The sequence below is a fragment of the Phyllobates terribilis genome, unplaced genomic scaffold (genome assembly GCF_046119375.1).
Source record: "Phyllobates terribilis strain yellow unplaced genomic scaffold, ASM4611937v1 Scaffold_85__1_contigs__length_6476398, whole genome shotgun sequence".
Classification (NCBI taxonomy): Eukaryota; Metazoa; Chordata; class Amphibia; order Anura; family Dendrobatidae; genus Phyllobates; species Phyllobates terribilis.
In genome coordinates, this window is record NW_027362845.1 from 1,754,573 (window position 1) to 1,826,661 (window position 72,089).

At 46.9% G+C, this 72,089-nt stretch overlaps 1 protein-coding gene across 1 annotated transcript; it reads left to right on the top strand.

The window, feature by feature from the left end:
- The first annotated feature begins 4,889 nt into the window (after window positions 1–4,889).
- Window positions 4,890–43,790, top strand: LOC141197646 (uncharacterized). The gene is made up of 7 exons (XM_073662727.1): window positions 4,890–4,964; window positions 13,076–13,157; window positions 13,285–13,464; window positions 13,548–13,671; window positions 13,755–13,852; window positions 14,052–14,142; window positions 43,468–43,790. Exons 2-7 carry the CDS (start codon window positions 13,080–13,082, stop codon window positions 43,668–43,670), a joined length of 774 nt encoding a protein of 257 aa, XP_073518828.1. The 5' UTR covers window positions 4,890–4,964; window positions 13,076–13,079; the 3' UTR covers window positions 43,671–43,790.
- The last annotated feature ends 28,299 nt before the right edge of the window (window positions 43,791–72,089 follow it).

Here is a 72,089-nt window from a genome sequence, read left to right on the forward strand (position 1 = left end):
GGTGGTTTATATTTTGTCTTTACACTGCTCAAAAAAAATAAAGGGAACACTCAAATAACACATCCTAGATCTGAATGAATGAAATATTCTCATTGAATACTTTGTTCTGTACAAAGTTGAACGTGCTGACAGCAAAATCACACAAAAATCATCAATGGAGATCAAATTTATTAACCAATGCAGGCCTGGATTTGGAGTCACCCCCAAAATTAAAGTGGAAAAACACACTACAGGCTGATCCAACTTTGATGTAATGTCCTTAAAACAAGTCAAAATGAGGCTGAGTATTGTGTGTGGCCTCCACGTGCCTGTATGACCTCCCTACAACCACTGGGCATACTCCCGATGAGGTTGCGGATGGTCTCCTGTGGGATCTCCTCCCAGAGCTGGACTAAAGCATCCGCCAACTCCTGGACAGTCTGTGGTGCAACGTGACGTTGGTGGATGGAGCGAGACATGATGTCCCAGATGTGCTCAATCGGATTCAGGTCTTGGGAACGGGCGGGCCAGTCCATAGCTTTAATGCCTTCATCTTGCAGGAACTGCTGACACACCCCAGCCACATGAGGTCTGGCATTGTTCTGCATTAGGAGGAACCCAGGGCCAACCGCACCAGCATATGGTCTCACAATGGGTCTGAGGATCTCATCCCCGGTACCTAATGGCAGTCAGGCTGCCTCTGGCGAGCACATGGAGAGCTGTGTGGCCCTCCAAAGAAATGCCACCCCACACCATTACTGACCCACTGCCAAACCAGTCATGCTGAAGGATGTTGTAGGCAGCAGATCGCTCTCCACTGCGTCTCCAGACTCTGTCACGTCTGTCACATGTGCTCAGTGTGAACCTGCTTTCATCTGTGAAGAGCACAGGGCGCCAGTGGCAACTTTGCCAATCCTGGTGTTCTGTGCAAAAATGCCAAGGGTCCTGCACGGTGTTGGGCTGTGAGCACAACCCCCATCTGTGGACGTCGGGCCCTCATACCACCCTCATGGAGTCGGTTTCTAACCGTTTGTGCAGACACATGTACATTTGTAGCCTGCTGGAGTTCATTTTGCAGGGCTCTGGCAGTGCTCCTCCTGTTCCTCCTTGCACAAAGGTGGAGGTAGTGGTCCTGCTGCTGGGTTGTTGCCCTCCTACGGCCCCCTCCACTTCTCCTGGTGTACTGGCCTGCCTCCTGGTAGCGTCTCCAGCCTCTGGACACTACGCTGACAGACACAGAAAACCTTCTTGCTACAGCTCGCATTGATGTGCCATCCTGGATGAGCTGCACTACCTGAGCAACTTCTGTGGGTTGTAGAGTCTGTCTCATGCTACCACGAGTGTGAAAGCACAACCAACATTCAAAAGTGACGAAAACATCAGCCAGAAAGCATTGGTACTGAGATGTTGTCTGTGGTCCCCACCTGCAGAACCACTCCTTTATTGAGGGTGTCTTGATAATTGCCAATAATTTCCATCTATTGTCTATTCCATTTGCACAACAGCATGTGAAATTGATTGTCAATCAGTGTTGCTTCCTAAGTGGACATTTTGATTTCACAGAAGTTTGATTTACTTGGAGTTAAACAACAGAATATAAGTGTTTCAGTTTATTTTTTTTGAGCAGTGTGTGTGTATATATGACGCGCCCCCGGGTCCGTGGGGTACTCGGCAGCCGGGCCCTCAGATACTGGTGGGGGAATATCACTTTGGCTGGCCCGGTCCGTGGCCCAGGGCGGTCAACTGAAAAGGGGGATATTTATATTGGGATTAAAGGTTTTCTTAAGAAATGTTCGTGACGCCACCTGCGGTATCTGGTAAGGATCACCAGAGCTGCGACAGTCCACTGAGGCAGATGTTGGGGGCAGCTCGGATGGGACGGCTCCCCGCAGGTGGAGCAGGCCTCAGGGCAGTGTTGATATAGGGGATGATGGAAGCAGGATAGAGACGGCAGGACGGTCCCGGAGGAAGTACGGGCACACACACAGGGGTAAACTTCAATACCTTTACTGGTGGTGATGCAGGTACGGTCCAGAGTACTCAGGGCGAAGGGTACATTTCTGGACTCTCCCCAGTGAGCGGGTGTAGGGCCTCCTGATCTGTGTCTCTCTATGCTTCGGGCCTGCCTGGAGCTAGGCCTGGCTTGGTTACTGCTTCCTTCTTCTACCAACTGACCTGATGGTGGGGTTTTCTCTTGGTCTCCACGCTCCCTAGTCACTGGAGCCTGTGTGGTACCTAACCCCGTTGCTGTAGTCAGCGGTTGGTTAGACCTGGGACTTGTAGTTCTCCAGGGGTTCCAGTTGTTCCTACTGGTCATAAAGATCCCTGTAGGCGCGGACCCAGTGTCCGGTATATGATTCGGGGTGAGCCTGTTATGCTCCTCTGCCCCCTATGCGTTTCTCCTTCTCTCCTCAGTCAGCAGACTTCCTCATGCAGACTCCATGAGCAGACTCTCTGAGCTCTGTCCCTGTCTGTGCCTGACAGGAACTCTCACTTGCATTCTAGCCCGCTCCAGGCTCTCACTGGCCAGACTAGCCCGCAGCTTGGGCCTAGCCTGGCCTTCAGCCACACAGATTTCAGCTTGTCTGGAGCTGCAGCATTGTGACACACTGTCTGCTTCCCACTGACTGACTTCCTGAACTCCACCCCCCAGTATTTATATACCTGACAGGGCTCCATCTAGTGGACTTGGGTGGAGGTGTCTGCATGTATTGAGGCCACTGGGGAGAATTCCATCCATGCACCCATCTGGGATCTGTGGCACCAGTGCGCAGCAGGGCGCCACATACAGTACAGACCAAAAGTTTGGACACACCTTCTCATTTAAAGATTTTTCTGTATTTTCATGACTATGAAAATTGTACATTCACACTGAAGGCATCAAAACTATGAATTAACACATGTGGAATTATATACTTAACAAAAAAGTGTGAAACAACTGAAAATATGTCTTATAGTCTAATTTCTTCAAAGTAGCTACCTTTTGCTTTGATGACTGCTTTGCACACTGTTGGCATTCTTTTGATTAGCTTCAAGAGGTAGTCACCGGAAATGGTTTTCACTTCACAGATGTGCCCTGTCAGGTTTAATAAGTTGGATTTCTTGCCTTATAAATGGGGTTGGGACCAGTTGTGTTGTGCAGAAGTCAGGTGGATACACAGCTGATAGTCCTACTGAATAGACTGTTAGAATTTGTATTATGGCAAGAAAAAAGCAGACTCGGACTGCAGGGCAGCTTGAACTTGTTTGGATGTTAGTCGAGGTTCTTTGTGCGGATGGTGGATAATTTTGCGTTGAAATCTCTCGTCAATTTTTCTTTTCCGTCCACATCTAGGGAGGTTAGCCACAGTGCCATGGGCTTTAAACTTCTTGATGACACTGCGCACGGAAGACACAGGAACCTTCAGGTCTTTGGAGATGGACTTGTAGCCTTGAGAATGCTCATGCTTCCTCACAATTTGGTTTCTCAAGTCCTCAGACAGTTCTTTGGTCTTCTTTCTTTTCTCCATGCTCAATGTGGTACACACAAGGACACAGGACAGAGGTTGAGTCAACTTTAATCCATGTTAACTGGCTGCAAGTGTGATTTAGTTATTGCCAACACCTGTTAGGTGCCACAGGTAAGTTACAGGTGCTGTTAATTACACGAATTAGAGAAGCATCACATGATTTTTCAAACAGTGCCAATACTTTTGTCCACCCCCTTTTTTAGGTTTGGTGTGGAATTATATCCAATTTGGCTTTAGGACAATTCTTTTTGTGTTTTTTCATTGAAGACAAATTAAATGAAGATAATAATTCCAAAGAATTTGTGATTGCAATCATTTTCAGGAAGAAACTGAGTATTATCTGACAGAATTGCAGGGGTGCCAATAATTTTGGCCACCACTGTGTATATGTGTATATATATATATATATAATATAATTAGGCTGAGGAAGTTGGGGGGTAGGTAAGTTTGCAGCTGGACACGTTGTGGATGGGAGGTATGTGTCCCCGAGGTGCCAAGCTTCGGTGATGTAGGACCCCTAGAAGCAGGCTCCAGCACATATAGTGCTGAGAGGTAGTTAATGGGCCCAGATTAAAGGGATGGGTTTTAGGAGCAGCTGAAAGAGCTGGGGGGATCAGCTGCTCACTTACCTCCAGTCCACGTTTTGGAAGGCCTGATTTAAGACAGCTGTGCCTGTCTCAGTCTGTCTGTGTGTTATGCAAGCCTTGCATGTGCTGCTCAGAGTCTGCCGGAGGCAGAGAAAGGCATCTGCATTTAAACGGCTGAGGCCGTGCTCTATATGGACCTGCTATTTTATGTTTTGTTCTGTTATACCTTTTCGGAACCTGAAAGAGGCTGTGATATTTTTGTTTCCTGCCTGGTTTATGGGCATTTAATAAACCACCTGTTTGTTTGAACCTACAGACTGCATCCCTGTGTGAACCAACGCCTACCACAGAGCTGACCCCTCAGAATAAATAAATATATATTTTATTTTTTTTTTTTTCATTACTCTCCTTAGGTGTCCTGCCTATTTTCCCCACTACCACATAGTGCTATAACCATCTATAGTGCCCTATAAAGTATTACCCCCTCCCCTCATTGCCATATACAGTAATGATCCTCATCTTTGTTACCCCCATAGTTTTAGTGCCCCACACCACTAATAGGTTTCTTCTCCTCTTTTGCTGTAATCTACAGGATATGGTTGTAATCATTTATTTTTTGTAACACCTGAGCATGCACTTCACCCTGCTAGGTGCCACCATACCAGTGTTTCTTTTTGTATTACCATAAAAAAACAGTGCACCCCTAAGACACATTGAAAGAACTGAGAGATTTAAACTTGCTTATAACATATCATAATCACAATGGAGACAAGCGTCAGAATATTACCCAACTATTTTCACTTTTTGGCTTGTCAGGGGTGAGATGTGGAATCCACGTTCTATGGATTGATGGATGATTCCTGAACATTGCACCCATAGCTTATAGCAGGTGAGAATAAAAAATAGTTTTCTTGATCACTTTGAAACATACACTGTGTGCGCAATTATTAGGCTAGTGAATATTTTGACTATGTCATCATTTTTATACAGATTTTCCAAATACAAGCTGTATAAACGTAACTGTTTAGTGAATGAAGTAGATCAGGTGATGTGTATTTTGTAATGAGGGGTGTGTGGCCTATGAATATTGAAACCCTTTATCAGGGGGGTACAATTATTAGGCAGCTTATTTTTCTCAGGCAAAATGGGCCAAAAAGAGTTTTAACTGACTATAAAAACTCAAAAATGGTTAACTCTGTAACGGGTCTGGGAGACGGAACCTCTGAGCAACTTATACAAGGGGTGGTCCTTGTAAGGAAGCGGGTGGCGACCAGGCAAGACAGGCAGGTAGTCACAGCAGGTGACCGGGACAGTCTCTGGGTAAACGGGCAGGAGGTCACGGCAAGTGACCGGGACAGTCTCTGGGTAAACGGGCAGGGGGTCACAGCAAGTGACCGGGGCAGTCTCTGGGTGAACGGGCAGAAGGTCACAGCAAGTGACTGGGACAGTCTCTGGGTAAAGGGTAGGTACGACCTGTGACGGCTGAGCCTCCAGGTAGGCTAGCAGGCAGATGGCAGATGTGTGCTCCCAGGTGAGCAGGCGAGAGTCTTTGGATAAGCAGGTGGTCACAGCATGTGAAGGCGGAGCCTCCAGGTAGGCTAACAGGCAGATGGCAGATGTGTGCTCCCAGGTGAGCAGGCGAGAGTCTCAGGATAAGCAGGTGGTCACAGCATGTGACGGCGGAGCCTCCAGGTAGGCTAACAGGCAGGTAGTAGATGTGTGCTCCCAGGTGAGCAGGCGAGAGTCTCTGGATAAGCAGGTGGTCACAGCATGTGACGGCGGAGCCTCCAGGTAGGCTAACAGGCAGGTAGCAGGTGAGCGCTCCCAGGTGAGCGGGCAAGCTGGTCCATAGACAGACTGACAGGTGTCGGAAGGCAGACCGTCGGACCTCAGGCTAGCAAGCAGGTAAGCGGATAACAGGCAGGAATCAGACAGCAAACTGGCAGGAAACTGGCAGGTAACAGGAAACGGGACCTGAGGGCTGAAGCAGAGTAGTGAACAGTGCAACAACATTGCTCGGGCACCTCCATTTTGGAGGAGGTGCCTTATATATGGTGAAGTCCTCCGGCCATTGGCCGGGGACTCCTTAGGACGGCGCGCGCGGCCCCTTTAAGAGGGGGGGGAGCGCGCGCGCCCTAAGCACCGTGGCCGGGAAGAAGCGTGCGCTGCCAGCAGAGCGGGAGGAGGACGCCGGGCTCGGAGTGGAGAGGTGAGGGGAACAGCGTCCCTGCCTAGCAGAGGTCAGGGACGCCGACGCTACAGTACCCCCCCCTTTAGGCCCCCCCTTTTTTAGGCCAGACAGAAATTTAGCAAGGATGAGAGGGGCATGGATGTTCTCCCGGGGCTCCCACGTTCTCTCTTCAGGACCAAACCCCTTCCAATCTACTAGAAAAAAGGTCTTTCCTCTTACCCTTTTTGTGGCCAGAATGTTCTCTACCTCAAACTCGTTTTCAGCGGAAACCGGAGCAGGAGGCGTACCTGTAGACTTGGAAAAAGAGTTAAGTACCACGGGTTTGAGGAGAGATACATGGAAGGAGTTAGGGATCCGCAAGTTGGCCGGGAGTTTCAATTTATAGGCCACCGGGTTGATCTGACTGATGACCTCCAGAGGACCGATGAACCGAGGCCCTAACTTATAGGAAGGAATCTTGAGCCGGACATACTTGGACAAGAGCCAGACCTTATCCCCTGGACGGAATTGAGGAGGATCCAGACGTTTTTTGTCTGCATGTCTTTTCATACGCTCGGACGACTGAAGGAGTGCGGACCGGGTACTTTCCCACATGGAGGAAAATTTGTTAACAAGAGATTCCGCAGCCGGATTATCCACCGAGGTGGAGACGGGAAATGGGATCCGAGGATGCTGACCGAAGACTACAAAAAACGGGGATTTGGAGGAAGATTCGCTCTCGTGATTGTTGTAAGAGAATTCGGCCCATGGCAGGAGATCCACCCAGTCAGAATGGTGGGCATTAACGAAGTGCCGGAGGTAACTGGTCAGGATCTGATTGATCCGCTCCACTTGACCATTAGACTGTGGGTGGTAAGCGGAGGAGAAGTCCAGGGTGACGTCCAGCAATTTACAAGTGGCTCTCCAGAAACGTGAGGTGAACTGTACCCCACGATCCGACACGATGTGGAGGGGCAGGCCATGAAGACGGAAGATGTGGCGGATAAAGTCTTTGGCCAGCTTGGGTGCAGACGGGAGGCATGGCAGGGGAATAAAGTGAGCCATCTTGGAAAAGCGGTCAGCGACCACCCAAATGACCGTACAACCGGCAGAGACGGGGAGATCAGTTATGAAGTCCATAGCTATATGCTGCCAGGGAGCAGTAGGTACAGGAAGCGGAAGGAGGCGACCGGCTGGCAGGTGTCTCGGGACTTTGTTGCGGGCGCAGGACACACAGGCAGAAACAAAGTCTATTACGTCCTTGTGCAGGGTAGGCCACCAGTAGTGCCGGGTAATAAGCTGGAGGGTCTTTTTCTGACCGGCGTGGCCAGCTAGTTTAGACGAATGACCCCAGTGTAGGATCTTCTCCCGATCAGGTACCGATACGAACGTCTTACCGGGAGGGAGACGATTTAGACTCACGGGAGCCACCTGCATTACTCTGGCGGGATCGATGATATGTTTAGGTTCTTCCTCAAGATCAGACACCAGAAAGGATCGGGACAAGGCATCCGCTTTGATGTTTTTGTCAGCCGGGCGAAAATGAAGAACAAAATCAAAGCGAGCAAAAAACAAGGACCACCGGGCTTGGCGCGGGTTAAGTCTCTGGGCATGCTGGAGGTAAGCAAAGTTCTTGTGGTCAGTGTAAATAATTACCGGGTGAAGAGCCCCCTCGAGTAGGTAACGCCACTCCTCCAATGCCAGCTTGATGGCCAATAACTCTCGGTCTCCTATGGAGTAGTTGCGCTCAGAAGAGGAGAAGAGTTTGGAGAAGAAGCCACAAGTTACCATTCTCCAGGAAGACGATTTTTGGGTAAATACCGCTCCGGCTCCAGAGGAGGAGGCGTCAACTTCCAGGAAGAACTGCTTGTTGCCGTCCGGGCGATGCAGCATCGGGGCGGAAGAGAAGGCCTGTTTTAAGGAAAGAAAGGCCTCCTCTGCTTCGGGCGGCCACTCTCTGGGATTAGTGCCCTTACGGGTGAGCGCGGAAATTGGGGCAGTCCGGGAAGAGAAGTGTGGTATGAAGAGGCGGTAGTAGTTGGCGAAGCCCAGGAACCGCTGAATAGCCTTCAACCCCTCCGGTCGAGGCCATTTCTCGATGGCAGACAGTTTCTCTGGATCCATTCGGAGGCCGGTCTGAGAAATAATGTAGCCCAAAAACGGAAGCGAGGTCTGCTCAAAGAGGCACTTCTCATATTTGGCGAAGAGGTGATTCTGCCTGAGCCTGAGCAGGACCTCACGAACATCCCTCCGGTGAGTCTGGAGATCCGGAGAGAAGACCAAGATGTCGTCCAGGTACACCACTACGCAGGAGTAGAGAAGGTCCCGGAAGATGTCATTGACCAACTCTTGAAAGACGGCAGGAGCGTTACAGAGACCAAAGGGCATTACCAGATATTCATAGTGGCCGTCCCGGGTGTTGAATGCAGTCTTCCATTCATCCCCCTGACGGATACGGACCAGGTTGTACGCCCCACGGAGGTCCAGTTTAGTGAAGATTCTAGCCCCCCTCAGACGATCAAATAATTCCGGAATGAGCGGAAGGGGGTACTTATTCTTCACCGTGATCTGGTTAAGGCCTCTATAGTCTATACAGGGACGGAGAGAGCCGTCCTTCTTTTTAACGAAAAAGAAGCCTGCTCCCGCCGGAGAGGTAGATTTCCGGATGAATCCCCGGGCCAGATTCTCCTCAATATATTCGGACATCGACCGGGTCTCAGCAGCGGACAAAGGGTAAATGCGCCCACGGGGAGGAGTAGCGCCGGGCATCAGGTCGATAGGACAGTCGTATGGTCTATGAGGGGGTAATGTCTCTGCCTCCTTTTTATTAAAGACATCAGCAAATGACCAATAAGGAATCGGAAGTCCAGGTAGATTAGTTGGGGTAGGAGAAGGACGGACGGGATGAACGGGAATCAAACAAGTCTTATGGCAGTCCTGTCCTCAGCGAAGGACTTCTCCGGTCTGCCAGTCAAGCACGGGTGCATGTTTCTGGAGCCAAGGTAGGCCTAGTAAGAGGGTGTGAGAGAGTCCAGGCAGAACATGAAAAGAGATGCTCTCAGAATGCAGCATTCCCACCTGCAGAGTAATGGATTCGGTGATGAGTTGAATGGGACGTGGTAAGAGGCCCCCATCCACGGCAGCGACAGATAAGGGTACAGCCAGAGGTTTGGTGGGGATGCGGTATTTCTCTACCAGGGACTGTGAAATAAGATTCCCGGCTGCTCCAGAGTCAAGTTGGGCAAGTTCGAAATAACGGTTCTCCCCGCAGATAATTGAGACTGACAGCAGCAGAGATGGAGAGGATTTATTCTTGTCTAGGTTGACCTCTCTGAGCGAACCTAGACACAGGCGTTTCCCGACCTCTCCGGGCAGGTACGGATCCGGTGCTCCTTACTGCCACAGTAGAAGCAGCTCCCCTCGGCACGGCGTAAGTCCTGACGGGTTTTGACCATCTTGGTCTGGTCGACCTGCATAGGCTCAGGAGAGAGTACCTGGGGAGAAACGGAGGGAGTGACGGGTTTCAGGAAGGTAGGAGCTAGACATGGAAACCTCCTCTCACGGGTGACTTCTTTGGCACGCTCCTGGAACCGTAAGTCAATCCGGGTGGCGAGTTCATCTTTAATACGGCCGGACAGACCCTCCCAGAAGACAGATACCAGAGCGTCGTTGTCCCAGGCCAGCTCCGAGGCAAGGGTACGGAACTGTATGGCATATTGGCCCACAGTGAGACTTCCCTGACGGAGGCGTAGCAGAGACGATGCGGATGAGGTCTTCCGTCCGGGTTCGTCGAAGACTTTCCGGAAAGTCGTGAGAAAGGCAGGCAAGTCGGACACCATGGGAACTCCTCTCTCCCATAGAGGATTTAGCCAAGCCAGTGCCTCCCCCGTGAGATGGGACATGATGAAGGCTACTTTGGCCCGGTCGGAGTTAAACTGGTGGGACAGGAGTTCAAAGTGCAGGGTGCACTGGTTTATGAAGCCCCGAGCCTGAGCGGAGTCGCCTCCGAAGCGAGGAGGTGCAGAAAGCCGGGGTCCGGAGCAGGATACCATGGTATTGGTGGGCAGCGGAGCTGCCGGGTTGTGAGTCATGACACTAGCGGTGGTTGCTGGTGGAGCAGTCAGAGTGTCCAGGCGAGAATTGACATTCCGCAGGTGACTCAGGATGGACTCCTGTTGGAACCTCTGACGGGACAGTTCATGACAAAGGTCCGAGAGCGAGGGAGCTTGGGTGCCACCGGGTTCCATGGCCCGAGCAAACTGTAACGGGTCTGGGAGGCGGAACCTCTGAGCAACTTATACAAGGGGGCGGTCCTTGTAAGGAAGCGGGTGGCGACCAGGGAAGACAGGCAGGTAGTCACAGCAGGTGACCGGGACAGTCTCTGGGTAAACGGGCAGGAGGTCACGGCAAGTGACCGGGACAGTCTCTGGGTAAACGGGCAGGGGGTCACAGCAAGTGACCGGGGCAGTCTCTGGGTGAACGGGTAGAAGGTCACGGCAAGTGACCGGGACAGTCTCTGGGTAAAGGGTAGGTACGACCTGTGACGGCTGAGCCTCCAGGTAGGCTAGCAGGCAGATGGCAGATGTGTGCTCCCAGGTGAGCAGGCGAGAGTCTCTGGATAAGCAGGTGGTCACAGCATGTGACGGCGGAGCCTCCAGGTAGGCTAACAGGCAGATGGCAGATGTGTGCTCCCAGGTGAGCAGGCGAGAGTCTCAGGATAAGCAGGTGGTCACAGCATGTGACGGCGGAGCCTCCAGGTAGGCTAACAGGCAGGTAGTAGATGTGTGCTCCCAGGTGAGCAGGCGAGAGTCTCTGGATAAGCAGGTGGTCACAGCATGTGACGGCGGAGCCTCCAGGTAGGCTAACAGGCAGGTAGCAGGTGAGCGCTCCCAGGTGAGCGGGCAAGCTGGTCCATAGACAGACTGACAGGTGTCGGAAGGCAGACCGTCGGACCTCAGGCTAGCAAGCAGGTAAGCGGATAACAGGCAGGAATCAGACAGGAAACTGGCAGGTAACAGGAAACGGGACCTGAGGGCTGAAGCAGAGTAGTGAACAGTGCAACAACATTGCTCGGGCACCTCCATTTTGGAGGAGGTGCCTTATATATGGTGAAGTCCTCCGGCCATTGGCCGGGGACTCCTTAGGACGGCGCGCGCAGCCCCTTTAAGAGGGGGGGAGCGCGCGCGCGCCCTAAGCACCGTGGCCGGGAAGGAGCGCGCGCTGCCAGCAGAGCGGGAGGAGGACGCCGGGCTCGGAGTGGAGAGGTGAGGGGAACAGCGTCCCTGCCTAGCAGAGGGCAGGGACGCCGACGCTACAAGTCTTACAGAGGAATGCAGCACTCCTTAAATTGCTCAGATATTGGGTGTGATCACAGAACCTTCAAAAGTGTATATGGTTACAAAAGAAAAAAAATAATAGCATTAACTGCAAAAGATTTCAGAAGACTCAAATGTGAAGTAACCAGGAAGATATTATCCTCCAGTGCTGTCCTATTCCAGAACTGCAGCCTCCCTGGAGGCCCAGAAGTACAAGATGTTCAGTGCTCAGAGACGAGGCCGAGGCTGAATACTGACCACCACTGAATAAGACAAAAGAAAAGACTTGGCCAAGAAATATCGGAAGACAGATTTTTCAAAGGTTTTATGGACTGATGAGAGTGACTCTTGACGGACCAGATGGATGGGCCCGTGGCTGGATCAGTAATGGACACAGACCTCAACTTTGACTCCGATGCTACCGAGGTGGAGATGGGCACTGCTATGGGCTGGTATTATTACACATGAGCTAGTTGGACCTTTTCAAGTTGAAGATAGATGCAAAATCAACTCCCAAACCTTCTGCCAATTTTTAGCTGATACTTTCTTTCAACAGAGGTTCAGAAAAAATCTACATCTTTAAAAAAACAGGATTGTTCTGCAGGACAATGCTCAATCGCAGCATCGAAGTCTTCACTGCTCAGTGCCCGGAAAGGTCTTAAAGATGAGAGAATAATGACATGACCTTTTCCTCACTGGACCTAAACCTTACCGAGAACTTTCGAGCTTTTCTTAAACTCGAGATTTATGGTGAAGGAGAACAGTCCCCTCTCTGATCAGTGTCTGGGACTATGGTTGGTGCTGCCCACAAAGATGAACGTCAACAGAGTAAGAAACTAATGGACTCCATGGATGGATGGCTTATCACTGGTGTTGAGAAGAATGGTGGCTATATTGGTCAGTGATATATATTTATTAAATGTCAGATGTATACTATAACAGATGAAAATAAACAATTAAGATGGAAAATTTTCATTTAGTTGCATAATAATTCTGGACACAGAGATATTCTGCTAAGACAACACCTCACTTTTACTTTGTTAAATATTCAGGTTTCAGGTTTATTACCCTTTGGATTGACCATCAGCACTGGAGATGTGAAAGTAATCATCAAAAATACAAATTGCCTAATAATCGTGCACACAGTGTAGAGAAGGTGGTGGAGTTAGAAGACGTCTTCTTTCTAGAACTTATCGTGGAGTGGTGAGATGTATACATATAAACCATTAACATATTTTATTTGCTGTACAAAGACTGCTGTTTCTTTATATTGCTAAATTACCTGAATTATTTTATAACTTCCGTAATCCCAACTGATAGCACATAAATATCTCTGTGTGACCTGAAGATATATATGAAGTGCTCTACCGCATTATTGCTTTATACCGGCATCACAATGCTATTAATTTTTTTTATTACACAGAATTGTATATATTTTACACCAACTCATCTTCAATCCACTCAGATTCCCACAATATGAGATACTAATAATTTATCTATATAATTTTCCTGTAGAAGAATGGATAGAGACAGAAAGAAGATGGCGGAGAGGATATTACACCTCACCCTAGAGATCCTCTTCCGGCTTACTGGAAAGGTGAGAGATTCTGATGACGTCACATTACATCATTCTTATCTATGGGAATAACAGATGGACAGAACTGGAGGTGAGGACTCTGGAAATGTCTGGAGGGAGATTTATTAATGTGTCTCTCCATAACCAGGATTACACAGTAGTAAAGAAGACCTCTAGTGAGCGCTGTCAGGACCCTGTGTCTGAGGGATGGGGAAGACCCCTAAGCCCAATCACGGGGCCTCCACCTCACCCGCTGATACATGAGGACATCAATGACCAGAAGATCCTAGAACTCGCCTACAAGATGATTGTGCTGCTGACTGGAGAGGTGACACTGCTGGGAATGCTGGGACATTATACAATAACGTTATGGAGGGATCGGGGGGATGACGGTATCATTGTATGTGTCAGGTTCCTATAAGGTGTCAGGATGTTTCCGTCTATTTCTCCATGGAGGAGTGGGAGTATTTAGAAGAACACAAAGATCTATACAAGAACGTCACGATGGAGGTTCCCCAGCCCCTCACATCACCAGGTAATAGACAGGACTAAATACACACGGCCTATAATTATCTGTATGTAAAGAATGAATTCAGTCCCTGTATGTGTTTCCTCCAGATCTATCCAGTAAGAGGTCAACACCGCAGAGATGTCCCCGTCCTCTTCTTCCACAGGACTGTAAACAAGAAGATCCCAATGTTCCTCAGGATCATCAGGTAGAATGAGAGAAGGTGTCATGAGATCTCCCCTATGATGTGTAGATAGCTGTGAAGGTCTTGTGTTCTGTCTCGTTTTATCCACCAGTATTCTGTGTTTTATACTTGTGTAATGAGAACGGTGGAGATGGCAGGATTAGAGCTGATCATGGATGGGACTTCTCCATCTGTCTGTGACTTTTACAGTATTTTTTTTCAGGGTGAAGATTTGACCCATATTAATATCACAGAGACATATGTGAGGGGTGATGAGTGGTGTAAAGAGGAGATTCCTACATATGACTACCCAGGTGAGTAGTAACCACTAAATGCAAAGAAGTCACAGATTCTTCTCAAGTATCGGCTGTGGCTGCTTTATCAGTGGTGTAGTCCGGTTGTGTCACAATTGTGTGATCACTAGTGTTGAGCGAGCACTAAAATGCTCGGTTGCTCGAAGCTCGGGCCGAGCTCACCGTGATACTCGGGTGCTCGACCCGAGCAACGAGCCCAATGTTAGTCTATGGGAGACCCGAGCATTTTTGCGATGGCACCCCCGGCAGTCTGTAGAAAGCCTAAAAAGTGCCCAAAACGATAGTGACAGTGCTCAAAAGATATGGGGACAGCATGGGGATCGCCCCAGGAAGCATTTCTGACCCCCAGGTCACTGCTGTCAACAACGTGATCAGAGGTATTAAGCCACTTTTACGGGCTCACAATAAAACATTCAAAAACGAAACTGAAACGGTTTTCCTGTGAAATATGTTACGGAATTTCCTTTCCAGGGTAAAGACTTGTGTATAAGGTAAAATAAATAACCAAAAACAAAAATACTCCTCCACACCTTTGGCTATGTTCACAAGTAGCATTTTTTATGCATTTTTGCACTTTTGTATTGCTTTCAACTGTGACAAATACATTCACCGGGAAATGTCATTTTAACATTTTACAACCTTATCTGGCCATGTGCTGTGTGACACATGCATACAGTGCTGAAAATACATGGGAACGGCATGGGGAAGACCCCTGGAAGCATCTCTGACTCCCAGGTCACTGCCTAAAAGTGTGCCCATTAGAAGTGATCCTTGCCGCATCAGAAGATGCAGACTTGCAACTATCCCCGTGCAAGTCCTTGTCCTTGTACCTCCCCCATTCCTTACAATGCAAATGCAAATATGCAGCCGACCACCCACCCACCCACCCGCAGGCTGCAATACCATACTGCTAGCTTGCACTTGAAATGGGGCCTTTTAGTTTGGAGGATGCCGAAGCTGGCCACTACCTCATGGCTGCTTTGGCAGCTAGGTATCCATACTCAGTCCCTAGCCGCCCGGCGGCCGGGTGTCCACGCTCAGTTCCCAGCCACCAGGGGGTGGCCGGGTGTCCATACTCGGTCCCCAGCCGCCCCTATTTCTCCTGTGACCTTCCCCCACACTTTTCTTAGCCTGGCCTGCTTTAGGGCAGCATTGGACAAGCCCACCAGAGAACCAGACTCCTCTGGTGGGCCCTGGCTTCTCCATCAGGGGAGTTGAGAGTGCCAAGGTGAGGAGCATGATGATGATGATAGAAGTTAGCATCTGCTTTGTTTTCTTGGAATGCAAGCTTAAGTGTGCAGCCTGCCACCCACCCACCCACCCCCAGGCTGCAATGCCATACTGCTAGCTTGCACTTGAAATGGGGCCTTTTAGTTTGGAGGAAGCTGAAGCTGGCCACTACCTCATGGCTGCTTCGGTAGCGAGGTATCCATACTCAGTCCCCAGCCGCCCCGCGGCCGGGTGTCCATACTCGGTCCCCAGCCGCCCCGCGGCCGGGTGTCCACACTCGGTCCCCAGCCGCCAGGGGGTGGCCGGGTGTCCATACTCGGTCCCCAACCACCCCTATTTGTCCCGGTGCGCTTTATACTTAAGATTAAGCGCGCATACCAAAACATTACCTGTTCCCTCCCCAGTGCATTTAGTGGGAAGGACAGCCTATTCCGCTGTAGAGTATGCATGCCAGCCCCCTGTTCATGTCACATGTGAAGATGCCTCCCACCCTGCACCTGTCGTTGCAGACTTGCAGCTATCCCCGTTTAAGTCCTTGTCCCAGGGCAGTGTTCAATTGTACCTCTCCCATTCCTTGCAATGCAAGCGCAAGTATGCAGCCTGCCAGCCACCCACCCCCAGGCTGCAATACCATACTGCTTGCTTGCACTTAAAATTGGGCCTTTTAGGCATGTGGAGGCAGAATCTGGCCACCACGTCATGGCTGCGTCGGCGGCCTGGAATCCATACTCAGTCCCCGGCGTCCGGGTGTCCACACTCGGTCCCCAGCCGCCAGGGGGCGACCGGGTGTCCATACTCGGCCCCAGCCGCCCCGCGGGCGGGTGTCCACACACGGTCCCCAGCCGCCCCTATTTCTCCTGGGAACTTCCCCCACACTTTTCTTAGCCTGGCCTGCTTTAGGGCAGCATTGGATGAGCCCACCAGAGAACCAGACTCCTCCGGTGGGCCCTGGCTTCTCCATCAGGGGAGTTGAGAGTGCCAAGGTGAGGAGCATGAAGATGATGATAGAAGTTAGCATCTGCTTTGTTTTCTTGGAATGCAAGAGCATGTATGTAGTAGCGGCTAGGTCTGAGGTGGTCAGCGTTTTGGCGCATTGCCTACCTCCTCCGAGGATTGCTGGATGTTTTCCTGCTACTATCCCAGTTCTATGACTCCCGTTAAAGCAAAGCTTCAGGTGATAAATGATGGATGAGGTGGTGGCAAAGGAGAAAGCAGGAGGAACAGGGACCATTCACATCAATATCAGGCCAGTCAACCACACATGTCTTGTAGGATATGTTTCTGTACCAAAAGGAGCGGTTCGGCTACACAGTTATAGGGCATACAGTGAGTGCAATGCCTACCAAAAATTTTGAGGCACCCCAATGCTCCTTGGAAGTGACATGGAGGTCAGAGGGCCTTAACTAAACCGTTTTTTCCATTTATAGCAACTGGGTCTCCTGTACACTGTTGGCCTAAGCAGTGAATGGAAGGCTTTCCAAAAATTATGAGGAACTGCAATACCCCTTGAAACAGACGTGGATTACAGCATACTAAAAACCTTCTACCCATTATTGGGGAGTGGGTCTCCCTTAGTTTTCGCCTTTGCATTGAAAAGCAAAAGCTGACTAAAATTAGGAGGAAATGCAATGCCCGTTGGAAGAGTTGTGGAGGTTAGAAGTAATTAAAAATAAAATTTCAATGCCCCTTGGAAGAGCTGTGGAGTTCAGAGTGGTTTAACAAGACGCTTTTATTGCCCCTTTGAAGAGACGTGGAGGTCACAGTAGCTTAACAAGACGGTTTTAATGCCCCATGGAAAAGTGGTGGAGGTCGCAGTAGCTTAACAAGACGGTTTTAATGCCCCTTGGAAGAGACGTGGAGGTCACAGTAGCTTAATAAGACGGTTTTAATGCCCCTTGGAAGAGACGTGGAGGTCACAGTAGCTTAACAAGATGGTTTTAATGCCCCTTGGAAAAGTGGTGGAGGTCGCAGTAGCTTAACAAGATGGTTTTAATGCCCCTTGGAAAAGTGGTGGAGGTCACAGTAGCTTAACAAGATGGTTTTAATGCCTCTTACAAGAGCCATACAGTGCAGCATCTTAAAAACATTATTCCCATTATTGGGGAGTGGGTCTCCCATAGTCTTTGCTTATGCCTTCCAAGCAAAAGCTGCCAAAAATAAGGACGGAGGAACTTACAATAATGGCAACACGGACCACGGTCACCCTGGTGGTATAGTGGTGGTGGAGGCTGAGGATAAGGAGAAGAGCATAAAACAGCCGAAATGAGGAAGCGTATACCCATGTGTGGGTGTGAAGTGGAGCATGTGAATACTCCTCCCGAAATAACACAGTGGATTTGACTTTGTTACTCTGCTGTCATTTGGTGGTGATGAGAAGTCTGGCCCAATCCAGCCCTTGTTCATTTTGATAAGGGTCAGCTTGTCAGCATTGTTGAGAGGCGAGTGCGCTTATCAGTTATAATTCCCCCAGCGGCACTAAAAACACGCTGCGATAACACGCTAGCGGCAGGGCAGGCCAGGACCTCCAAGGCGTACAGAGCGAGTTCATTCCAAGTGTTCAGCTTGGATACCCAAAAATTAAAAGGCACAGAGGAATCACGGAGGACGCTGGTATGGTCGGCAAGGTACTCCCTCACCATCTTTTGAAACTTTCCACTCCTTGTGAGAGTACCCCGCGCCTCAGGGCCTGTAAGCTGGGTGGGTCTCAGAAAACTGTCCCAGAACGTTGACAGTGTTCCCCTGCCTCTGCTGGATTCAAGTTGCGTCTCTCTCGCCTGTACACCTTGGTTGGGCAACGAACTGTTACCTTTGCCACTAGCGTGTTCAGATGAGAATTTTTTTAACAGTTCTGCAGCAAGGGCCTTCTGGTACTGCCCCATTTTTGTAGACCTCTCCACCTCAGGAATAAGAGAGTGAAAGTTCTCCTTGTAGCGGGGGTCTAAAAGTGTCACCAACCAGTAATGACTGTCACCCAACATTTTGACAACGCGAGGGTCATGGTTAAGGCAGCGTAACATAAAGTCAGCCATGCTTGCCAGACTGGCAATGGGCAAGACTTCCGTGTCCTCACCAAGATGTCGACTGACCATGCTCTCCTCCTCCTCTTCCCCCCTGTCCTCAGGCCACCCACGCTGAACCGACGGTATGACAGTTGTACAGGTACTACCGTCTACAGCGCATGATACCAGCTCCTGTTCTTCCTCCTCCTCCTCCTCCTCTCCCTCATTGTCCCCCAATGCACTTTGGGATGAGATGAGGCTGGGCTGTGTGTAATCGACTGCTACGGCTTCTTGATCCATCTCATCATACTCTGGCTGCAATGCTTCCTCTTTAATTCTCTGCAGAGAGCGTTGCAAAAGACAGACAAGTGGAATGCTGACGCTAATGATGGCGTCATCGCCACTCACCATCTTGGTGGACTCCTCAAAGTTTGTCAAGATGGTACATATGTCAGACATCCAGGTCCACTCCTGAGGTCTTATGTGTGGAGTCTGACCTGAATATCGACGGCCTTGTTGCAGCTGGTACTCCACAACTGCTCTCTTCTGCTCACAAATCCTTTGCAACATGTGGAGGGTAGAGTTCCAACGTGTGGGGACATCACACACCAGTCGGTGTGACGGAAGCTGCAAACGCTGCTGCAACACAGCAAGGGTGGCGGAAGCTGTAGCCAACTTGCGAAAATGAGCTGACAGGCGGCGTACTTTGATGAGCAGATCTGGCAACTCGGGGTACGATTTAAGAAACCGCTGAACCACGAGGTTATGCACATGAGCCAGGCATGGTACGTGCGTGATCTCGCCTCGCCTCAGAGCCGCCACCAGGTTACGGCCATTATCACACACGACCATGCCTGGATGTAGGTTCAGCGGTCTCAGCCACAGATCTGCCTGCTCTTTCACTGCTGTCCACAACTCTCAAGCAGTGTGAGGTTTATCACCTAAGCTTATGAGTTTCAGCACAGCCTGTTGCCGCTTGGCGGAGGCAGTACTGCAGTGCTTCCAGCTTGTAACTGATGTGGTGATATCTGAGATGGAGGCTGAACATGAGGAAGAGGATGATGCGCAGGAGCTGTACACTGTGGGGGCAACTCTGACTGACATAGGGCCCGCAATCCTCGGTGTGGGGAGGATGTGTTCCGTCCCAAGGTCCGACTGGGTCCCGGTTTCCACTATGTTTACCCAGTGTGCCGTCAGGGAGATGTACCGTCCCTGGCCACAAGCACTTGTCCACGTGTCCGTTGTCAGGATTCCGTCTCCACCAGCCTAAAAGGCAGCATTTCCCACGCAAGCAGTCGTGAAATGTGTGAATTTAGGACTGTGGCCTGTGGGGCGTTGGCTGCGAATTTCCGCTTTCGTTCAAAGGTCTGGGATATGGACAATTGAACGCTGCGGTGGGACGTGGACGTTGATGCTGTGTAACATACCTGGCGGCGTCCTTGCATAGTGGTCCATCTCCCACTGTGCAAGAGCGCGCACTTGATCTCCAGTCCAGTCTGCTAGCCTGGCTTCCCTCCATGCTGTCTGTTTGCCTCTGCTTCTGCTGCTTAAGGGCGGCGCCTGATCACTTCCTGCTTTTTGTACCTGCTGCAGGCACACCCCTTGTGCGTCCTCAGCCTATTGCTGTTTGTCACCTGGTATTTAAACCAGCTGCTCCAATTAACCCATGCCTGAGCATCTTGCCCTGTCAGTTGGCTTTTTGTCTCTGACATGCCAGGTCCTGTGTATGTTACCTGTCTTGCAGTATCTGTTCCTGTGTCTGTACTGTGTCCTACTTGTGTACTCTAACCTGCAGTCTGTACACGCTCTCTAGCCTGTTGTCTTCTGCCTATCCTGGAGGCTGTATTTGTTAGAACCTTGCTCTTAGCTTTTTTTTCCTTTGCTGGTCACATGACCTTGTTGGCCTATTTAAGCCTGCTCCGCCTTCTGGCTTTGCTGGACTTCATTGTATATCTACTTTCTAGCTAGCCTGTGCTCTGTGTCTTGCTCTGTTAGTTTGCTTGGTCTACTGACCTCTATGTTCTATATATTTTGTTTGTTCGTCTGTCTGCTACTATTTCTGTTAGGAGGTGTCCCATATTCCTCCCAGTCCTTAGTACTTGTAGGGATTCCTTCCCCACATCTATAGGTCTCCGTACAGACTAGCTTAGGACTTTAGCAGGTCTGATCGCAGGATCAGGTCCCCTGTTACATCGTAGGGATTCAGCTGAGTTCAATCGTAGGGACAGATCTCCTCTCTTTCCTTAGCTCTGGTAGCAGAACATAACAGTAAGTCCAGCCTGCAAATTCTCTAAGGAAAGATTTTTCTGTTCCATCATGGTGTCGGTTCAGGATTTGGTTCATCGCCTGCAGGGACTCTCTCTGGAGGTGGCCGAGCTCCGTCAGCACGTGAGTAACTGTCCTGGAGCACATTTCTTGGAGCCTAAGGTATGTTTGCCGGATTTATTTTTTGGTGAACACCGAGAATTTTTTTCATTTAAAAATGCTTGTTTATTGTATTTTCGTTTGAGACCTAAGTCCTCTGGGGATGAATCCCAGCGCATAGGGTTCATAATGTCACTTTTGCGCAAAAAGCCTCAGGAGTGGGCCTTTTCTTTGCAACCTAGTGATACATGCTTCAGATCAGTGGATAGTTTTTTTTCTGCTTTGGGACTATTATATGATGATCCTGACCGTGTCGCATCAGCTGAGACTGAGTTGAGACGTTTAAAACAAGGATCAGGTAATGTGGAAAAATATTGCACTCATTTCCGTCGTTGGTCCACTCAAACAGGGTGGAACGATTCTGCTCTGAAAAGTCTATTTCTTGCTGGGCTCAGTGAAAGGGTTAAAGACCTGCTAATTGCTTATCCTACACCTGAAGATTTGCAACAGGCTATGCAATTAGCTATACGGGTGGATAGAAGACTGCGTGCAAGGGTTAATGAGAGCAAATCCTCTGCTATGTCAGTTTCTGGTTATGAGAATGTGTGTACTAACAGTGGTGAACCGATGGAGATTGGATCGGTGACACCTCGCTCTCAAGAAAAAGACCGTCGATTTTCTGAAGGCTTGTGTTTCTATTGCGGAAAATCTGGTCATTTGATTAAAGGCTGTGAGCTTCGTTTGAAGAAAGAAAAAAAAATGGTCAGTCACGCCCGTATTGCCTGTTTAAATTCCAAGGGTATATTTTTAGCTGCTTCCACGATTGCTCAGAAAAAATTAATGGAATTTCGGGTATTTGTTGATTGCGGGTCTACTCTGAATGTAATTGATGGGGGATTCGTGGAAAGACTCAATTTAAAACCTGAACCTTTATCATCCCCCATTGCTGTGGTTTCTGTGGATGGTTCCCCTTTGAAGAATATTACTCTCAAGGTCTGTGAATTTCCTCTCACTATTAATGGTGTTCACCATGAGAAATTGGATTTGGTAGTGTTGAATAACTTGCCTTCTCCAGTAATATTGGGATTGCCCTGGTTAAAATTTCACAATCCTGTACTGGATTGGTCTACCAGTGAAATTAAATCCTGGAGCCATAAATGTTATGACAAGTGTTGTAACGGGCGTATTGCAGCTTTGGATAGGGGAGAATTGCCTGTTCCTATTCAGGATTTTTGGAGAGTTTTTTCTGAGAAGGAATCGCAGGTTTTGCCTCCCCATAGAGACTATGATTGTTCTATTGAATTTGTCCCTGGAGCGACTCTTCCTAAAAGTCGTTTATTTAACCTTACTATTCCTGAGAGGAAGGCTTTGGAGGAATACATACAGACAAGTTTGGCCGCCGGTCACATTAGGCCCTCTAAGTCTCCTGTGGCGGTTGGATTTTTTTTTGTAAAAAAAAAGGACGGCGGTTTACGTCCTTGTCTGGATTTTCGTGAGATTAACAAAATTACTGTACGCAATCCTTACCCACTGCCATTGATTCCTGATCTGTTTAACCAGTTAATGTGGGCCAAGTGGTTCTCTAAAATTGACCTTAAGGGGGCATACAATCTGTTGCGCATGAAGGAGGGTGACGAATGGAAGACTGCTTTTAACACTCCTGTGGGTCATTTTGAGAATCTGGTTATGCCTTTTGGTCTTACTAATGCTCCTGCATTTTTTCAGAATCTGATTAATGACATCCTTAGACCTTTGATCGGCAAAAATGTGGTTGTGTATTTGGATGACATTTTGATTTATTCGCCGGATCTGGAGTCTCATTGGCGGAGCGTGCGTGAGGTATTACAGTTATTAATGGACAATTCGCTTTTTGCTAAGCTGGAGAAATGTGAGTTCGCTGTACAGAGAATTAGTTTTTTGGGCTACATTATCTCCAGCAAAGGTTTTGAGATGGATCCGGTTAAGGTTCAGGCTGTGCAGGAATGGCCTAGGCCTATTGGTTTGAAATCGATACAGAGGTTTTTGGGTTTCGCCAATTACTACAGAAAATTCATAAAAAAATTTTCTAGTATTGTCAAACCTCTGACTGATCTCACCAGGAAAGGTGCTGATGCTGTTCAGTGGTCTTCTGAGGCCATTGAAGCTTTTGTGTATCTCAAGGATGTAACGGGTCCGGGAGGCGGAACCTCTGAGCTACTATACAAGGGGGCGGCCCTTGTAAGGGAGCGGGTGGCAGTCTCTGGGTGAACGGACAGGGAGTTACGGCAAGTGATCAGGGCAGTCTCTGGGTAAGGGGTAGGTACGACCTGTGATGGCAGAGCCTCCGGGTAGGCTAGCAGGCAGATGGTAGATGTGTGCTCCCAGGTGAGCAAGCGAGAGTCTCTGGAATAGCAGGTGGTCACGGCACGTGACGGCGGAGCCTCCGGGCTGGCAGGCAGGCAGGTAACGGAGAAGCGCTCCCAGGTGAGCGGGCAAGAGTCTCTGGAATAGCTGGTGGTCACCGCACGTGACAACGGGACCTCCGGGCTGGCAAGCAGGCAGGTAACGGAGATGCGCTCCCAGGTGAGCGGGCAAGAGTCTCTGAGATAGCTGGTGGTCACAGCACGTGACAACGGAGCCTCCGGGCTGGCAAGCAGGCAGGTAACGGAGAAGCGCTCCCAGGTGAGCGGGCAAGCTGGTCCATAGACAGACTGACCGGAGTAGTAAGGCAGACCGTCGGACCTCAGGCAAGCAGGCAGGTAGCTGATATGCGCTCCCAGGTGAGCGGGCAGGCTGGTCCTTTAGACAGACTGACAGGAGTAGTAAGGCAGACCGTCGGACCTCAGACTGGCAGACAGGTAACAAGTATTCAGGCAGGAATCAGGCAGGTAAGTGGCAGGTAACTGGCAGGTAACTGGCAACGGGACCTGAGGGCTGAAGCACAGGTGAGACACAGGTGCAAACAACATTGCTCGGGCACCTCCATTTTGGAGGAGGTGCCTTATATATGATGAAGTCCTCTGGCCATTGGCCGGGGACTCTTTAGGGCGGCGCGCGCGGCCCCTTTAAGAGGAGGGGAGTGCGCGCGCGCGCGCCCTAAGCACAGGGGCCGGGAAGGAGCGCGCGCTGAGAGCAGAGCAGGAGGAGGACGCCGGGACGGAGCGCGCGCTGACAGCAGAGCGGGGGGAGGATGCCGGGCACGGAGCAGAGCGGTGAGGGGAGCAGCGTCCCTGCCTAGCAGAGGGCAGGGACGCCGGCACTACAGTACCCCCCCCTTTAGGCCCCCCCTTTTTTAGGCCAGACAGAAATTTAGCTAGGATGAGAGGGGCATGGATGTTCTCCCGGGGCTCCCACGTTCTCTCCTCAGGACCAAACCCCTTCCAATCTACCAGGAAAAAGGTCTTTCCTCTTACCCTTTTGGTGGCAAGAATGTTCTCTACCTCAAACTCGTCCTCAGCAGAAACCGGAGCAGGAGGCGTACCTGTAGACTTGGAAAAAGAGTTAAGCACCACAGGTTTGAGGAGAGACACATGGAAGGAGTTAGGGATCCGTAAGTTGGCCGGGAGTTTCAATTTATAGGCCACCGGGTTGATCTGACTGATGACCTCCAGTGGGCCGATGAACCGAGGCCCTAACTTATAGGAAGGGATCTTGAGCCGGACATATTTGGACGAGAGCCAGACTTTATCCCCAGGGCGGAATTGAGGAGGGTCCAGACATTTTTTGTCAGCGTGTCTTTTCATACGCTCGGATGACAGAAGGAGTGCGGAGCGGGTACTCTCCCATATGGAGGAAAATTTGTTAACAAGAGATTCCGCAGCCGGATTGTCCACTGAGGTGGAGACGGGAAACGGGATCCGAGGATGCTGACCGTAGACTACAAAAAACGGGGATTTGGAGGAAGACTCGCTCTCGTGATTGTTGTACGAGAATTCGGCCCATGGCAGGAGATCCACCCAGTCAGAATGGTGGGCATTAACGAAGTGCCGGAGGTAACTGGTCAGGTTCTGATTGATCCGCTCCACTTGACCATTAGACTGTGGGTGGTAAGCGGAGGAGAAGTCCAGGGTGACGTCCAGCAATTTACAAGTGGCTCTCCAGAAACGGGAAGTGAACTGTACTCCTCGATCCGACACGATGTGACGGGGCAGGCCATGAAGACGGAAGATGTGGCGGATAAAGTCTTTAGCTAGCTCGGGTGCAGACGGAAGACCTGGCAGTGGAATGAAGTGAGCCATCTTGGAAAAGCGGTCAGCGACCACCCAAATGACCGTACAACCGGCAGAGACGGGCAGATCAGTTATGAAGTCCATCGCTATATGCTGCCAGGGGGCAGCAGGTACTGGCAGAGGTAGGAGGCGGCCGGCCGGCAGGTGTCTCGGAACTTTGTTGCGGGCGCAGGACACACAGGCAGAAACAAAGTCTATTACATCCTTGTGCAGGTTAGGCCACCAGTAGTGCCGGGAAATAAGCTGGAGGGTCTTTTTCTGACCGGCGTGGCCAGCTAGTTTAGACGAATGACCCCAGTGTAGGATCTTCTCCCGATCAGGTACTGGTACGAACGTCTTACCGGGAGGGAGACGATTTAGACTCACGGGAGCCACCTGCATTACTCTGGCGGGATCGATGATGTGTTTCGGATCCTCCTCGAGATCAGACACCAGAAAGGATCGAGACAAGGCGTCCGCCTTGACGTTTTTGTCAGCTGGGCGAAAATGAAGGACAAAATCAAAACGAGCAAAAAACAAGGACCACCGGGCTTGGCGCGGGTTAAGTCTCTGGGCATGCTGGAGGTAAGCCAAGTTCTTGTGGTCAGTGTAAATTATTACCGGGTGAAGAGCCCCCTCGAGCAGGTAACGCCACTCCTCCAATGCCAGTTTGATGGCCAATAACTCTAGGTCTCCTATGGAATAGTTGCGCTCAGAGGAGGAGAAGAGTTTTGAGAAGAAGCCACAAGTTATCATCCTCCCGGAAGATGATTTTTGAGTAAGTACCGCTCCGGCTCCAGAGGAGGAGGCGTCAACTTCCAGGAAGAACTGCTTGTTGCCATCTGGGCGATGCAGCACCGGGGCGGAAGAGAAGGCCTGTTTAAGGGAAAGAAAGGCCTCCTCTGCTTCGGGTGGCCATTCTTTGGGACTAGTACCTTTACGGGTGAGCGCAGAAATTGGGACCGTCCGGGAAGAGAAGTGTGGTATGAAGAGGCGGTAGTAGTTGGCGAAGCCCAGGAATCGCTGAATGGCCTTCAACCCCTCCGGTCGGGGCCATTTCTCGATGGCAGACAGTTTCTCAGGATCCATTTGTAGGCCGGTCTGAGAGATAATGTAGCCCAGAAACGGAAGCGAGGTCTGCTCAAAGAGGCACTTCTCAAATTTAGCGTAGAGATGGTTCTGCCTTAGCCTGAGCAGGACCTGACGAACGTCCCTCCGGTGAGTCTGGAGATCCGGAGAGAAGACCAAGATGTCGTCCAGGTACACCACTACGCAGGAGTAGAGAAGGTCCCGGAAGATGTCATTGACCAACTCTTGAAAGACGGCAGGAGCGTTACAGAGACCAAAGGGCATTACCAGGTATTCATAGTGGCCGTCCCGGGTGTTGAATGCCGTCTTCCATTCATCCCCCTGACGAATACGAACCAGGTTGTACGCCCCACGAAGGTCCAGTTTGGTGAAGATCCTAGCCCCCCTCAGACGATCAAATAATTCTGGAATGAGCGGAAGGGGGTACTTATTCTTCACCGTGATCAGGTTTAGGCCTCTATAGTCTATACAGGGACGGAGAGAGCCGTCCTTCTTTTTGACGAAAAAGAAGCCTGCTCCCGCCGGGGAGGTAGATTTCCGGATGAATCCTCTGGCCAGATTCTCCTCAATATATTCGGACATTGACCGGGTCTCAGCAGCGGATAAAGGATAGATACGCCCACGGGGAGGAGTAGTACCGGGTAGCAGATCGATGGGACAGTCGTATGGTCTATGTGGTGGTAATGTCTCTGCCTCCTTTTTATTAAAGACATCTGCATAAGACCAATAAGGAATCGGAAGTCCAGGTAGATTAGCTGGGGTAGGAGAGGGACGGACGGGATGGACGGGAACCAGGCAGGTTTTATGACAGTCTTGTCCCCAGCGAAGGACCTCTCCGGTTTGCCAGTCTAGCACGGGTGCATGTCTCTGGAGCCAGGGCAGACCTAGCAAGAGGGCGTGAGAGAGTCCAGGCAGAACATGAAAGGAGATACTTTCAGAATGCAGCATTCCCACCTGCAGGGTAATGGATTCGGTGATGAGTTGAATGGGGCGAGGTAAGAGGCCCCCATCCACGGCAGCGACAGACAAGGGTACAGCCAGAGGTTTGGTGGGGATGCGGTATTTCTCAACCAGGGACTGTGAAATAAGGTTCCCGGCTGCTCCAGAGTCAAGTTGGGCTAGTTCGAAATAACGGTTCTCCCCGTAGATGATCGAAACTGACAACAGCAGGGATGGAGAGGATTTATTCTTGTCTAGGTGGACCTCTCTGAGCGAACCTAGACACAGGCGTTTCCCGACCTCTCCGGGCAGGCACGGATCCGGTGCTCCTTACTGCCACAGTAGAAGCAGCTCCCCTCGGCACGGCGTGAGTCCTGACGGGTTTTGACCATCTTGGTCTGGTCGACCTGCATAGGCTCAGGAGAGTGTACCTGGGGAGAGACGGAGGGAATGACGGGTTTCTGGAAAGTAGGAGCTAAACGTGGAATCCTTCTCTCACGGGTGACCTCTTTGGCACGCTCCTGGAACCGTAGGTCAATCCGGGTGGCAAGGGTTATTAGATCATCGAGAGAGGTAGGAATGTCCCGACCAGCAAGTTCATCTTTAATACGACCGGACAGACCCTCCCAGAAGACGGATACCAGAGCGTCGTTATCCCAGGCCAGCTCCGAGGCAAGGGTGCGGAACCGTATGGCATATTGGCCCACGGTGAGACCCTCCTGACGGAGGCGTAGCAGAGAGGATGCGGATGAGGTCTTCCGTCCGGGTTCGTCGAAGACTTTCCGGAAAGCCGAGAGAAAAGCAGGCAAGTTGGACACCAGGGGGTCTCCTCTCTCCCATAGAGGATTTAGCCAGGCCAGGGCCTCCCTGGTGAGATGGGACATGATAAAGGCAATTTTGGCCCGGTCGGAATTAAACTGATGGGACAAAAGTTCAAAGTGCAGGGTGCACTGATTTATGAAGCCCCGAGCCTGGGCGGAGTCGCCTCCGAAGCGAGGAGGTGCAGACAGCCGGGGACCGGGATAGGTTACCATGGTATTAGTGGGTAGCGGAGCTGCCGGGTTGCGAGTCATGGTACTGGCAGTGGTTGCAGGTGGTGCAGTCAGAGTGTCCAGGCGAGTATTGACATTCCGCAGGTGACCCAGGATGGACTCCTGTTGGGACCTTTGACGGGACAGTTCATGACACAGGTCCGTGAGCGAGGGAGCTTGGGTGCCACCGGGTTCCATGGCCCGAGCAAACTGTAACGGGTCCGGGAGGCGGAACCTCTGAGCTACTATACAAGGGGGCGGCCCTTGTAAGGGAGCGGGTGGCAGTCTCTGGGTGAACGGACAGGGAGTTACGGCAAGTGATCAGGGCAGTCTCTGGGTAAGGGGTAGGTACGACCTGTGATGGCAGAGCCTCCGGGTAGGCTAGCAGGCAGATGGTAGATGTGTGCTCCCAGGTGAGCAAGCGAGAGTCTCTGGAATAGCAGGTGGTCACGGCACGTGACGGCGGAGCCTCCGGGCTGGCAGGCAGGCAGGTAACGGAGAAGCGCTCCCAGGTGAGCGGGCAAGAGTCTCTGGAATAGCTGGTGGTCACCGCACGTGACAACGGGACCTCCGGGCTGGCAAGCAGGCAGGTAACGGAGATGCGCTCCCAGGTGAGCGGGCAAGAGTCTCTGAGATAGCTGGTGGTCACAGCACGTGACAACGGAGCCTCCGGGCTGGCAAGCAGGCAGGTAACGGAGAAGCGCTCCCAGGTGAGCGGGCAAGCTGGTCCATAGACAGACTGACCGGAGTAGTAAGGCAGACCGTCGGACCTCAGGCAAGCAGGCAGGTAGCTGATATGCGCTCCCAGGTGAGCGGGCAGGCTGGTCCTTTAGACAGACTGACAGGAGTAGTAAGGCAGACCGTCGGACCTCAGACTGGCAGACAGGTAACAAGTATTCAGGCAGGAATCAGGCAGGTAAGTGGCAGGTAACTGGCAGGTAACTGGCAACGGGACCTGAGGGCTGAAGCACAGGTGAGACACAGGTGCAAACAACATTGCTCGGGCACCTCCATTTTGGAGGAGGTGCCTTATATATGATGAAGTCCTCCGGCCATTGGCCGGGGACTCTTTAGGGCGGCGCGCGCGGCCCCTTTAAGAGGAGGGGAGTGCGCGCGCGCCCTAAGCACAGGGGCCGGGAAGGAGCGCGCGCTGAGAGCAGAGCAGGAGGAGGACGCCGGGACGGAGCGCGCGCTGACAGCAGAGCGGGGGGAGGATGCCGGGCACGGAGCAGAGCGGTGAGGGGAGCAGCGTCCCTGCCTAGCAGAGGGCAGGGACGCCGGCACTACAAAGGAGAGGTTCACCTCTGCTCCCATCCTTATGCAGCCTGATGTTACTAGGCCGTTTTTGGTTGAGGTTGATGCTTCCTCTGTGGGGGTTGGCGCAGTATTGTCTCAGGATAACGGGGATGGATTACATCCCTGTGCCTTTTTTTCAAAAAAATTTTCGGAGACTGAACTGAATTACGATATTGGTAATCGGGAATTATTGGCTATTAAACTCGCATTTGAACACTGGCGCCACTTCTTGGAAGGTGCGGAATTTCCCGTTCAGGTTCTTACGGATCATAAAAATCTGATATATCTTGATGCTGCCAAGCGCCTGAATGCCTGTCAGGCTAGGTGGGCACTGTTTTTCTCGCGGTTTAATTTCTCCGTTACTTACATCCCTGGTACTAAGAATGTTAAGGCGGATGCCTTGTCTCGCAGTTTTTCTCCCATAGTCGGTTCTGAGAAAGAGGAGAACATTTTACAAGAAGGTGTTGTGATAGCTGCTTTGGACTCCGTTTTGGAAAATGAGATTCTTAAAGCACAGGAGAATGCCCCTTCTAACACTCCTCATGGGAGGTTGTTTGTGCCTGGGACCTTTAGGAGAGATTTGTTTGTTGAGTGTCACGAATCTCGGTTGGCAGGTCATCCCGGAATCTCTGAGACCAAGAGACTGGTGGGTCGCAGTTTTTGGTGGCCTGGATGGCAGAAGGAAGTTATTAAGTGGGTGCGTCAATGTACTATATGTGCTAGATCTAAGTCCTCACATACTCCTGCTGGGGGGTTGCTTTGTCCTTTGGAGGTTCCCAGTGCTCCTTGGACACATTTGGCTATGGACTTTATAACTGACCTTCCCCCCTCTGAGGGTTTTACTGTCATCTGGGTGGTCGTGGACCGCTTTAGCAAGATGTGTCACTTGGTTCCCTTTGTCAAACTGCCCTGCGCTAAAACTCTCGCTAAGGCCTTTGTCAAGGAAATTGTCAGACTTCATGGCGTTCCTACTGACATTGTTTCTGATAGGGGTCCTCAGTTTGTGGCTCGTTTTTGGCGTGCCTTTTGTGACAGGTTGGGAGTTCATTTATCGTTCTCGTCCGGATATCATCCTGAATCTAATGGCCAGACAGAAAGGAAAAACCAGGATGTTGAGCAGTTCTTGCGTTGTTTTGTGACAGACAATCAAGAGGGGTGGTCTGAGTTTCTGCCACTTGCTGAATTTGCTCTGAACAATCATACATCTTCTTCTGCTGGTTGTTCGCCTTTTTTTTGTTGTTCTGGGAGACATCCGTCGTTTGGGTCGTTCTCCAAGTTGGGATCTGCCGTGCCTGAGGAGGAGAATTTTTCCGGTGATTTGGAGAGAGTTTGGACGGATGTGCGTGGTAATCTTCAGGAGGCCAACAGAAAATCTAAGGACTACTTTGATAGGAAACGACAGGAGGTTTTGTTCGCTGTTGGTGACATGGTTTGGTTGTCCTCTAGGAATCTGCGGTTGAGGATTCCTTCTAAGAAATTGGGTCCCAAGTTTGTAGGGCCCTTTAAGGTGCTTCAGGTTGTCAACCAATCTGCTGTTAGGTTGGAGGTTCCTACCTCCTGGAGAATTAATCCGGTATTTCATGTCTCTCTGTTGAAAAAAGCTGTTGTATCGGATTGTGACGCCTCTGCCTCTGTTCCTCCGGTGGTGGAGGACGGGGAATATGAAATTTCTCGCATCCTTAACTCTAGACTGTATAGAGGTAGTTTGCAGTATCTTGTGGCCTGGAAAGGTTTCGGACCCGAGGATAACTCTTGGGTGAGGTCGGATGATGTTTCCGCGTCCAGACTTATCAGAGCGTTTCACAGGAGATTTCCTGATAAGCCTGGTCCTAGGGGATCCGGAGGATCCTCTTAGAAGGGGGGGTACTGTTAGAACCTTGCTCTTAGCTTTTTTTTCCTTTGCTGGTCACATGACCTTGTTGGCCTATTTAAGCCTGCTCCGCCCTTCTGGCTTTGCTGGACTTCATTGTATATCTACTTTCTAGCTAGCCTGTGCTCTGTGTCTTGCTCTGTTAGTTTGCTTGGTCTACTGACCTCTATGTTCTATATATTTTGTTTGTTCGTCTGTCTGCTACTATTTCTGTTAGGAGGTGTCCCATATTCCTCCCAGTCCTTAGTACTTGTAGGGATTCCTTCCCCACATCTATAGGTCTCCGTACAGACTAGCTTAGGACTTTAGCAGGTCTGATCGCAGGATCAGGTCCCCTGTTACATCGTAGGGATTCAGCTGAGTTCAATCGTAGGGACAGATCTCCTCTCTTTCCTTAGCTCTGGTAGCAGAACATAACAGTATTTCCAGGCCAGTGTGAACACGCTCCTAGCCTGTTCTTTCCGCCTTCTAGGGGCCGCATACCTAGACCTGTTCCTGTATCTTGCCTGTTCTTGTCTGTATACTCTCCTAGCCTGTTATCTGTTTTTCTCTATGTCCGTACCTTCCCTTTTCTTGCAGAATCTGATCCCGTACCTATCTCCTACTCGTTGTCTCTGTACTCTCGTTTGTGAGTTTGGAGTCCACTCGCTACTTCATTGCAAGTATCCTGTGTGTACCTAGTTCTGCCTTTCCCTTTCAGTCTGTTCCGTGAGAACAGAGCCCTGTCCCCTCCGCTCTGCCTTGCTTGCCGCTTCGGCGGTTCTTGCCTGCTCAGCTCTGTCCACCGCGTCTGCGGTTTCGCTTTGCTCTGCCCTGTCCACCGCGTCTGCGGTTTCGCTTTGCTCTGCCCTGTCCACCGCGTCTGCGGTTTCGCTTTGCTCAGCCCTGTCCACCGCGTCTGCCGTTTCGCTTTGCTCAGCCCTGTCCACCGCGTCTGTGGTTTTGCTTTGCTCAGCCCTGTCCACCGTGTCTGCAGTTTCGAATTTGTCTCCCAGTCTGTACTGGACCCTACCCAGCCTGCGCTCTAGTCTGCCTGTTCCTGTATTCCCCGGGGTGGGTCAACAGCCGTGTCCGGAGTCTGACCTGGAGTAGCACCTGGTCCCTCTGCTCTTTTCCTCCCTGGTGCACTGGCGTCGTATGCCGTCGTGCGACCTTGGTCGGATCGGGCAGATACTTAGTTACGCCCCTCCAGGCACTCTCCGGTTCATGGCACAGTGGAATCACTAAACACGCACATGCCAGTCAGTCCGGGCGTGTGCATTACATGCTGTTTCTTGAGAAACTGCCGTAACAAGTGAAGACTGAGAGTAGGGGGCATCTTTGCATGCAGTATGGACAGGGGATTGCCTTGCACACACAACAGGGGGTTCTATTGCACGCACAACAGTGGAAGAAGCAGTGGTGATACCCGCTGACATTGGTTGTGGGGTTCGCCCCACAAAGTCGGGTGCTTTGCTGCCATGTGCCTGATCATGCTGGTGGTGGTCAGGCTGGTAGTTTTGTCACCCCTGCTGATGCTGGCATGGCAGGTGGTACAAATGGCCTTTTTGGGGTTATCAGCAGAGTCTTTAAAAAAATTCAAGACTCTGGAAGACCTACAGGTTGTACTGGCAACGTCCCTCGTGTTGGTGTTACGGGGAACTGTTGCCTGCCCTCTGTGTGCGGCCACCACACTGCTTCTTCCTGCCTGTTGGGGTACTCTGCCTCCCTCACCCTGTGTGCTGCTGGCCTCACTCTGCATGTCCTCCTGCCACGTTGGGTCAGTTACTAGATCATACACCACCTCCTCCTCTTCCACTTGCGAACCACAATCCTCCTCCTCACTTCCTGGCAATTGTGTCTCGTCATCGTCCACCTCTTGTGACAAATTGCCAGCGTCGACTTCCTGTGGCAGTGGCTGTTCAAATATTTGGGCATCGCTACATGGGATCTCCTCTTCCACCACTTCAAGCGGAGCAGGCGAGGGCCACAAATCTGGAAATGGACCAGTGAACAGCTCTTCAGAGTGTCCAAGTGTAGGATCAGTTGCTGTGTGATGACACTTGGCATGGTGGGAGGAAGGAGCATCAGGGTAAGGAGGAGTATGGGGTCGAGAGTCACGGCTACTAAGATTTGACTGTGTGGAAGACAGACCGGAGGTGGTGGTGCCCAGGTAACTGGAAGTATTATCTGCTATCCAATTAATAACCTGTTCACACTGATCAGGTCGAAATACTGGTGTTGTTCTGTGCTTCCCTAGTAATTCGGTCAAGAACTGGGAGTGAGAAGATGTAGCTGTTGGCTGTGGCACATTTTCACCTTGGCCACGGCCCCGTCCTCTGCACGCACCATCACCAGAACGTCCAGTTCCACGTCCCTTGCCACGCGCCTTGTCCATTGTAAATGAAGTAAAATAGCTTACACTCGCACTATGAATGGAAAAAGGGTAATAAAAAGTAGATTGGAACCGTGGAAGAGGAAAACCACAGTTCTATTTCTCGGGCCTACACCAAACTCTTTTAAACAGATATATTTGTGTCTGAACAATCAGGAGACACTATTACTGTTTTTCTTTACGGAAAAAATACCAAAAGCTGGATAATATAGATTTTTTACCTTGGAACGGCAAAACCACAGTTATAATTTACTGGTGTATACCAGACTCTTTTAAACAGATATATTTGTGTCTGAACAATCAGGAGACACTATTACTGTTTTTCTTTACGGCAAAAAATGCCAAAAGCAGGATAATACAGAGATTTTACCCGTGGAACTGCAAAACCACACTTCTAGTTCTCAGGCCTATACCAAACTCTTTTAAACAGATATATTTGTGTCTGAACAATCAGGAAGCACTATTACTGTTTTTCTTTATGGCAAAAAATCCCAAAAGCAGGATAATAAAGAGATCTGACCCGTGGAACTGCAAAACCACACTTCTATTTCTCTGGCCTACACCAGACTATTTTAAACAGATATATTTGTGTCTGAACAATCAGGGAGAATCTATAACTGTTTTTCTTTACGGAAAAAATACCAAAAGCTGGATAATAGAGATTTTTACCGTGGAACGGCAAAACCACAGTTATAATTTACTGGTGTATACACTCAAACTGTTTTTTTTAGGTAAAAATGGCCCAAAAGTGGATAACACAGAGGTTTGAACCGTGGAACTGCAAAACCACACTTCTATTTCTCTGGCCTACACCAGACTCTTTTAAACAGATATATTTGTGTCTGAACTGTCACAGACTGTTACGGATCCGGGTGGTGGAACCTCTGTGCCGCGGTGCAAGGAGGGACCCAGAGGGGCGTAACTAAGTATCAATTCAGACCGCCCCTGGTCGTACGGCGGCTAACGACTCCGTGACCAGGGAGGGACCGAGCAGAGGGACCAGGTGCTACTCTGGGGACGACCTTGTAAGAGAGCAGGTGGCTCCCACGGGTCAGCAGGCTGGGACTGACCGGTATAGCGGATGAACACAACAGGCAGGCAGAAGTCTCTGAATAGTTGACAGGTGGTCACGGCACATGACGGCAGGGCAGGTAGAAGTCTCTAGGTAACAGGCACGTGGTCACGGCAAGTGACAGCATGAGCCTTCAGGTAGGCTACGGTAAGTGATGGCCAAGCAGGCTGAAGTCTCTAGGTTAGCAGGTGGGTGGACATGGCCAGTGACAGCAGGAGCCTCCAGGTAGGCTATCAGGTAACAGGCAGGTAACAGACGAGTGCTCCCAGGTGAGCGGGCTGGCAGGCAGCAGGCAGGTAACTGGCAGGTGCTTCCTGGTAAGCAGGCGGACTTGCCCATAGACAGACTGGCGGGTAGAACGGAAGGCAGACTGTCGGGCTGGAGAGTAGTCAGACTGGCGGACTGGAACAGTAGTCAGGCTGGCAACTGGACCTGAGGGCTGAAGCAGAGGTAAGTATGCTGTGCATCAACTTTTGCTCGGGCACCTCCATTTTGGAGGAGGTGCCTTATATATGGGAGGACCCTCGGCTATTGACCGGGGACTCCTTAGGCAGCGCGCGCGGCCCCTCTAAGAGAGAGGGAGCGCGTGCGTGCTTTAAGCACAGTGCCCGGGAAGCTGCGCGCGCCGGCAGCAGCAGGAAGAGGAGCGCAGGAGGACGCCGCACGGGGAGGTGAGAGGGACGGCGTCTCTTCCTGGCAGGGAGCAGAGATGCCAATGCTACACAGACACTTTTTTATGGGGGGGGCGGGGGGGTTAATAAGACTGGTATTTGTACAGTGTGAAGGAGGAAAAAAAAAAAAAGAGGATTTAAATGAAAAAAAAAGGATTTTTCCTGGCCCCCGAGACCTGGAGCTAAGTCCAGCAATTTCAGCAACAGGAGCAGCACACAGGACTGTAGTGCAGCGTTTGCTGGTATAACCACTGCGTCTCCTATACAGCCTGCCTGCCTGATATCTGGGATGGATATTAGTCCTGAGAAGGACTGTTTGTTTGATTTGGCAGGCTTTAGAGACCCTACACTACCTATTTCGCACTATAAATCACTCCCTAGCTCAGCAGCACTTTCCCTACACTAGCTGATTCCGGCCGTCTGTGTCCAAGATGGCGGCGCCTGGTTTTAAATACTCGAGGTGACGCTGTGCGGCCAGCCAATCAATGTAATGCCCACAACCAACATGGCTGCGGCATTACAGTGACTGGCTGGCGATCCCTGCATGTTCATTGGCTCTGTAAAGAGCGCCAAACATGCAGGGCGGAGACCCGAGCTCCCGCCCGAGTAACCCGGAAATACTTGGTGCTCACCGAACATCCCGAGTAGTGAGATGCTCGGGCGAGTACCAAGCAGTGTCGAGCATGCTCGCTCAACACTAGTGATCACAATTTTACCTCTAGACCACAACATTTTCCTCCATCCAAAAATGTTCACATTACATTTTGTAATTGTGAAAGACCTTTTCTGTAGAACTTACAATCTGGAGGATCCACCTACCACCTGGGATTAGAAGACACTGACCATTACCTGCTCAGATCTGTAAACTACAAAGCCAAATGACAGCGTATGTAGAATGTGCTGACAAGCTGGAAAATTACTTGAAGAAAAATATTATGATGGGCTGTAAGAGAAAGCGGAGGGTAATGATGCTGTTGGCTTCCTAGATCCCTGATATCTTATTGGATGAATCTACCTTCTCTCCCTTCTGTGCTGCTGAATGTCCTCATATGGTCCCTACAAGACCAGGTCCAGTCTTTCTGGCCAAACTTCACTTTTATGATCGACAACATTAAATGTGCAGTGAGGCCAAGTGTGAATTTCTGTACAATAACAACAGAGTTTCCCTTTATCCTGACTTTTCAATTTCTTTTAAAACCAACAACTTCAAACAGGATTGTGATAAACTACAGAAAAAAACATTACACCTGTGCCATGATATATCTCTAAGCTGTGCGTGGCTGATGGCTGTAATATACATTTATTCCCGCCTGCAGGAGATGGGTTGGCATGGATCGAGCCCTGGTTTCATGGATTCACTCCACGTCATAAATTCCATTATGTTTTCAGTCCTAAGGAACTCAGATTACTGCACAATCTCTCCTGAAATGGGGGCACTAATACTTTCTATACTCTTCTGCTCAGGACTCATAGTAGCTCCAATGGTCCACCATAAATGAGTGCAACTCTGGTTTAGTGTTGGAGCTCTCCCCTCTTACATACGTTTTTATTGAGGATGTAACATATCTACAGGTCCCAGGCACCCTAATCTTACTGGCTGGACAGAACCTGTACCGCCCAGAGCTTATGGTTCTGACGTCTCCTCCATCACCAGCGCCGCTTGCAGAATGAATAAGGCTGCTACTGGTGACAGAAGCAGACGTCACAGGAGCAGATCTCCGGGGAGATGGGACCCACCATTTACAGAAACCTTAATATGACAAAATGGCAGAAAACCAGAGCAATAGAAATCACCATAAAGTGACTCCATTTTGGAAATTATAACCCTCAGTGAATTAATCTATAGGAGTAGCAATTATTTTGACTCCACGGGCCCCTTCTGGAAATTAGCATACAATGGATGTTGGAGAGTATTTTAATACCCAACACATAGTGCCCAGATTGTGCTCCAGGAGACCCACACACTGTAAATTAAGTGGGTTCTTCTCACTGTTACGGGTCCGGGAGGTGGAACCTCTGTGCTGCGGTGCAAGAAGGGACCCAGAGGGGCGTAACTAGGTATCAGCTCGAAGCGACCAAGGTCATACGGCGGCTCAATCGACTCCGTGACCAGGAAGGGTCCGAGCTGAGGGACCAGGTGCTACTCTGGGGACGACCTTGTATGGGAGCAGGTGACTCCCATGGTACAGATAGTAGGGACTGACCAGTATTGCAGATGGGTGCAGCAGGCAGGCTGACGAGTGCTCCAGGTAGATGGACTGGCAGACGAGTCAGGTGACGACAAGCAGGAACCTCCAGGTAGGTACGGCAGATAACAAGTAGAAGCCTCCAGGTAGGCTGTCAGGTAGGCACGGCAAGTGCTGGCAGGAGTCTCTAGGTAGGCTGTCAGGTAGGCACGGCAAGTGCTGGCAGTAGTCTCTAGGTAGGCTGTCAGGTGGTCACGGCAAGTGACGGCGGAGGCCTCCAGGTAGGCACGGCAGGTAACAGGCAGGTGCTTCCAAGTAAGCGGGCTGGCAGGCACGGCAGGTAACAGCGAGGAGGTGAGAGGGATGGCCTCTCTGCCTGGCAGGGGGCAGAGACGCCGATGCTACAGTACCCCCCCCCCCCCTTTACGCCCCCTCTTTTTTGGCCAGAAAGAAATTTTTAAAGGAGAAGCGGGGCATGAATGTTCTCCCTGGGTTCCCAAGTTCTCTCCTCTGGGCCAAACCTCTTCCAATCCACCAGAAAAAAGGTTTTTCCTCTTACCCTCTTGGTGGCCAGAATGTTCTCTACCTCAAAAACGTCCTCAGCGGAAACCGGAGCAGGGGGAGTACCTGGATTGTTGGAAAAAGAATTAAACACAACTGGTTTGAGGAGAGATACGTGGAAGGAGTTGGGAATCTGCAAGGTGGCCGGGAGTTTTAACTTGTAGGCCACTGGGTTGATTTGTTTGAGGACTTCAAATGGACCGATGAACCGAGGACCCAACTTATAGGAGGGTGTTTTGAGCCGGACATGTTTGGAAGAGCCAGACTTTATCTCCTGGACGGAATTGAGGAGGATCCAGACGTCTCTTGTCAGCATGTTTCTGAAGAAGTGCGGATCTAGTATTTTCCCAAATGGTGGAGAATTTGCTGACTAGAGACTCCGCGGCAGGGTTGTCCACCGAGGAGGAGATGGGAAACGGAATCCGGGGAAGTTGACCGTAGACCACAAAGAACGGGGATTTAGAAGTAGATTCGCTCTCATGGTTGTTGTAGGAGAACTCGGCCCATGGTAGGAGCTCCACCCAATCGGTATGGTGAGCATTAACAAAGTGCCGGAGGTAGCTGGTAAGGATTTGGTTGATACGCTCTACTTGGCCATTGGACTGTGGATGGTAGGCGGAGGAGAAATCCCGGGTGACATCCAGCAGCTTACACGTAGCTCTCCAGAAGCGTGAGGTGAACTGAACCCCTCGATCCGACACAATGTGGAGGGGTAGGCCATAAAGACAGAAGATATGAAGGATGAAATCCTTAGCCAGCTCTAATGCAGACGGGAAACCAGGCAGAGGGCTGAAGTGGGCCATTTTAGAAAAGCGGTCAGCGACCACCCAAATGACTGTACAACCGGCAGAAACAGGGATATCGGTAATAAAGTCCATGGCAATGTGCTGCCATGAGGCAGCAGGTACAGGAAAAGGCAGGAGGCGACCGGCTGGAAGATGTCTGGGAACTTTGTTGCGGGCACAGGACGAACAGGCCGAGACGAAGTCTGCCACATCCTTGTGCAGGGTAGGCCACCAGTAATGCCGGGTAATAAGCAGGAAGGTCTTCTTTTGGCTAGCATGGCAGGCTAGTTTAGATGAATGACCCCAGTGAAGAACCTTCTCACGATCTGGAACCGCTACAAACGTCTTACCGGGTGGAAGACGAGTCAGATCCAAGGGGGCCACAGTCATCACTTTGGAGGGGTCGATGATGTGCATAGGCTCCTCCTCTTGATTGGAGGACAGGAAGGATCGGGACAAGGCGTCGGCTTTGACATTCTTGCCCGCTGAGCGGTAATGTAGGATAAAGTTGAAGCGGGCGAAGAACAAAGACCACCGGGCCTGACGCGGATTGAGTCTTTGGGCATTCTGGAGATATGCCAGGTTTTTGTGATCCGTATAGATGATCACTGGGTATAGAGCCCCTTCAAGCAGGTAACGCCACTGCTCCAGCGCCAATTTAACGGCCAACAGTTCTTGGTCTCCTATGGAGTAGTTGCGCTCAGACGAGGAAGAAGAGTTTGGAGAAGAAGCCGCAGGTTACCATTCTCCCGGATAAAGATTTTTGGGTGAGCACCGCTCCGGCTCCGGAGGAGGAAGCATCAACCTTCAGGAAGAACTGTTTGTTGCAGTCCGGATGGTGCAGCACTGGGGCAGAGGAGAAGGCTTGTTTTAAGGAAAGGAAGGCCTCCTCAGCTTCGGGCGGCCATTCCTTGGGATTTGCTCCCTTACAGGTGAGCGCAGAGATGGGAGCAGTCCGGGAAGAGAAGTGCGGGATGAAGAGACGATAATAGTTGGCGAAGCCCAGGAATCGCTGAATTGCCTTCAACACCTCCGGACGGGGCCACTTTAGGACAGCAGAGTTTCTCGGGATCCATTCGTAAGCCTGTCTGGGAGATAACATAGCCCAGGAATGGAAGAGAGGTTTGCTCGAAGAGGCACTTCTCAAATTTTGCATAGAGGTGATTCTGCCTGAGCCTAAGCAGGACCTGACGAACATCCCTCCAGTGTGTGGGAAGATCCGGAGAGAAGACCAAGATATCGTCTAGGTCCAGATGTTGTTGACCAATTCTTGGAAGACGGCGGGAGCATTGCAGAGACCGAAGGGCATCACACTGTATTCATAGTGACCATCCCGGGTATTGAATGCCGTCTTCCACTCGTCTCCTTGACGGATCCGGACCAGGTTATATGCCCCACGTAGATCTAGCTTGGTAAAGATCCTAACTCCCTTAAGACGGTCAAACAACTCGGAGATGAGCGGCAGGGGGTATTTGTTTTTGACCGTGATTTGGTTGAGTCCTCTATAGTCAATACAGGGGCATAATGAACCATCTTTCTTCTTGACGAAGAAGAATCCGTCTCCAGCCGGGGAGGTAGATTTCTGGATGAATCCCCTGGCCAGATTCTCCTCGATGTACTCCGACATGGCCCAGGTTTTGGCCGACGACAACGGTTAAATACTCCCACGGGGTGGAGTGGCACCGGGTACCAGGTCGATCGGGAAATCATATGGCCTATGAGGTGGCAGTGTCTCTGCTTCCTTTTTATCGAAGACATCTGCATAGGGCCAGTAAGGTGCCGGTAGACCGGGCAAATTAGCCGGGGTAGGTGGAGGACGAGCCGGGCGAACCGGAACCAGGCAGGTCCTATGGCAATCCTGCCCTCACCAGAGTACTTCACCGGATTGCCAGTTCAGCACGGGTTCATGTCTCTGAAGCCAGGGTAGACCTAGCAATAGGGAGTGAGAGAGTCCGGATAGCACATGAGCACATGGAAGGAGATCCTCTCAGAATGCAGCATTACCACCTGCAGGGTTATAGGTTCTGTGACAAGCAGGATGGTCACCGGAAGGAGTCTTCCATCCACGGAGGCGACTGCCAATGGTTCAGCCAGAGGTTTGGTGGGAATCCGATATCTCTCTACCAAGGACTGGGAAATGAGGTTTCCAGCGGCTCCAGAATCCAGGTGAGCAATTTCAAAGTAACGGTTCTCTGCCCAGGAGATAGAGACAGACAAAGTCATGGACGGAGAGGGTTTACTTTTGCCTAGGACGACCTCTCCGAGCGGTCCTAGACACTGGAATTTCCCAGCTTCTCCGGGCAGGAACGGATGAAGTGCTCCTTACTGCCACAATAGAAACAGCTCCCCTCTGCTTGGCGTGACTCTTGGTGAGATTTGACCATCTTGGTCGGGTCGATCTGCATAGGTTCGGGCGAGCGTGCCCGTGGAGTAGCTGGTTGAGAGGCAGGTCTCTGGAAAGTAGGAGCAAGGCGAGGAAATTTTCTCTCCCGGGTAGTCTCTTTAGCACGTTCCAGGAAACGGATGTCGATCCGAGTAGCAAGTGACACCAGATCATCCAAGGTGGTAGGAATGTCCCGGCCGGCTAACTCGTCCTTAATCCGACCGGAAAAACCCTCCCAGAAGGTGGACACCAGGGCTTCGTTGCCCCAGGTCAGCTCAGAAGCAAGGGTACGGAAGCGTATGGCATACTGGGCCACGGTGAGACTCTCTTGGCGGAGACGGAGCAATGAGGAGGCAGTAGAAATTTTCGTCCGGGCTCATCAAAGACCTTCCGGAAGGCAGAGAGGAAAGCCAGAAGATCAGACACCAGGGAATCCCCTCTCTCCCATAGGGGGTTGAGCCATGCCAGTGCTTCCCCGGTGAGGTGAGACATGATGAATGCCAGCTTGGCCCGGTCGGAGGGAAATTGATGTGCCAAAAGTTCAAAGTGCAGCGTACACTGGTTCAGAAAGCCCCGACATGAGACGAGGTCACCTCCAAAACGAGGAGGCGCAGAAAGCCGGGGACCTGGGCTGGATGCCGTGGTATTGGTGAGCAGCGGTGCTGCCGAAGCGGGAGTCGCACGACTTGAGGCGGACACAGGTGGGACAGACAGCGTGTCCAGATGGGAGTTGACATTCCGCAGATAGTTCAGGATGGTTTCCTGTTGGGCTCTCTGACGAGAGACCTCCTGGTACAGGTCAGTAAGCGAGGGGGCTTGGGGGCCACTGGGTTCTATGGCCCGAGCAAACTGTTACGGGTCCGGGAGGTGGAACCTCTGTGCTGCGGTACAAGGAGGGACCCAGAGGGGCGTAACTAGGTATCAGCTCGAAGCGACCATGGTTGTACGGCGGCTCAATCGACTCCGTGACCAGGAAGGGTCCGAGCAGAGGGACCAGGTGTTACTCTGGGGACGACCTTGTATGGGAGCTGGTGACTCCCACGGTACAGATAGTAGGGAGTATTGCAGATGGGAGCAGCAGGCAGGCTGACGAGTGATCCAGGTAGATGGACTGGCAGACAAGGCAGGTGACAAGCAGGAACCTCCAGGTAGGTACGGCAGATAACAAGCAGAAACCTCCAGGTAGGCTGTCAGGTAGGCACGGCAAGTGCTGGCAGGAGTCTCTAGGTAGGCTGTCAGGTAGGCACGGCAAGTGCTGGCAGGAGTCTCTAGGTAGGCTGTCAGGTGGTCACGGCAAGTGACGGCGGAGGCCTGCAGGTAACAGGCAGGTGACAGGCAGGTGCTTCCAGGTAAGCGGGCTGGCAGGCACGGCAGGTAACAGGCAGGTGCTTCCAGGTAAGCGGGCTGGCAGGTAACAGGCAGGTGCTTCCAGGTAAGCGGGCTGGCAGGCACGGCAGGTAACAGGCAGGTGCTTCCAGGTAAGTGGGCTGGCAGAGCCCATAGACAGACTGGCGGACTGAAGGGAAGACAGCCTGTCGGGCTGGAGAGTAGTCAGGCTGGCGGACAGGACTGGGAGTCAGGCTGGCGGGCAGGACTAGTAGTCAGGCTTGCAGCAGGACCTTAGGGCTGAAGCAGAGGTAAGAACACTGTGCAACAACTATTGCTCAGGCACCTCCATTTTTATATATGGGAGGACCTCCGGCTATTGGCCGGGAACTCCTTAGGACGGCGCGCGCGGCCCCTTTAAGAGAGAGGGAGCGCGCGCCCTAAGCACAGTGCCCGGGAAGCAGCGCGCGCCAGCAGCAGCAGGAAGAGGAGCGCTGGAGGACGCCGGGCGGGGAGCGCAGGGAGCGAGGAGGTGAGAGGGACGGCGTCTCTGCCTGGCAGGGGGCAGAGACGCCGATGCTACACTCACTATAGTAATGCCAAATACATGGAGGCTAAATGTGGTTTTGGCGCACTGCAAGGCTCAGTAGCGGAGGGGAGATTTGATTTTAGGAGAGCGGAGATTGCTGGATCGGTTTATTGATGAGTAGAAGCTTTTATTGGTATAATTTTCACCTACATAACCTTTTTTGATGGCTTCTTATTCCATATTTTGGAGGCTGAATGAACAAACAGTTGAACACTATGCTCCACTGGTTTATTCTATGAGGTTTTCAATTAGACTGTGAACTGTCATTCTGTCAATAACTTGTCATTTCTACAGACATTTTAAGTAGAAATGTTCAAAAATATAAATTCAAGGATATTTTATTCAAAATTAATAATTGTTTTTTTCTTGGTAGATGACTATACCAGGAGATTAGAGGGACAGGAGATTTTTAAATCGGATGATCTTGAGATCCCACAGGATACAATTGAAGTGAATGCCATTACTCCAGATATGCCATCATCCCTTCACAGCAAAGATCTGTCATCTGATCCTTTGAAACAGGTTCTGTCTTCTGATTCATTACTGACTACTAAGGAATGTCAAAAAAAAAAATAAGCATTAAAAAACGAACTGCTCATAAAGGAAAGAAGTCATTTTCACTTTCAGAAAATGGAAATAGTTTTACCCTCGAAAAGTCTATTCTTAAACATCAAAAAATTCACACAGTGGACAATAGATTTTTTTGTTCCAAATGTGGGAGATGTTTTAACAAGAAATCAGATTTTGTGAAGCACCAGAGACTTCACATAGGGGAGAAGCCTTTTTCATGTTCAGAATGTGAAAAATGTTTTAACCAGAAAGCGCATCTTAATAGCCACCAGAGAACCCACACAGGGTTGAAGTCCTTTTCCTGTTCAGAATGTGGGAAATGTTTTAACCAGAAATCAGATTTGATTAAGCACCAGAGAACTCACACAGGGGAGAAGCCTTTTTCATGTTCAGAATGTGGAAAATGTTTTAATCATAAAATGATTCTTGATAACCACAAGAGAACTCACACAGGGGAGAAGCCTTTTTCATGTTCAGAATGTGGGAAATGTTTTAACCAGAAATCAGATTTGATTAATCGCCTTTTTCATGTTCAGAATGTGGAAAATGTTTTAATCGTAAAATGATTCTTGATAAACACAAGAGAACCCACACAGGGGAGAAGCCCTTTTCATGTTCAGAATGTGGGAAATGTTTTAACCAGAAATCAGATTTGATTAATCACCAGAGAACTCACACAGGGGAGAAGCCTTTTTCATGTTCAGAATGTGGAAAATGTTTTAATCGTAAAATGATTCTTGATAACCACAAGAGAACACACACAGGGGAGAAGCCTTTTTCATGTTCAGAATGTGAAAAATGTTTTAATTGTAAAATGATTCTTGATAACCACAAGAGAACTCACACAGGGGAAAAGCCTTTTTCATGTTCAGAATGTGGGAAATGTTTTAACCAGAAAGCGCATCTTAATAACCACCAGAGAACCCACACAGGGGAGAAGCCTTTTTCATGTTCAGAATGTGGGAAATGTTTTAATTGTAAAGTGATTCTTGATAACCACCAGAGAACCCACACAGGGGAGAAGCCCTTTTCATGTTCAGAATGTGGGAAATGTTTTAACCAGAAATCAGCTTTGGTTAAGCACCAGAGAACTCACACAGGGGAGAAGCCTTTTTCATGTTCAGAATGTGGGAAATGTTTTAACCAGAAAGCGCATCTTAATAACCACCAGAGAATTCACACAAGTGAGAAGCCTTTTTCCTATTCTTTTTTTTTTTAAGACATTTTTATTGAGATTTTTTCATTAGTTTTTTTGTTACAAAACAATAAACCAGTACATACAATAATAAAATAACATACCATAGGGATCACATACATGCATCTCTCCTATATATACTTTCAGCTTGCCCATTACCGTCTGATAACTTGCAGTTACTATATCTTACAATTAACATTCTACATTCTTGAAATCTTTTATATAACCATAATATTGTAATAAACATTATAATCCTATACACATATAGGTGTGCTATATTACCCATACCACATGTTAAGGAATTCCAATACACATTACAATGAAACATTAGACCTCGCCAATACCCCCCTCCCCCATAAGTCATTGTCTCTCCAACAATAACCCCCTTGATGGCATTCCAGGTGTATCCAACCATAAGCCCTATATTTTCTCTAATTTATTCATTCAGTTTTGTTTTTTATATACCCCTTTTTCTAATGTGATAATGTTATTTATCCTATTTTTGAGTTCACTCATTTCTGGAGGTGAGGGGTTAATCCATTTGGATGCAATATGTTTCCTAGCTTGAAATAAAATATGTGAAATCCCTATTGAAATTGGGTCAAATTCCATATCATCTTCTAATATACCTAATAGGCATTCTTTGGGGTCTGGTTGAATATCTATTTTATATACCCTCTTTATAATAGACAGAACTCCTTTCCAGTATTTACCTAACTCCCGGCATTCCCATAGCGGATGTAATAGGCCCGCAGCATCCATGTTACATCTTGGACATTCAGCGGCAGTCCGGTATCCTATGTTACATAGGAATCTAGACGTCTTATATTTCCTATGTATTAATATGATCTGGGAAAATCTCTGCGCCTCATATAAAGATAATTGGGGAACCAGTTCTAATACCGCTCCCCATTGATCCTCAGAAATTGGACCTATATCTCCATCCATTTTTGTCTAGCTGGAGAAGGAAATATTTTTAAATAATTATCAAGAAGGACTCAGTAAATATCAGAAATACGACCCTTAGGATTTCCCTTCTCTAAAAGCAAATTAACAAAAGTATTATTTTCTACCCAAAAGAGCGTCCATCTTGATTGTGCATTAAATGAATGCCGAAACTGTAGAGATTTATAGAATTGTTTATTTGTCAACCCAAATTCCCCCTTTAATTGATCAAAGGACTTAAGTATTCCTTCAGATAATATGTTTTATATCGTATATATGTTTTATATCGTATATATTCCTTTATCCTCCCAACTCCGGAATCCCTCTAATTTATAGACCTCTGCATATTTATTATTAAACCATATAGGTGTAGATTCATTGCAGTCTCCTATTTCCATTATATCTTTACCCCTATCCCAGACCTTGTAGAGTAGAGCAAGTGTAGGGTATAGTGATTTCTTGTGTGCGAGGTCATTCAGTTCCACTATATGAATAGGAATATTCCACGGTGTTCCTGAGGTAATTAACCGCTTAATACTATTTGGGTTTGCAGCGCTATGCCACCCACCCAAATGTTGCAATTGCGCTGCCATATAATACAGTGGGGCAAGAAAGTATTTAGTCAGCCACCAATTGTGCAGGTTCTCCCACTTAAAAAGATGAGAGAGTCCTGTAATTGACATCATAGGTCGACCTCAGCTATGAGAGACAAAATGAGAAAACAAATCCTGAAAATCACATTGTCTGATTTGGAAATAATTTTTTTTTCATATTTTGGTGGAAAATAAGTATTTGGTCAATTACAAAAGTTCATCTCAATACTTTGTTATATATCCTTTGTTGGCAATGCCAGAGGTCAAATGTTTTCTGTAAGTCTTCACAAGGTTGGCACACACTGTTGCTGGTATGTAGGCCCATTCCTCCATGCAGATCTCCTCTAGAGCAGTGATGTTTTGGGGCTGTCGCTGGGCAACACAGACTTTCAACTCCCTCCAAAGGTTTTTTATAGTGTTTAGATCTGGAGACACTAGACAATTCCAGGACCTTGAAATGCTTCTTACGAAGCCACTCCTTCATTGCCCTGGCGGTGTGCTTTGGATCATTGTCATGCTGAAAGACCCAGTCAAGTTTCATCTTCAATGCCCTTGCTGATGGAAGGAGGTTTGCACTCAAAATTTCACGATACATGAGCCCATTCATTCTTTCATGTACACGGATCAGTCGTCCTGGTCCCTTGGCAGAGACACAGCCCCAAAGCATGATGTTGCCACCCCCATGCTTCATAGTAGGTATGGTGTTCTTTGGATGCAACTCAGCATTCTTTCTCCTTCAAACACGCCGAGTTGTGTTTCTACCAAACAGTTCTACTTTGGTTTCATCTGACCATATGACATTCTCCCGATACTCTTCTGGATCATCCAAATGCTCTTTAGCAAACTTCAGATGGGCCCGGACATGTAATAGCTTAAGCAGAAGGACACGTCTGGCACTGCAGGATCTGAGTCCCTGGCGGCGTAGTGTGTTACTGATGGTAGCCTGTGTAACGTTGGTCCCAGCTCTCTGCAGGTCATTCACTAGGTCCCCCTGTGTGGTTCTGGGATTTTTGCTCACCTTTCTTGAGATCATTTTGACCCAACGGGGTGAAATCTTGTGTGGAGTCCCAGATCGATGGAGATTATCAGTGGTCTTGTACGTCTTCCATTTTCTAATTATTGCTCCCACAGTTGATTTCTTCACATCAAGCTGCTTGCCTATTGAAGATTCAGTCTTCCCAGTCTGGTGCAGGGCTACAATTTTGTTTCTGGTGTCCTTCGACAGCTCTTTGGTCTTCACCATAGTGGAGTTTGGAGTGTGACTGTTTGAGGTTGCGGACAGGTGTTTTTTATACTGATAACAAGTTCAAACAGGTGCCAGTACTACAGGTAATGAGTGGAGGACAGAGGAGCCTCTTGAAGAAGTTACAGGTCTGTGAGAGCCAGAAATCTTGCTGGTTTGTAACTGACCAAATACTTATATTCCACCAAAATTTGAAAAACAATTCTTTCCAAATCAGACGATGTGATTTTCAGGATTTCTTTTCTCATTTTGTCTCTCATAGTTGAGGTCTAACTATGATGTCAATTACAGACCTCTCTCATCTTTTTAAGTGGGAGAACTTGCACAATTGGTGGCTGACTAAATACTTTTTTCCCCACTGTATATTAGTGCATTAGGAATCGCCAAAACACCAGATTCCTTGTCACTTTGTAGATATTCACATTTTATCCTAGCCGATTTCTTTTTCCATATAAGAGAACGAAACTTCCTATGAATTTTTTGAAAATGGGAATTATGGATCCAAATAGGGGCATTATGCAGAATGTATAAGAGTTGGGGCATCAATATCATTTTTAATAAGTTCCCTCTTCCTACAGCTGATAATGGTAATCTCCACCACATATCTATCTTCTTTTTATACTTCTCCAGAAGAAGATATAGATTCAGTACAATGTAATCCTGAGATCTTATCATTATACTTATACTCGGTATTAGAATTTCTCAACCGTTTGTATTTGTGTATGTTCTAATATGCTTGAATTAGGGATATCATCAAATGGTAGAATAACCGACTTATCCCAATTAATGGACAGGCCTGACCATTCACCAAACTCTCCAATAATGTTCAGAATAGGATCAGTAGACGTCTGGATATCACCTACTGTACATATATAACTGTTTGTGTATTATACAATCACTGTATTTTATGTAGTGTGGGCACCCGCTTCTGCAGTGCCACCATGTAACCAATTGCTGGTGAAATAAAGGTTTTTGACCAAACTCATGTTTGGTGTTTCTGATTATTCCCAAATGGTCTGCCATTCATATCCTAGCATAGATATGTCACCATCTTATTGGTACTAGACAATTGTCTGATACGTAGATACTTTCCTTTGTTTTGATATATATTATTCGCTTCGTTCAATTTTTATTTTTGTTGTGTTAACCCCTTCACCCCCGAATGTGGTTTGCACGTTAATGAGAAGGCCAATTTTTACAATTCTGACCACTGTCACTTTATGAAGTAATTACTCTGGAACGCTTCAACGGATCTCACTGATTCTGAGTTTTTTGTGACATATTGTACTTCATGATAGTGGTAAAATTTCTTCGATGTGACTTGCGTTACTTTGTGAAAAAAATCAGAAATTTGGCGAAATTTGAATTTTCATGCCCTTAAATCAGAGATTAGTTAATAAATAACAATTCCCACATAAAACACACGTCACCCCTATAGGCAATACTAAGGGGTATAATGGAGTCTAGACACAATGAAATTTAAAAAATTACAGTTTTTATTAAGTCATATATTAAAAGAAAAAAGTTTTTTTCCATAGAACAAAACAATGATTAAAAAGTTAATCAGGAACATTTTCAGCTGTCCAGGATTATGTATATGGGACTCAATCCAAAGGCTCTTGTAGGATTGAGGGTAGGGTTAAGATATTTATTCCCTCAATGAATATATAGATATCAGCAATCCAGCTTTTATTGCTTACTGGCCAGAGGGTATAAAGTACAAATGCCCTATAATGTGTCAGTGCCAGCAGCATGGGCATGTTACCCTAATAGATATACAGATATCAACAATCCAGTTTTTTGATACATGATGACCAGAGTGTATAAAGTGCAAATGTCCTATAAAGTGTCAGTGCAGCAGCATGGGCTTATTGCCCCAATATAGCTATATCAAAGGGACATTCAGATAATAATATTGTGCTGAGACCCAACCACTATATCCCCAGTTGTCATAATGTCAATTACTTACAGCCAGAGGAGAGAGAAAGTGACCCAGTGATCCTGGTGCTGCTCCCCGACGACGGCATTTCACCATGCTTCTTCCAGGGGGCGTTAACCACTGTAGCTTAACTGGCTCCTTAAATAGAGCCCGTGCCCTATCAAATCGCACTGATATGTACATGTGACGCTCGGTGTATTGGGCGCATGAACGCCGTCTGGCATCTCGTAACTACTGAAGAGACTTCCGGTTCCGGCTCTTGGAACGCAAGCGTGGAACGCTTCGCCCTCCTAGGTGCGCCTGACCAGAAGTCCACGAGCGCCGCCGGCTGCGCATGCGCACCCACCGAGCGTGACACAGGAGATGGAGAATGAGCGATGCACCCGGTAGCGGATTACAAAAGAGGCGGGGCTAGTAAGGTCCGAAAACTAAACAGTCTTCATCCTATTCCCAATGAAAGGGAAGAGATTGGTCTCAACCCTATTTTCTCTTTTGTTTTCAGTCCATATACTGTATATATTTATATATATATATTTATATATATATATATATATATGTGTCTTTTAACTACAGCAATGTAACCTATGATTAAGAACCCCTGTTTGGTTGGAAACACGTACGGTCTGCCTTACATATGGCGCTTTTTTAATGGAACTAATAAAATGGACGTTTTAACTTCACATCTCTTGTGATGGATACGGAGAAGGTGCTGGAGTTTTTCTAATCTACTTCTAGTATGTGATACTGCGCGGGCGCCGTATTGCTGCAGGCAATTCTTTTTTTCCTCCAACAATATGGCACCGCCGGCCGCGTTTGCGCAGTAGCATCTATCGGCAAATGGGAGATGCTATTGCGCGGGCACCGTTTTCATGCATATAAATGTCAGACTTTCATATACGCAATTGCATTTGCATTATTTAAAATAGGGGGCAGGTCACTGAACGCACAGTGACCTATCAGAAAGCAGACAAAGGAATACACAAGTAGAGCACCAAGATAAAGCCCCTCCCCAAATGCCCGCCCCAGAGCACGAGCATATCATTATCTCAGAAATGAATATAAAGATTACACAAGAACCACTGGATGGATTTCATCAACAAAGGTATCATGTCAATCAGTGTAATGTCACCCACCTGACTGTGTATGTACTTTAGTTTGCACAATCCTGCTGACAAGTGCGCTTTAAGTGAGGCAGCTATACATAGAACTAATCATATATAAATACAGACGTATAAACCTGCTGCCAATCTATTGTGAGTATATGTGATCTCACATTAGCTATGGAGAGATGATAAACCCTTATGTACAATATGTGACTCCATATTATTATACATTAGCTTAAATAATTTCAACTTAAGCTAAATAAAATGCCAAATTTGGTATTGATTTATTATTCTAACGCATGCTACATAAATTTGATTGAAATACTCAGTGACTGTGTGTACAAGCATAAAGAGGAGCACAATTACGATAATATAGTACATTTTTATATATTTTCTGTTTTTTTTTGTGTTTTATAAGAATTCTTAGTGACGACATTTACTCACTATATGGCATCAAAATACACAAGACCGGTAATCTAACAATAGACTGCAATGCATACAGAACAGGTTTACACAATGATTCAAAATTAGCGAGATAAGAAAAATCTCCTATTAGAAGAACATGTGTGGAAGCCGCACGCTAACAATCGATGGGTATCTAAGGTGGAGACAAGCTGGCGTGTCAGCCATATGCTGCGGAAGGAGAACAGATCATTCGGGGGGAGACAGACTAGTCACAGCGGGGATTTACGGGCCGTCTTTTCAGTAAACTTGTATACAGCCCCCATAAAGAACGGAGTTTTTCCGTATATAAAGATCCAAGGCCGCAGTGTTTCAAGGCAGATGGAGAGACTAATGGAGGCTCTAATCCTGGTGATCAAGAGATGGAGAAACAGCAAATGCCGATAAGAAGTGTGAGAGGAAGAGCAGGGTGGAGATGGAGATGTAATAGAAAAGCATGATGTCCCTTCTCAGATTTACACCATGCGGTACCCCGGTGCTTCGCTGACAGACCACCAAGCCTATCTGGTTCTCAGTATCTTCTCCGTATCACCACCTCTAAGGGGTTTATGTGTTTTATCAATTGCATAAATGATTAATGTGCTGAGATGACTTTGATGTTCCTGTATAAAATGTTTGGAGATTTGTGATATGTTTCTATTTGCACCTTTGTTCTCGATATCATTAATACGTTCTCTGATTCCAGCCTGTAACCGGCGTTTTGTGCTGCCGACATATTGTAGATTGCCGGCCGTGCCTCCATCTTGTATATTACACTGCTCGTGTTATAATTAAGAGACGTTTTGATCTGATCGGTGTTTTTGTTACTTCAGTCAGTAAAATTCTGACATTTGTGGGAGTATTTGCATGTTTTGCCGGATGTTGTTCCACACTTGAAAAAACCCTTTAAGTGTAGAAAACTAGAGGAAGCAGCTTGTGTAGTTGTCAAAAATCTAGGGGAGAGGCTCGATCCAAAGATGGTGCTTTTCTGGATACTACTACACCCACCTTTGATTATTTTAGCTATATCTGGGTCCTCTATCAAAATGGATAAATTACTATAATCGATTGTTTTAATTGAGGAAACTGACTGCTGTATTGCAGGACAAGTGTAGGGGGACGTCCTTATGATCTGATTGATTAGATTTATGTTTGAACCGGGTTTTGTCCACAACTATTTTTTCGTCTCTATTTAGCCTCCAATTGCTATAACCTCTCTTGGATTGTCTATTTCTGATGTTTCTTACTTCTCTTAGTCAGTTTCCATGCTACAATTACGTTTTGCCAGGATCATCTCCTCTACAGGTACACCTCTAGTTGCATGTTTTGGGTGATGACTCTTTGTGTGCAGGATTGTATTACCTGCTATACTTTTCTGAAAGTTGAGGTGATTATAGTTTTAGAGGGAATGCCAACCAGATTTAAATACAAAAAATCTGTGTGTGTCCGTTCTTGATGGAAAGTAAACCTTAAGATAAATGGGTAGCAATTGAAATAATTAATTTTGTACAGCAGATACATCGATGATATGGAATTCTGATGTATCTACCGCATCACCATATAAAGTCTCTATATGGATTGTCCACGCAGTATACATACGACTCCTCATCTCAGCTCAAAACTAAGTTGGCTAAAGAGGGGGAGTATTTTGCCCCCATTGAAACTCCATTGATTTGCATGTAATGTTTCATTAAATGAAAAATAATTGTTTTGTATGAGCAAATGTACAACATCCAAAACAAATAATTGTAAATCTGATGAAAACTTACTGTATTTTTTCATGTGAAAAGTGAAAATTTAGAGCATAAAGAGCTATTTTGTGGGGGATCGATGAATACAATGAGAAACTATCCAAGAAAAATTTGGACCGCTCCTTCACTGTATCTTTTACCAGCTCCTCTTCCCTTCCCCTTATTGTCGGGGTCCCTCAAGGATCAGTCCTAGGCCCCCTTCTTTTCTCCTTATACACTGCTCCTATTGGACAAACAATCAGCAGATTCGGTTTTCAGTACTATCTCTATGCTGATGACACCCAATTACACACCTCTTCTCCGGACATCACCCCTGCATTATTACAAAATACCGGTGATTGTCTTTCCGCTGTCTCTAACACTATGCCCTCCCTCTATCTAAAATTGAATCTGTCAAAAATTGAACTGCTCGTATTTCCTCCCTCCACTAACCTACCTGTGCCCGATATTGCCATTTCTGTTTGTGGCTCCATCATTACTCCCCAGCAACAAGCCCACTGTCTTGGGGTCACACTCGATTCAGATCTTTAATTCACTCCTCACATCAAATCACTCTCTCGCTCGTGTCATCTACACCTCAAGAACATTTCAAGAATCAGGACTTTTCTTACCTTTGACTCGGCAAAAACTCACTGTAGCTCTTATTCATTCTCATCTAGACTATTGCAACTCTTTACTTATCGGCCTCCCTCTTTCTAAACTTTCCCCTCTCCAATCCATCCAGAATGCAGCAGCCAGGATCATATTCCTCACCAACCGATACACCGATGCCTCTTCCCCACATACTGGCTGGTGACCAGTTCATGTAGTGTTATGTACTTACCCTATTTAGCATATTATGGCTGTATTATACAAAATATGTATATGTTACCTTTTGTGTCTCCCCTATTTCCTCATAGACTGTAAGCTTGTGAGCAGGGCCCTCACTCCTTTTAATATCTGAGTTATGCTTATTTGGTAATGTCTTTTTGTCTGTTCAAGCCCCCCCTAAAATTGTAAAGTGCTGCGGAATATGTTGGCGCTATAAAAATAAAAATTATTATTATGGTTGCCATATGATGTCACTCATGGCCTGCAACATCTCAGTACTATCCTGAAGGAAACCAGGTGCCCTCTGGACGAGGGTCTGGAGGAGCCAGGCAACCCACTCCCCCAGCCTCTCACCCAGAAAGCCAATGCCAGACACGATTGGTCTCATGGGGGGTGGATATATTTCTTTGTGGGCTTTGGGCAGAGCATACAAATATTGGCATGGCAGGATTTTCTATTTTCAGATACTACATTTCTTTCTTTGAAAAAACCCTAAACTGAAACCTTGTTCCAACAAAGTAAAAAGTTTAGTTTTAACAGGCTGAGTTGGATTATCTGATAAACGCCTTTACACATTATTGTCAAACAGCATATCTTCAACCCAGTTCACATAATCCTTTTATCCGTGACAACCACTGATCCTCCTATGTCTGAGGTTTTGATAAGTTGTTCTTGGTTCTGAGTTGTTGTAGGGCGCACTGTAAACTGGGTTGGATATTGCTGGTATAAATTCATCCATCTTGGAATTTCTCAGAAAGCGTCTTCAGCTCTGATTCTCTTATTTTGTAATTGATCCACAGCTGGTTAGTGTTTTTGTACTGGATATAAATTTGGATTTGGTACACTAATGACATCTTGATGAGATTATCAGCAGTACTGTTAGGAGTATTTTCTTTTTCCAAGCAGAACAGTGAAAGTTTCTCCGTAAAGCGTAATGACCTGAAGGCGTTTTCTGGATTCAATTCACCACAATGTACATTAATTCCATCATTGTCAGAATGATTTCTAAGAGGGATATTCCTGATGAATTTGTTGACATCACAAATTGTGGAAAAAAGGTTGAAATTGTAAGTGGGTACAAAGTTTATACCATATGACGAGTCTGTATCGGTCCTCAGTTAAGGCTGTAGTAGATAAGTTACAGGGAATCTGTCACCCGCTGGGACTTATCTGACCTCTAAAATGGTGTAAACGTGATAGAAATGTAAATCTATACCTACAGTGGGTGCTCCAATTGAGCATCTCTGGAGAGACCTGAAAATGGCTGTCCACCAACGTTCACCATCCAACCTGAAGGAACTGGAGAGGATCTGCAAGGAAGAATGGCAGAGGATCCCCAAATCCAGGTCTGAAAAACTTGTTGCATCATTCCCAAGAAGACTCATGGCTGTATTAGCCCAAAAGGGTGCTTCTACTCAATACTGAGCAAAGGGTGTGAATACTTATGACCATGTGATATTTCAGTTTTTCTTTTTTATTAAATTTGCAAAAATTTCTACATTTCTGTTTTCTTTCAGTCAAGATGGGGTGCAGAGTGGACTTTAATGAGAAAAAAATGAACTTTTTAGAATTTACCAAATGGCTGCAATGAAACAAAGAGTGAAAAATTTAAAGGGCCCTGAATACTTTCCGTACCCACTGTACCTGTATGCCTCATATTAGAAGTCTTGTTCCTATGAAATGTTTTTTTATTCCTACAAGTTTCTGATGCGTTCCCGTCGCGGGGCCCGCAAGAAATCCCACCTCCTGTGTGAATTACACGTTTCCCCTCTCCCCTGCACGTCCGTGCCCTGTGAGGTGCAGTTGCCGCTGCCAAACCACACACCAGCCAAACCAGGAGTGGTATCCGCAAGGCTCCCAGCACTTTAACCCCCCAAGTGCTGCGATCTCAGCATTTAGAAACCAAACAGAGGGACAGAAGCCCCTCTGCTCTTGGATCGGACACCCCGCGCCATCAGCACAGGGTCCCGATCGTTGCCATGGTGACCCGATGTTGTCATGATGACATCCGGGACACCAGAAAGTTACTTGGATCATGCTCAGTGCATGATCAAAGTAACTGGTGTCTGCTGCACTGACAGGTTATAATGTACAGCAGTGATCCTGCACTGCTATATATTATAGCTGCGATCAGACTGCAGAAAGTGAAAGTCCCATAGTGGGACTAAGTAAAAAAGTGGAAAAAAAAACCTACAATAAAAGTACACATATTTGGTATCACCGCGTTTGGAACGACCTGACCTATAAAACTGTCCCACTAGTTAACCCCTTTAGTGAACACGGTAAAAATAAAAAAACTAAGCAAAAAATGGTGGTTTATCATCAAACAGCCAAATAAAACGAGATCAAAAAGACAAATGTAAATAAAAATGGTACCGCTGAAAACGTCATCTTGGCCCGCAAAAAACAAGCTGCCATACAGCTCCATCAGGGGCTCCCCAAACACGACATGGCGTCCGCTAATTATTCAAGCAAATTTGACATGCAAAAAGTTAAATGGGGCTCCTTCCCTTCTGAGCCCTGCCGTGCGCCCAAACAGTGGTTTTCCCCCACATATGGGGTATCTGTGTACTCAGGAGAAATTACACAACAAATGGTATGGTGAAATTTCTCCTGTTACCCTTATGAAAATGCAAAAGTGGGGGCTGAAAAACATTTTTGCTGGAAAAATGTGAAAATTTTATTTTTATGGCTCAATATTATAAACTTCTGTGAAGCACCTGAGGGGTCTAGTTTCCAAAATGGTGTCACTTGTGGGGGGTTTCCACTGTTTAGGCAAATCAGGGGCTCTCCAAACGCGACATGGCGTCCGCTAATTATTCAAGCAAACTTTACTTTCAAAAAGTCAAATGGCGCTCCTTCCCTTCCAAGCCCTGAAACACCGAACATGAGGTCAGTGAAAAACCTTTATTTCACAAGCAATTGGTTACATGGTGGCACTGCAGAAGCGGGTGCCCACACTACATAAAATACAATGATTGTATAAATACACAAATAGTTAAATATATAATATATATACATAAATACATATACATACACACACACACATGTATTCTGAACCACAAAGGAGCAAGTATGTACAAGTAGAATGAGGCCAAGCGTATAAAGCAATAGACCTAGTGCCTAGTGCAGCATGTCAAAGAACCTGGGGTAGCCTAAAAATAATAACAAGACAAGTGCCCAGAAGATGCTGGTTAGATGTTAGAGGAAGTGTTCAACATGAGGGCCAGGTCAAAACTTGTAGACAAGAAGACAAGATAAGTAATATGCCTTGACTTCTGTTGTACGTGGTCCAGGGTACCGACCGAGTATGCGCCACACTCGGCACCCTGGGCCACTTAGGTAATATGCCTTCTATGACCTCATGTTCGGTGTTTCTGCTTTGGGTTTTGGCTTGCAAAATGCAGATTTCATTAGAATAGATTGTGGGCTCCAGTAGCTGAGCCCCTGAGGTTCCCATATTGGAAACTTCACTGCCTAAGGAATTAATCTAGGGGTGTAGTAAGTATTTTGAACCCATAGGTGCCTTACAGAATTTTATAACATTGAGTCATGGAAATATGACATTTTAGTGGTAAAAATGCAATTTTTGTATTTGCTACAAATTTATCAGGTACACAAGGGTTAATAGGTGAAACTGAACCCCATAATTTATTAAATAATATCTCCTGAAAGAGGTGATGTCCCATATGTCGTCAGAAATTAGTTAGCCCACATCTCAGGGGCCACTCATTGCCATGGTGACTCGATGTCATCATGACAACATCCGGGTGACCAGAGCTAACAAGTTATTTAGGTCGTGCGCAGTGCAAGATCTACCTAACTGGTGTCAGTGCAGCACTGACAGTTATAAAGCATAGCAAAGCTCCTGAATATAATATATATATATATATATATATATATATATATATATATATATATATATATATATATATATATATATATATATATATATATATATACATACATACATGCAGTTGTGCTCAAAAGTTTACATACCCCGGCAGAATTTTTCATTTTTTGGCCTTGTTTCAGAGAATATGAATGATAAACTTTTTTTGTTTTCTCCACTCATGGTTATTGGTTGGGTGAAGCCATTTATTGTCAAACTACTGTGTTTTTATATCTTAATGACAACCAAAAACATCTAAATGACCCTGAGCAAAAGTTCACATACCCTGGTGATTTTTGCCTGATAACATGCACAGAATTTGACCCAAATGGGTTTGAATGGCTACTAAAAGTAACATCCTCACCTGTGACCTGTTTGCTTGTAATCAGTGTGTGTGCGTAAAAGCTAAGTGAGTTTCTGGGATCCAGACAGACTCTTGCATCTTTCATCCAGCCACTGACATTTCTGGATTGTGAGTCATGGGGAAAGCAAAAGAATTGTCAATGGATCTACGGGAAAATGTAGTTGAACTGTATAACACAGGAAAGGGATACAAAAAAATATCCAAGGAATTGATAATGCCAGTCAGCAGCATTCAAACTATGATTAACAAATGGAAAATCAGGAGCTCTGTAAAAATCAAACCACGGTCAGTTAGACCAACAAAAATTTCGGCCACAACTGCCAGGAAAATTGTTCGGGATGCAAAGAAAAACCCACAAATAACACCAGCTGAACATCAGGACTCTCTGAAAACTATTGATGTGGCAGTTTCAAGATGCACAATAAGGAGGCACTTGAAGAAAAATGGGCTGCATGGTCGAGTCGCCAGAAGAAAGCCATACTTAAATGCAAAGTATCTTACCTAGAATACGCCAAACAGCATAGAGACAAGCCTCAAAACTTCTGGAACAAGGTAATTTGGAATGATGAGACCAAAATTGAACTTTTTGGCCACAACCATAAACGTTACATTTGGAAAGAGGTCAACAAGGCCTATGATAAAAAGGAACACCATTCCTACAGTAAAGCACGGAGGTGGATCGCTGATGTTTTGGGGATGTACGAGCTACAATGGCACAGGAAACTTGGTAAAAGTTGAAGGAAAGATGAATGCAGCATGTTATCAGCAAATACTGGAGGCAAATTTGCACTCATAAGCCCGGAAGCTGCGCATGGGGACCTACTTGGACGTTCCAACATAACAATGATCCAAAACACAAGGACAAGTCGACCTGTCATTGGCTACAGCACAACAAAGTGAAGGTTCTGGAGTGGTCATCTCAGTCTCAGTCTCCTGACCTCAATATCATTGAGCCACTCTGGGGAGATCTTAGGCGCGCAGTTCATGCTAGACAGCCCAGGAATTTACAGGAACTGGAGGCTGTTTGCCAAGAAGAATGGGCAGCTTTACCATACGAGAAAATAAAGAACCTCATCCACAACTACCACAAAAGACTTCAAGCTGTCATTGATGTTAAAAGGGGGCAATACACGGTATTAAGAACTGGGGTATGTGAAATTTTGATCAGGGTCATTTGGATGTTTTTGGTTGTCATTAAGATTTAAAAAGAGAAAACACAGTAGTTTGACAATAAATGGCTTCACCCAACCAATAACCATGAGTGGAGAAAAAGTTTTTTGTTATCATTCATATTCTCTGAAACAAGGCCAAGAATGGAAAAATTCTGCCGGGGTATGTAAACTTTTGAGCACAACTGTAAGAGATTTCAAGAATGTGGAATGTTAATTGGAAGATATAGGAACTGCAAGTTATCAGGCAGTAATGGGCAAGCTGAAAGGATATATAGGAGAGATGAATGTATGTGATCCCTATGGTATGTTACTTTATTATTGTATGTACTGGTTTCTTGTTTTATCAAAAAAAAGAACTAATGAAAAAAATCTCAAAAATGTATTGGATTAAAAAAAAAAAGACTAAGAAAAAGTTTTCTCCACTGTGTGGGTTCTCTGGTGCCTAATCAAATCTGATTTCTGGTTAAAACATTTCCCACATTCTGAACATGAAAAAGGCTTCTCCCCTGTGTGAGTTCCCTGGTGCTTAACTAAAGCTGATTTATCGTAAAAACATTTCCCACATTCTGCACATGAAAAAGGCTTCTCTCCTGTGTGAATTCTCTGGTGGCTAACCAAAGCTGATTTCTGTTTAAAACATTTCCCACATTCTGAACATGAAAAAGGCTTCTCCCCTGTGTGGGTTCTCTGGTGGATATTAAGATGTGCTTTCTGGTTGAAACATTTTTCACATTCTGAACAGGTAAAAGGCTTCTCCCCTGTGTGAGTTCTCTGGTGCTTAACCAAAGATGATTTATCGTTAAAACATTTCCCACATTCTGAACATGAAAAAGGCTTCTCACCTTTGTGGGTTCTTTGGTGCTTGACAAAATCTGATTTCTGGTTAAAACATTTCCCACATTCTGAACATGAAAAAGGCTTCTCCCCTGTGTGGGTTCTCTGGTGGATATTAAGATGTGCTTTCTGGTTGAAACATTTTTCACATTCTGAACAGGTAAAAGGCTTCACCCCTGTGTGAATTCTCTGGTGCTTGACCAAAGCTGATTTCTGGTTAAAACATTTCCCACATTCTGAACATGAAAAAGGCTTCTCCCCTGTGTGGGTTCTCTGGTGGATATTAAGATGTGCTTTCTGGTTGAAACATTTTTCACATTCTGAACAGGTAAAAGGCTTCTCCCCTATGTGAAGTCTCTGGTTCTTAACCAAAGCTGATTTATCGTTAAAACATTTCCCATATTTGGAACAAAAAAATCTATTGTCCGCTGTGTGTATTTTTTGATGTTTAAGAATAGACTTTTCGAGGGTAAAACTATTTCCATTTTCTGAACATGAAAATGACTTCGTTCCTTTATGAGCAGTTTGTTTTGTAATGCTTATTTTTTTATTTTGATTTTCATTAGTAGTCGGTAATGAATCAGAAGACAGAACCTGTTTCATAGGATCAGATGATAGATCTTTGCTGTGAAGGGATGATGGTATATCTGGAGTAATGGCATTCACTTCAATTGTATCCTGTGGGATCTCAAGATCATCAGATTTAAAAATTGAAGATATCAGCTGTTCCTCTGATCTCCTGGTACAGTCATCTGCCAAGAAAAAAAACAATTATTAATTCTGAATAAAATATCCCTGAAATTTATATTTTTGAACATTTCTACTTAAAACGTCTGTAGAAACGACAAGTTATTGACAGAATGACAGAGAAACGTGAAAACCTCATAGGATGCACCAGTAGAGCGTGGTGTTCAACTGATTGTTCATTCTGTCTCCCAAATATGGAATAAGAAGCCATCAAAAAATGTTATGTAGGCAAAAATTATACCAATAAAAACTTCTTCTCATCAATAAATCAATCCAGCAAAGTCCGCTTTCCCAAAGTCAGATCTCCCCCTCGCTTCTGAGCCTTGCAGTGCCCCCAAACCACATTCAGCATCCATGTATTTGGCATTACTATAGTGAGAAGAACCCACTTAATTTACGGTGTGTGTGTCTCCTGGAGCACAATCTGGGCACTAAGTGTTGGGTAATAAAATGGCAAATGTGCAATTTTCACTCTCCACCATCCATTGCGTGCTAATTTCCAGAAAGTGGCTGTGGAGTCAAAATAATCGCTAAGTCTATAGATTAATTCACTGCGGGTTATAATTTCCAAAATGGAGTCGCTTTGTTATATCAAAGAAGTTGTCCAGTACTTTTTACAATTGTCCCAATGTCCTCCAATGTATTTACCCTGTGCCCATAAGTCTTTTTGTAATTACCTTCTGCAGTCCTTCTTGCCTGTGAGCGGCAATATCGCTGGCCGCTGTCAGGCATCACGTGACTCCCGATAGCGTCATTCACAGGCAAGAAGGACAGCAGAAGGTAATTACAAAGATTCTTATGGGCACAGGGTAAATACATTGGGGGACATTGGGCAACTGTAAAAAGTACTGGACAACTTCTTTAAGGCTTCTGTAAATAGCGTGTCCCATCTCCTCTGGGACCTGCTCCCCCGACGTCTGCTTCTGTCACCACCTTAATCATTCTGCAGGTAGCGCTGGTGATGGAGGAGACGTTGGAACCAGAAGCTCTGGGCAGCGCAGGCTGTGTCCAAACACTAAGATTAGGGTTGCTGGGACCTGTAGTACCATCCAGTCTGGCAGTATGGGTGTGTGCTGTCCAGCTGGAGTAATCTGCTCCCTGCTTCATCCAACTGGAAAGCACCGCACCCTACTAAAGCTGGAAGCATATTGCTGGAATCTGCCAGATACAGCCTTGTTCTCCTCTGGTTCAGTCCTCTGTGCTCAGCTCCTGGCTTGTGGATTTGTTTCTTCTTGTGACCTCGGCCTGTTTACTGACTACTCCTGTCTGATTTAGTATTTTCTCTGTCCTCCTGGTTCTGACCCGGCTACCTGACTATTCTTCTTGGGGTTAAAGGGTGATGAGCAAGGCAATCCATGGGATCAGTAAAATGGAGTATATAGCACCAAGCCTATTCGTGGTAGCCATCTTTTGAGCTGCCAGGTGACCATGAACAGTGCCCCCAATACATTGTGTCTGCAAACTATTCCAGCAAGATCTGCATTCAGATAGCTAAATGGCGCTCCTTCCCTTGTGCCCAGAGAGTAGTGTACAACCGTATATAGAGTATTGTTGGATTCAAGAGAAGGTGGTAAATAATTTGTAAGGTTCATTTGTTTCCTATTATTCTTTGTGAAGAATTCCAAAGTTATGACCACATAAAGTGACACACGTCAGATTTGAAAATGGGCCCTGATTAGGAACACAAAACTGGCTGCAGGAAGGGGTTAAATCAGAGTATTTTGGGAACTAACTACTGTAGTCAAAACTGTGACTATAGACAATAACACATCTACTGAAATGATCAAACTCAACAGTCTCCATCAGTAAGTAGTGAGTAACTAGTGGTGAAACCTCTCTGGGGTAATTGGAGTATGGGGCTCGGTGGCTCTTGGGAATCTAAACTATCGTAAGGGACAATATTTTCTATCAGATGAATTTCAAGAAGAAATATTAGACGTTCAAAGAGAACTTTTTATAATAGTGCAGAGCTGAGGTGTCTTAAATTTAGACCTCGGGCATTGGGAAGAGGTAATGGAGACCTTCTTTTAAAGACTACCAGGGAGTTATAGAGTCAAATAAGTGAGGCAGGCCGATCCCACCAAAATCAAACAAAGTGAACCTGTAAAAAAATACAGAATAAAAGATATGTTACATCCCCAACAACAACGTATATATAAGAGAGAGCTCCAACACTAAACCGGAGTCACACTCATTTATGATGGACCATTAGGGCTACTATGAGTCCTGACCAGGAGAATAGAGAAAGTATTAGCGCCTCCATTTCAGGAGAGATTGTGCAGTAATCTGAATTCCTTAGGATGGAAAACATAATGGAATTTATGACGTGGAGTGAATCCATGAAACCAGGGCTCGAGCCATGCCAACACATCTCCTGCAGACGTGAATAAATGTATATTACAGCCATCAGCCACGCACAGCTTAGAGATATATCATGGCACAGGTGTAATGTTTTTTTATGTAGTTTATCGCAATCTTGTTTGAAGTTAGTTGGTTTAAAAATAAATTGAAAAGTCAGGATAAAGGGAAACTCTGTTGTTATTGTACAGAAATTCACACTTGTCCCTCACTGCACATTTAATATTGTCGATCATAAAAGTGAAGTTTGGCCAGAAAGACTGGACCTGGTCTTGTAGGGACCATATGAGGACATTCAGCAGCAAAGAAGGGAGAGAAGGTAGATTCATCCAATAAGATATCAGGGTTCTAGGAAGCCAACACCATCATTACCCTCCGCTTTCTCTTACAGGTCCATCATAATTTTGATTTTCTCACTTGTCAGCACATTCTACGTACGCTACCATTTGGCTTTGCAGTTTACAGATCTGGGCAGGTAACGGTCAGCGTCTCCTAATCCCAGGGGGTGGGTGGATCCTCCAGGTTTTAAGTTCTACAGAAAAGGTCTTTTACAATTACACAAAGTAATGTGAACATTTTCGGATGGAGGAAAATGTTGTGGCCTAGCGGTAAAATGGTGATCACACGATTGTGATACGGCCGGACTCCACCACTGATAAAGCAGCCACAGCCGGTGACTGAGAAGAATCTGTGACTTGTCAGCATTTAGTGGTCGCTACTCACCTGGGTAGTCATATGTAGGAATCTCCTCTTTACACCGCTCATCACCCCTCACATATGTCTCTGTAGTATTAATATGGGTCAGATCTTCACCCTGAAACAAATATTGTAAAAGTCACAGACAGATGGAGAAGTCACATCTATGATCAGCTCTAATCCGGCTGTCTCCACCGTTCTTATTACACAAGTATAAAACATATAATACTGGGGGATAAAACAAGACTGAGCACAAGACCTTCACAGCTGACACACATCATAGGGGAGATCTCATGGCCCATTCTCTCCATCTACCTGATGATCCTGAGGAACATTGGGGTCTTCTTGTTTACAGTCCTGTGGAAGAAGAGGACGGGGACATCTCTCTGGTGTTGTCCTCTTACTGGATAGATCTGGAGGAAACACATAAGGGACTGAATTCTTTCTTTACATACAGATAATTATAGGCCGTGTGTATTTAGTCCTGTCTATTACCTGGTGATGTGAGGGGCTGGGGAACCTCCATGACGTCCTTGTACAGATCTTTGTGTCCTTCTAAATACTCCCACTCCTCCATGGAGAAATAGACAGCGACATCCTGACACCTTATAGGAACCTGACACATACAATGATATCGTCATCCCCCGATCCCTTCATAGCGTTACTGTATAATGTCCCAGCATTCCCAGCAGTGTCACCTCTCCAGTCAGCAGCTCAATCATCTTGTAGATGATTTCTAGGATCTTCTGGTCATTGATGTCCTCATGTATCAGGAAGTGAGACTGAGGTCCTGTGATTGGGCTCAGGGGTCTTCCCGATCCCTCAGACACAGGGTCCTGACAGCGCTCACTAGAGGTCTTCTTCACTACTGTGTAATCCTGGTTATGGAGAGACACATTAATACATCTCACTCCAGACATTTCCAGAGTCCTCACCTCTCCAGTTCTGTCCATCTGTTATTACCATACATAAGAATGACGTAATGTGACGTCATCAGAATCTCTCACCTCTCCAGTAAGCCAGAAGAGGATCTCTAGGGTGAGGTGTAATATCCTCTCCACCATCTTGTCTCTGTCCATATCCATCCTTGATAGGTGATTCAGAAAAATTCTCTTATATAGAAGATCTTCACTGAGAGGATCCGATATTGTAGAGACCTGAATGAGAAGAAGATGAGCCGATGGAACATCGTAAAGAATTCAGTGTATTAATACAATTACTGGAGACAATAATATATCAGGAGATAGAACGTGTAGATGTTGTATTCTCTAGTCTTTTATGGACTGGAACACAAGTTGAATTGCTGACTTAGACATCTCCTCCATACTTCCAATCACTGGCTAAGTTGGCCACTGCTTCAGTAAGAATCACCCAGAAACCCAAGCAGCAATGGTATTTTTATTATTTTACAACATTCTGCTTTTGTCCCTGACATACTAATAAAACCTATATATTTTAGGCCACAGACAACAAGCAGTTTCTTCCTTGGAGTCTGCAGCTGAATACGTTTCTTATAGACTCATCTTCCATAACGCTAATTCTCGTCATATACATTACACGTGACATGAGAAAAAACAACTTCATGATGAGGACGACATCTTCATCTTCTAATACGGCTCTAGAAACAAATTTGGCCAGAGTCCGTCACTAACTACATCATCACCGACTGTCTACATGAATGTTTCCCGTCTTTCCCAGGTTGTAATCTTTTATCACGTTAGATCTCATTTATAAGAGCTTGTTTGTAAGAACACCAAGACAGGAGTTATTTGATGCTAATGTCTCCTTGCACAGTGTTTTTTTTTTCCTGGATATTATGTTTCTTTTAGCATTTTCCTGTAGGCTTCCATATATTACATGAAAAACACTAAAAAAAGAAAACCAAGTGTTAAAACATAAAATAAAATTGGGGTTGGCGGCACTGTGGGATCATTATACTGTATGTGGGGGGGATGGTGGTATTGTGACAACATTATACTGTATGTGGGGGGGATGGTGGTAATGTGGGAATATTATATTGTATGTGGAGGGATGGCGGTACTGTGGGAACATTATAGTGTATGTGGGAAGATTGCGGAACTGTGGGAACATTATACTGTATGTGGGAAGATGGCGGTACTGTAAGAACATTATACAGTGTCGGGAAATAGAGGGACTATGAGAGCATTATATTGAGAGGCTTAATGACCGCAGTCGCTCCTGTGACCGGGCCCAGCCACCACCAACCCCTGCTGCAGCTGGATGTGTGTTCTCGGACAAACATTCAGCTGAAGTGCCACAATACACGCTGCCGACCAACCAGAGGCCAGCAGCTGACATCAGCATGTACGTCATTAGGGGCGCATGGAAGTAACATCATGCTCTCCTGTCGCTTCCAGAAAAAAAAGACACCGCGCGGCGAGGGAGCGGAGTGAAGGCGAGTATAATGGGTTTGGTTTTTTTTAAATCAGTGAGTACACGGTGCCCTTGGCCATACTACTACATGTAAGAGGATGGGCTGTGCATTATACTACATGTACGGACTATGGGCTGTGCATTATACTACATGGATGACTATGGGCTGTGCATTATACTACATGGATGACTATGGGCTGTGCATTATACTACATGGATGACTATGGGCTGTGCATTATACTACATGTACGGACTATGGGCTGTGCATTATACTACATGTAAGAGGATGGGCTGTGCATTATACTACATGGATGACTATGGGCTGTGCATTATACTACATGGATGACTATGGGCTGTACATTATACTACATGGATGACTATGGGCTGTGCATTATACTACATGGATGACTATGGGCTGTACATTATACTACATGGATGACTATGGGCTGTACATTATACTACATGGATGACTATGGGCTGTACATTATACTACATGGATGACTATGGGCTGTACATTATACTACATGGATGACTATGGGCTGTGCATTATACTACATGGATGACTATGGGCTGTGCATTATACTGTATGGAGGATTATGGGGAGTGCATTATACTGTATGGAGGATTATGGGGAGTGCATTATACTTCTGTTATGGGGCCCCATTACTTCTATGTTCGCCCCTGGTGAGTGTAATAGTTTATTTTTTTCTATACACTAAAGAACAGAGGCAGCACAGAGGACATATACCAGGTTGGGGCCAATGATAAGGGACATACATATACGGTGGGTACGAAAAGTATTCAGACCCCTTTAAAGTGTTCACTCTTTGTTTCATTGCAGCCATTTGGTAAATTCTAAAAAGTTCATTTTTTTCTCATTAACCCCTTTACAACCCAAGGTGGTTTGCACGTTAATGACCAGGCCAATTTTTACAATTCTGACCACTGTCACTTTATGAGGTAATTGCTCTGGAACGCTTCAACGGATCCCCCTGATTCTGAGACTGTTTTTTCGTGACATATTGTAGTTCATGATTGTGGTAAAATTTCTTCGATATCACTTGCGTTTATTTGTGAAAAAAATGGAAATTTGGTGAAAATTTTGAAAATTTTTCAATTTTCAAAATTTGAATTTTTATGCCCTTAAATCCGAGAGATATGTCACACAAAATAGTTAATAAATAACATTTCCCACATGTCTACTTTACATCAGCACAATTTTGGAACCAAATTTTTTTTTTTATTAGGGAGCTATAAGGGTTAAAAGTTGATTTCTCATTTTTCCAACAAAATTTACAAAACCATTTTTTTAGGGACCACATCACAATTGAAGTCACTTTGAGGGGTCTTTATGACAGAAAATACCCAAAAGTGACACCATTCTAAAAACTGCACCCCTCAAGGTGCTCAAAACCACATTCAAGAACTTTATTAACCCTTCAGGTGCTTCACAGGAATTTTTGGAATGTGGAAGAAAAAAATTAACATTTAACTTTTTTCACAATAATGTTACTTTAGACCCAATTTTTTTTATTTTCGCAAGGGTAACAGGAAAAAATAGACCCCAAAATTTGTTGTGCAATTTCCCGTGAGCACACAGATACCCCATATGTGGGGAAAAAACACTGTTTTGGCTCATGGCAGGAAGGGAAGGAGCGCCATTTGACTTTTCGAATGTAAAATTTGCTTGAATAATTAGCGGACGCCATGTTGCGTTTGGAGAGCGCCTGATGAGCCTAAACAGTGGAAACCCCCCACAAGTGACACCATTTTGGAAACTAGACCCCTCAGGGAACTTATCTAGATGTGTGGTGAGCACCCTGAACCCCCAAGTGCTTTACAGAAGTTTATAACATGGAGCCGTGAAAACAAAAAAATCTAACTTTTTCCACAAAAATGATGTTTCAGCCCCAATTTTTTTATTTTCACAAGGTTAAGAGGTGAAAATGGACCCCAAAAACTTTTGTGCAATTTCTCCTGAGTACGCCAATGCCCCATATGTGGGGAAAATGCAGTGTTTGGGCGCACGGCAGAGTTCAGAAGGGAAAGAGCACTGCTTGTCCTTTTGAACGCAAAATTGGCTGGAATTGAGAGTGAATGCCTAAATAGTAGGGTGCCTAAATAGTGGAAACCCCCAACAAGTGACCCCATTTTGGCAACTACACCCCTCAAGGGGTATAGTGAACATTTTGAACCCAGAGGTACGACACAGAATTTGATAACATTAGGTCATCATATTGAATAAGCTGTCATTAGTCTTGAGCGCAAGGAATTGTTTTTTGGGGGTTTTTTTTATGCCGTTTCGCATGTGATAAAATCGATAAGGTAGCTTTATTCTTCGGGTCAGTACGTTTACAGCGGTACCACATTTATATAGTTTTTCTATGTTTTGGCGCTTTTACACAATAAAAGCTATTTTATAGAAATAACATTTTTTTTGCATCGCTTTATTCTGAGAGCTATAACTTTTTTATTTTTCGGCTGATAGAGCTGTATGGCGGCTCGTTTTTTGTGGGACAAGATGACCTTTTCAGCGGTACCATTTTTATTCGTCTTTTTGATCGCGTGTTATTCCATTTTTTGTTTTTTTGTGGTATGATGATAAAGCATTGTTTTTTGCTTAGTTTTTTATTTTTTCTACCGTGTTCACTAAAGGGGTTAACTAGTGGGACAGTTTTATAGGTCAGGTCGTTCCGGACGCGGTGATACCAAATATGTGAACTTTAATTGTTTTGGTTTTTTTCATAATAATATTTATTAATGGGTACATTATATTTTTATTTTTGGTGGATTCTTTTTTGATTTTTTAAAATATTTTACAAATTATTATTTATTTTTCATTTTTTAACACTTTTTTTTACTTTTATATTTTTTCCCACTATGGGACTTTCACTTTTTTTACTCTGATCGCCTGTATAGCATAGGGATGGAGCACCATCCCTGTGCTATACAGGCTGTCAGTGCTGCAGATGCAGAAGATACTTTGGCCGTGCACTGCGCATGACCAAAGTATCCTCCTGCTGTCTGGTGACCCAGATGTTGTTTTGACGACATTGGGTCATCATGGTAACATCCGGGAAGCCGCGGCAGACAGCGTTGGACGCCGGCAGGAGAGGAGAGTATCGGCGATCACCTCCCCTTGCCCCCGCAATGCTGCGATCGACTTCAATCGCACATACCACCGGGTGTCAGCTGTGACAATCAGCTGACACCCAGGCTGTGCGGGCGAAATCAACAGGGCGTACTAATACGTACCTCGCTCTTAAAGCCCAGGGTGCAGGTGCGTATTAGTACGCCCTGGGCTTTTAAGGGGTTAAAGTACACTCTGCACCCCATCTTGACTGAAAAAAAATGCTGAAATGTAGAATTTTTTGCAAATTTATTTAAAAAGAAAACCTGAAATATTACATTACAGATTGGTGGACAGCCATTTTCAGGTCTCTCCAGAGATGCTCAGTTGGGTTTAGGTCAAGGCTGTGGCTGGGCCAGTCAAGAATGGTCACAGAGTTGTTCTGAAGCCACTCCTTTGATATTTTAGCTGTGTGTTTAGGGTCATTGTCTTGTTGGAAGGTGAACCTTCAGCCAAGTCTGAGGTCCAGAGCACTCTGGAAGAGGTGTTCATCCAGGATATGTCTGTACTTGGCCGCATTCATGTTTCCTTCAATTGCAAGCAGTCGTCCTGTCTCTGCAGCTGAAAAGCACCCCCATAGCATGATGCTGCCACCACCATGTTTCACTGTTGGGATTGTATTGGGCAGGTAATGAACAGTGCCTGGTTTTCTCCACACATACTGCTTAGAATTATCACCAAAAAGTTCTATCTTCATCTCATCAGACCAGAGAATATTATTTCTCATAGTCTGGGAGTCCTTCATGTGTTTTTGTTCAAACTCTATGAGGGCTTTCATATGTCTTGCACTGAGGAGAGGCTTCCGTGGGGCCACTCAGTCATAAAGGCCCGACTGGTGGAGCGCTGCAGTGATAGTTGACTTTGTAGAACTTTCTCTCATCTCCGGAGCTCAGCCACAGTGACCTTGGGGTTCTTCTTTACCTCTCTCACCAAGGCTCTTCTCCCACGATTGCTCAGTTTGGCTGGAAGGCCAGGTCTAGGAAGACTTCTAGTGGTCCCAAACTTCTTCTATTTAAGGAATATGGAGGCCACTGTGCTCTTAGAAACCTTGAGTAATGCAGAAATTCTTTTGTAACCTGGGCCAGATCCGTGCCTTGCCACAATTCTGTCTCTGAGCTCCTTGTGCAGTTCCTTTGAGCTCATGATTCTCATTTGGTCTGACATGCAATGTGAGCTGTGAGGTCTTATATAGACAGGTGTGTGCCTTTCTAAATCAAGTCCTATTAGTTTAATTAAACACAGCTGGACTCCAATGAAGGAGTAGAACCATCTCAAGGAGGATCACAAGGAAATGGACAGTATGTGACTTAAATATGAATGTCTGAGCAAAGGGTCTTAATACTTATGACCATGTGATGTTTCAGTTTTTCTTTTTTAATAAATTTGCACAAATTTCTTTATTTCTGTTTTTTTCAGTCAAGATGGGGTGCAGAGTGTACTTTAATGAGAAAAAAAATGAACTTTTTAGAATTTACCAAATTTAAAGGGGTCTGAATACTTTCCTTACCCACTGTATATATCAGGATGGAGGGTGGTTGAAATCTCGCAACAGGTCCCATCAGACCCTAGTTATGCCTCTGATTATACTGTGTGGGGGGATGGCGGTACTATGGGAACATTACACTGTGTGGGGTCATCATACATACTGCATAAGGGGCATAATGGGGGCATTACACATACTGCATAAGGGGCATTACACTGTGTGGGGGCATCATACATACTGCATAAGGGACATAATGGGGGCATTACACTGTGTGGGGGCATCATACATACTGCATAAGGGGCATAATGGGGGCATTACACTGTGTGGGGGGCATCATACATACTGTATAAGGGGCATAATGGGGGCATTACACTGTGGGGGGCACCATACATACTACATAAGGGGCATAATGGGGGCATTACACTGTGGGGGCATCATACATCCTGCATAAGGGGCATAATGGGGATATTACACTGTGTGGGGGGGGGCATCATACATACTGTATAAGGGGCATAATGGGGGCATCATACATCCTGCATAAGGGGCATAATGGGGGCATTACACTGTGGGGGGCATCATACATACTGCATAAGGGGCATAATAGGGGCATTACACTGTGTGGGGGGCATCATACATACTGTATAAGGGGCATAATTGGGGCATTACACTGTGGGGGCATCATACATACTACATAAGGGGCATAGTGGAGGCATCATACATACTACATAAGGGGCATAATGGGGATATTACACTGTGTGGGGGCATCATACATCCTACATAAGGGGCATAATGGGGGCATTACACTGTGGGGGGCATCATACATACTACATAAGGGGCATAATGGGGGCATCATACATACTGCGTAATGGGCATAATGGGGGCATTACACTGTGTTGGGGCATCATACATCCAGCATAAGGGGCATAATGGGGGCATTACACTGTGTGGAGGCATCATACATCCTGCATAAGGGGCATAATGGGGGCATTACACTGTGTGGGGGCATCATACATACTGCATAAGGGGCATAATGGGGGCATTACACTGTGTGGGGGGCATCATACATACTGTATAAGAGGCATAATGGGGGCATTACACTGTGGGGGCATCATACATACTACATAAGGGGCATAATGGGGGCATTACACTGTGTGGGGGCATCATACCTACTGCATAAGGGGCATAATGGGGGCATTACACTGTGTGGGGGGCATCATACATACTGCATAAGGGGCATAATGGGGGCATTACACTGTGTGGGGGGCATCATACATACTGCATAAGGGGCATAATGGGGGCATTACACTGTGTGGGGGCATCATACATACTGCATAA

What these genes read in the sequence shown, in the direction of transcription:
- LOC141197646 (XM_073662727.1), top strand. Translation starts at nt 13,080, where the DNA reads ATGGATAGAGACAGAAAGAAGATGGCGGAGAGGATATTACACCTCACC. An exon ending in TCTTCCGGCTTACTGGAAAG is followed by an intron (nt 13,158 to 13,284) that starts GTGAGAGATTCT and finishes CTCCATAACCAG; the next exon opens with GATTACACAGTAGTAAAGAA. An exon ending in ATGTTCCTCAGGATCATCAG is followed by an intron (nt 13,853 to 14,051) that starts GTAGAATGAGAG and finishes ATTTTTTTTCAG; the next exon opens with GGTGAAGATTTGACCCATAT.